The sequence below is a fragment of the Notechis scutatus genome, chromosome 11, assembly GCF_049901735.1.
Source record: "Notechis scutatus isolate UNSWTSFEM ecotype Mainland chromosome 11, rNotScu1.2, whole genome shotgun sequence".
NCBI lineage: Eukaryota > Metazoa > Chordata > Lepidosauria > Squamata > Elapidae > Notechis > Notechis scutatus.
In genome coordinates, this window is record NC_142019.1 from 5,443,306 (window position 1) to 5,504,253 (window position 60,948).

Below are 60,948 nucleotides of genomic sequence, written 5' to 3' on the forward strand. Positions count from 1 at the left end.
AGCCTCGAGCCTAGCTTCAAAAGAATCCAAAGGATTTATTAGGAGCAACATGTCCGGCATTATCCCCGTTGAATCCAACTCTGACGCACATGATTAATGGTCACCTATGACCTTGTTTCCCCACTCCCCCCCCCGGGTGTGTCATCAATCACATTCTCCAATGAAGGATTTTCATGGGCAGAGGATCCGGTAGCCTAGCTACAATCTTTGTAAGATATGCGTGGAGTGTACTTCTGGATTTCATCCCCACCCCTTGCTTATGGCAACTCGAAAACAGGCATAGGAATGTTTTACGAGTTGACACAATGAGATATTCAGGATCCAGAAGGCCATCTTGAATGTTTTTCTTTCACTTTTATTTGTAACCCAAGCAAGGTAAGGATTGTTTCTTTCAATTATGAAGATTTATTTCAATCAAGTAGTATTTAAAGTAAAGCATGCAATGTTTCTCAACTTCACCTTTTAAGAATTGATTTCAGCTCCCAGAATTCTGCAGCCAGCAGAGCCACTGCTGAGAAATCTGGGAATAGCAATAACACTTTTAGACCTATATACCGCTACAGATTATAGATGTGATTAATTAATTCAGTGCATCCTATCAGATATGGTTTTTCTCTGGCTGGTACTTATAAACGATATCCAATTTTAATTCTAAGAAGGATTCACCCTGCTTTCAGACTCTACGTATTAACATAAAAGAAAGTTTCTTGCATCTTACCACACTAAGCTATAACGTGAGTTAGACTACTGCATTGAGTTTTACACAGGACTGCCCTTGAATACTTAGAAGCTGCAGCTAATCCAATACGGACCACCTTGCTTTCAGAGAAAAAATAGCCTGAGCAGTGTGATACATAAGTTGAAGTGGATGCATTGGTTACCAAAACACTTCTGGACCCCATCTAGTTTTAATCACTAGAGACTGACTTGGTGCTTCAAGTTCCAATCCCAGGCTGAGTTAGGAAGTATGGGATTGGATAAATACCTCCTTAATGGCTGGCTGACCAGTTCCCCAAGAAGAGAAGTTTCTATTTTGTGTGTTGCAAAGGAAAGTGATTCAATTGAGACACAGGCGATAGACCCTGGTTTGCACATTTTTATGCTTATTTCCTTTGCAAAGTATACAGACAAGAGAAATTAGGATCATTTGAGACCTGCCGTTAATAAGCAAGGGAAACTTTACATATGTCTTGAGCCCATCTGTTATTTGGGAATCAAATGTACATAGCTGTCAATCTCACCCAGGGCAGTGCAAAGCACGTTATGCTTTGTGAATCACAATTTATGCTCAACGTGCCACACATACCCATCCTTTAACAGTAGAATTATGCAACGTTACTTAAACAAACCATAGCTTATAGCAGAGCCTGGGAATGAGGTCACAAAGCCTGGTGTTGAATCAGCCAGCCTAAGTGTCTACATCAACCCAGGATCCATCCATGTTGGAAGATCACTGGCTTTCCCGCACCCTTTCCAACTTTCCAATGTTGCAAGAAAAGGAGCTTCAACTTTTAGCTAAGTTCTTCTACTCACACCAAACCCCTTAGTAGAAGAGGCTGCACTTGTTCCCTACCAGCTGTTGGGAAAAACTAGACCAACGTGTTGCCTAGGAGCAAGTATGTCCTATCTTCTTGCAGAGTGTAAATGATCAGCATTCCCAGCCCAAAATGGGAGGTAGGCATGTGTGCTGGGTCAGCAGAAGGTTGGAGAGGGAGGGAAGAGCTGGCCGCCCCCCCAGAGAAGGCATGTTGGAGGATGGAAAGGGAAGATTAAAAAGATCTTATGCTATCAGGCTTGAAATTTTGGATCTGGACAACCTAGAACTTCAACACCTACAGTCTGATCTAAGCTTAGTACACAAAATTATCTTCTACAACAGGAGTCTCCAACCTTGGCAACTTTAAGCCTGGTGGACTTCAACTTCCAGAATTCCCCAGCCAGCTTTGCTGGCTGGGGAATTCTGGGAGTTGAAGTCCTCCAGGCTTAAGGTTGCTAAGGTTGGAGACCCCTGCTCTACAACGTCCTACCTGTCAACGACTACTTCAGCTTCAACCGCAATAACACACAGGCAAACAATAGATACAAACTCAAAGTAAACCTCCAAACTCGATGGCAGAAAATATGACTTCAGTGACAGAGTGGTCAATGCCTGGATAACAGATAATCAGAGTTGGAAGGGACCTTATAGGTCATTTAGTCCAACCCCCCGCTCAAGCAGGAGACCCTACATCATTTCTGACAAGTGGCACTCCAATCTCTTCTTGAAAGTCTCAAGTGATGAAGCTCCCACAACTTCCAAGGGCAACTTCTGTTCCATGGGTTGATTGTTCTCACTGTTAGAAAGTTTCTCCTTATTTCCAGGTAGAATCTTTCCTTGTTCAGTTTCCATCCATTATTCCTTGTCTGGCCTTCAGGTGCTTTAGAAAATAGCTTGACCCCCTTCCTCCTCTCTGGGGCAGCCCCTCAAATATTGGAAGACCGCTATCATGTCTCCCCTGGTCTTTCTCTTTACTAGACTAGCCAAGCCCAGTTCCTGTAACCATTCTTCATATGTTTTAGTCTCCAGTCCCCTAATCATCCTGGTTGCTCTTCTCTGTACTTTTTCTAGAGTCTCAACAGCTTTTTTACAGTGTGGTGAACAAAACTTTTCATACGAGGCATTCAACTACGTATGAAAACTCGTGTGAAAACGAATGTGACCCCCAGGATACTGCAGTTGTTGTAAGTTCATGCTGGTTGCCAAGTGCTCAAATTTTGGTAACTGGACCATGGAAACACTGCAACTATTGTAAGTACGAGGATCGGCGAGACATAGGGAAAGTGCCATTATTGGTCTTACTCACTCCCTGATTCTGTCTTCCCTCCCGTCTTCTTCCATGCATCCCCACTGAATCCTAAGGCTGGAGTTGCATTTCAGGAAATCTTGTTCCTTTTAATAAAATCAATGTTTTTTTCCACATGCTTCCAGACTTCCGATGTTTGGCTACCCTAGACTATACGCATGTCTCTTCCTGCAAAGTCACCATTTTGCAGTACACAGGAATCTCAGCTGGCGGTTATACATTAGCTCAGGGGTCCTCAACCACCGGCCGCTGGACCGGTACCGGGCCGTGGAGCACTTCTCTACCGGGCCGCAAAGAATTTTTTTTAAAAATGGCGGCTTTCTTCACCTTTGGTGAATGCTGCTGGGATCGGGATCAAGGACACAAATGAAAGAAGGGGAGGGAGGAAGCAACTGAAGCCTGTCCTTCTCTCTGGGTCAGCTCTCTCAGTCGCTCTCTCGCTCCTCCACCAGCCCAGGAAGAAACTGCTTCAAAGAAGCGGGGGCTTTTCCTGTCGCCGCAGCTTCCCGGCGCCCGCTTCTCCCCCACCCCGTCCGCCCGCCCGCAGTGCCCAGTTCTGCCTGCCTGCCTGCCTTCGTTAATGGTTGAATCGAACAGCTTCGGCTGAGTAAAAGAGGTGAATAGTTATTATTCTCAGCTGCTCCCAAACAACCAGAAACTAAGGCAGGCAGGCAGGCAGGCAGAACGGGACACTGTGGATTGAAGCTGCGGGGTGGGAGTGGGGGGTGAAACGGGCGCTTCGGAATAGCTGCGGCGACAGAAACCCCTCCGCTTCTTTGAAGCAGTTTCTTCCTTGGATGGTGGAGCAGCGAGAGAGCGAAGCCTCCTTCTCTTCTCTCCCCTCCCCCCGTCCTTGCAAAAATTTTCTGCTTGAAACCGGTCCCTGGTACAAAAAGGTTGGGGACCACTGCATTAGCTGATTAACCGTCTATCAAAGTTCAGCACGTTTTATCCAGCTCAGAAACTCTGGAGGCTGCCTCTCTAGGAATGAAGAATTCCATGCCAAGACAAGAAAGGAAATGGGGAGACGGAGCGATGCTGTTTTTTCCTGTCTTTCCACTCCTATCTTCCTGCCTGAGCAATGAACTTGGTTTCTCCTTCACTTGAAAAACCTCTATGGGCTCTTCCCAAAGCAGAAATTTCCTTGTCCATTTTTTTTCTCGCACTGCTGAACTTGCAGAATGAAGAGATGACAATGAACTAGATTTGTCTCCTCAATTCTGAAATATCAGATACAGACAATCAGAGTTGGAAGGGACCTTGTAGGTCATCTAGTCCAACCCCCTGCCCAAGCGAGAGACCCTACATCATTTCTGACAAGTGGCAGTCCAATCTCTTCTTGAAGGTCTCAAGGGATGGCACTCCCACAACTTCCGAGGGCAACGTCTGTTCCATTGGTTGATTGTTCTCACTATTAAAAAGTTTCTTCTTCTTTCCAGGTTGAATCTCTCCTTGTTCAGTTTCCATTCATCATTCCTTGTCTGGCTACAGGTACTTTAGTTTAAAAAATAGCTTGACCCCTTCCTCTCTATGGCAGCCCCTCAAATATTGGAAGACTGCTATCCTGTCTCCCCTGGTCCTTCTCTTCACTAGACTAGCCAGGCCCAGTTCCTGTCACCGTTCTTTATATGTTTTGGTCTCCAGTCCCCTAATCAACCTGGTTGCTCTTCTCTGCACTTTTTCTAGAGCCTCAACATCTTTTTTTAGCTTTTTTGGCTGCTGCTGCACACTGCTGGCTCGTATTTCTGAATGCCATTTCAAGCAGAGGGTTTTTCAAATGGCCAGTGTCTCCTTCTCTGTGGGTGCATAAATCCACAACTGCGTGTTGACTCCTGGACACTGCCGAGATAGGTTTTCTTGGCAAGATTTCAGAAATTGTTTGCCATTGCCTCCTTCCCAAGGCCTGGAGGGAAGGAATGGGCCTCCCTCCAGTTGGCTTCATACCTAAAATGGAACTAGAATTCCCAGTCTCCTGGTTCCTAGCCTGCTACCTTAACCACTACACCAAAATCTCTCTCTGTTTGCTCGCAGAGCATATAAATAATTGTTACCTGAAACTTATAGTAAAGAGAATATATACTTAATTATTCAGGTAGTAACTGCAGCCAGCATTGTATTTGCTCAAAACTGGAAAAGTGAAGATATTCCTATTGATGAAAATATGATTAGGAAAATATTAGAATGTGCAGAAATGAATAGATTAACACTGGCAATTAAAGACAAGGCGCAATCTGAATATTATAAGATATGGGAACTATTTTATCGATGGTTAGAGCAAAAACATGAAAACTAGAAACATCTAATACAGTAGTGAAATAAGGAAAACATCTTAATAGAATTAAACATGGTGAGAAAAGGATTGTTATGATATATTATATATACTAATAATAAGTAAAGATCTAAACATGTTATTGTTATAGTGTAAGAGATATTATGTATATTAATAACAAAATAAGAATGGAGAACTAATATCAATGTAATGAATATGGTAGTAATTTTGATTATTGTCACACAAGGTATCTGCACCCAGATGACACACCGTTAAATGGAAGATAATTGTTTGTACTTATAAATTTTTTTTAAAATGTTAAAAAAAGAATGGGTCTGTTGACACCTCCATCTTGAGATTAAACTTTGGCACAGAAACACTCACTATCCCCAAATTTGCCCAGGACAACAGAGATAGGCAGCTAAATGACATGTGTCAATTTAGACTCTGGACTTCTGGGCTGGAGGGAAGGTGAGCAGAATCTTTCTTCCCAAGGAACAAGTCGAAATCAAAACTTTTATTAGACTTTAGGCCAGAGAGTCTATGGAACAGATCTAATCCAATGTAAATGAAGAGTTACTAGTTCAAGAGGGGGCTTAGTTATAGTTCATTTTCACAACTTTTTCCCTTGTGTGAATGGAATGAAGGATTTAACCAAAATTAAACAAAAGGGATCAAAGACACGAAGCTCTTTGGAGAGAGAGGGAAGATGGGAATTTCAAGGGCATTTAAATTTGGCCCTGCTTGGGGTGGGGGGGTTGGATTATACCTACAAAGTCCTTTCCAACTCTGTTAATCTAATCTAAAGATTGGCAAAAAGCGTCACCTTTTTACAAACAAAAATGAAAATCCCTCTTTGAATTTTTCCTTCCAAATTTCCAAACTTTGTAAATGGATTGGATCAAAATTGACCTTCAATGCAGAAAAACCCCTGAAAGGCAAGCTTCGAAAGTTTGCTCTGAGGTTTGTTTGTTTTTTATGTTCGATTTTAAACTCCCAGCTCCACTTCAGGGGAATCCATAGGAAATAGGATCTCACTCAAAAGCGCACCAACGCAACTCCCTGTGTTCATCACCTGCCCTTTGCGCGTGGAAGATGTTTCCGCGGCGCACCCTTAGAGCAATGCCTGGCATTGCTCGGATCGCTACCTAGGATCGCTAAACCACCACCACCCCCCTCGCCTGAATAGCAAACGCTCTTGGCTCCGATCCTCGCTGCGCCCCTCCACGCTTTCTCAGACTATCCCAAATCTGGTTTGTTGGCCCACAACGCGCTGAATCAGGTCTGGACAAGCCCCAGTAACGCTTTGAATTCAAACCACATGCTGAGCTGGGCTTAGCTTCAACTTCGGGTAGGGGGCTCCCTGCGTCTCCCCGAGAATCAAGGAGCTGCGCCCATTCACAAAGCGGCGGTTTCCTTCGGCCGCCGGGTTCAGCGGGTTGTGTGAACGGAGCCAGAGGGGCTGCTTTCCCAGCCGGCTTGCAGGGGCGCTTACCCTCGATCCAATGTAATGCACGGCTTCGGCCCCTCGACTACCTCCGCGCAGGCACCGCACGCGCAGCATCCTCGCTCTTTTTCCTCCCTGGGCTGGTCGGGAATCCCCTCAGGAGCAACCGTGCGCGCCCGCAACCGACCCGGCTCGCACCTAAGGCTAAAGCCAAAGAAGATCTGGCGGGGTGGCCGCTTTTGAGAGCAGCTTTGCGCACGCCCCTTGCGCGGCGCCCATTGGCTGGCTGGCTGGCTCGGCCGGGAGGGTGGGTAGGGGGGCAAGGCGAGCGCGGCCCCGACTTAGCCCGGGGCAGCATTCCTCCTCCTTGCTTGCTTTTTATAGCTGGACTGAATGGGGAAGGTTCCTGGGCGCTGCCTCTCGTTCCCAGCTCTCGGCGAGATCCAGGGGTCTAACCATCGGTTGAATTACGTCTTTAGCCAGATCCAAAACAAGCCAGAGCCAAGCCCAGCTAAGGGGTAAAATTCTGCTAGGTGGATGGGACAACTGACCACAGCCAAGCCAGCTCGCTGCAGGGCAACTTGCCACGGCAAACTCGCCATGGGACAATTTAACACCCTATTTAATTATTTAAAATAAACAAAAAAATATTTCGATTTTTGTCATTCACATTTTGTTCTGTCCCTCCTTTTGCATCCTTTCTTTCATTACTCTATTCCACTATTCCTTGGATACCGTAGTGGTGTCACTCTGGTCCTGCAGCGAGTTGTCCCATGGTGAGTTGGCTGCAGCAAGTTGCCCCATGGTGAGTTGGCCATAGCAAGTTGACCATAGTGAATTGGCCGCAGCAAGTTGGCCATGGTGAGTTGGCCGCAGCGAGTAGGATGTGGTGAGTTGGCCATGGTGAGTTGGCTGCAGCGAGTAGGATGTGGTGAGTTGGCCATGGTGAGTTGGCCGCAGCGAGTAGGATGTGGTGAGTTGGTCATGGTGAGTTGGCGAGCGAGTAGGATGTGGTGAGTTGGCCATGGTGAGTTGGCCGCAGTGAGTAGGATGTGGTGAGTTGGCCATGGTGAGTTGGCTGCAGCGAGTAGGATGTGGTGAGTTGGCCATGGTGAGTTGGCTGCAGCGAGTAGGATGTGGTGAGTTGGCCATGGTGAGTTGGCCGCAGCGAGTAGGATGTGGTGAGTTGGCCATGGTGAGTTGGCCGCAGCGAGTAGGATGTGGTGAGTTGGCCATGGTGAGTTGGCCGCAGCGAGTAGGATGTGGTGAGTTGGCCATGGTGAGTTGGCCGCAGCGAGTGGGATGTGGTGAGTTGGCCATGGTGAGTTGGCCGCAGCGAGTAGGATGTGGTGAGTTGGCCATGGTGAGTTGGCTGCAGCGAGTAGGATGTGGTGAGTTGGCCATGGTGAGTTGGCCGCAGCGAGTAGGATGTGGTGAGTTGGCCATGGTGAGTTGGCCGCAGCGAGTAGGATGTGGTGAGTTGGCCATGGTGAGTTGGGCAGCGAGTAGGATGTGGTGAGTTGGCCATGGTGAGTTGGCGCAGCGAGTGGGATGTGGTGAGTTGGCCATGGTGAGTTGGCGCAGCGAGTAGGATGTGGTGAGTTGGCCATGGTGAGTTGGCTGCAGCAGTAGGATGTGGTGAGTTGGCCATGGTGAGTTGGCGCAGCGAGTAGGATGTGGTGAGTTGGCCATGGTGAGTTGGCAGCGAGTAGGATGTGGTGAGTTGGCCATGGTGAGTTGGCGCGGTAGGATGTGGTGAGTTGGCCGCGAGTAGGATGTGGTGAGTTGGCCATGGTGAGTTGGCGCAGCGAGTAGGATGTGGTGAGTTGGCCATGGTGAGTTGGCCGCAGTAGGATGTGGTGAGTTGGCCATGGTGAGTTGGCCGCGAGTAGGATGTGGTGAGTTGGCCATGGTGAGTTGGCCGCAGCGAGTAGGATGTGGTGAGTTGGCCATGGTGAGTTGGCGCAGCGAGTAGGATGTGGTGAGTTGGCCATGGTGAGTTGCGCAGCATAGGATGTGGTGAGTTGGCCATGGTGAGTTGGCAGCGAGTAGGATGTGAGTGAGTAGGATGTGGTGAGTTGGCTGCAGCGAGTAGGATGTGGTGAGTTGGCCATGGTGAGTTGGCTGCAGCGAGTAGGATGTGGTGAGTTGGCCATGGTGAGTTGGCCGCAGTGAGTAGGATGTGGTGAGTTGGCCATGGTGATTTGGCCACAGCAAGTAGGATGTGATGAATTGGGTGGGCCAATAACCAGATGACACAATTCCTGGGAAATGGGGTTTTTAAAAAATGAATTTTCTTCTTTTGGGGTTTTTTTCTTTTCTTTGTTTTGGGGTACGGTAAATGGTTTGTTGGGTCCTGGTGCTCTCTGAGCTTGGTTGTTTTCTTGCAGATGTTTCATTACCCAGCTAGGTAACATCATCATTGAAATAGAAAGTCCATCTCTGGCCCCTGAGGGCTGGATGCTTCTCTGCCAAGCCTTTGCTCTTTCACTCCAGAGAAGATGACACTATTTTTTCCCCCGTCATTCAGTGCTCCTCTCAATGTTTCAGAGTTGCCCAGAATTTTTGTGATGTATATTTTTGATACCTTGGCTTGACATTCATTTCACGTTCCTGTTATTCTGGAAGGCAGCCCAGGTGAGGAAAGCTGGGAACAAAGCCAGGAAAAGCTGACAAAAACTTGGCTAGCTTGTGCACCTCTGGCCATAATTGAATTCCAGGGACAGCAGAAGACTGGGATTGAATTAAGAGGTGCTTGGTCATCTCCCTTGATTAAATTTGAATGAACCAGCTTTGATTTAGCAAGTTTCTGGTTAAAGTAGGCAATGGGTCAGCAGGATGAAAGACAAAGGGTCTTTCAGAAGTCTTCTGGCAAAGGTTCCTCAGAGGTCCTTGGTTCTCTCTGAGCTTGGTTGTTTTCTGGCAGATGTTTCTTTACCGAAACTAAGCACTGATGGTGTTACCTAGTTTGGGTAATGAAAGGTCCTCAAAGGATTAAAGAAAAGTTTTTCTCAAACTTCATGGGCAGATCCAAGAATCTTTCTCCTCCTCCTCCCCCTTCTTCTTCTTCTTCTTCTTCTTCTTCTTCTTCTTCTTCTTCTTCTTCTTCTTCTTCTTCTTCTTCTTCTTCTTCTTCTTCTTCTTCTTCTTCTTCTTCTTCTTCTCCTCCTCCTCCTCCTCCTCCTCCTCCTCCTCCTCCTCCTCCTCCTCCTCCTCCTCCTCCTCCTCCTCCTCCTCCTCCTCCTCCTTCTTGCGCCATATCCATCATTGGACATTGGCAATCATGTTGGCAATCCTATTTTTATCAATAGCCGCACGAAAAAGTGCCATTGAGTTTTATCCAAACCAGTCCCTTAGATTTTGATTAAACTCCCTTTATTTAATTTGCAATGAATTTCCTCTCCAACAAAGTCCTGGCCAACGGTCTTTCAAGATAGTTCCCAATTACAGACTTTTATCAGGCTTGGGGAGTGGCCAGGCCGATATCATTCATAAGTGCAATACTTATTGGCAAGAATGCAGGAATGAACTAATTATCCCCTGCAAAGCTCCACTCCCCTTTCTCTAGGGGAGGGCCATTCATCGCCCACCTGTGGCTTTACTCCCAAATCAGCCCTTGTTCCTTAGCTTGTTCCCTTCATCTGGTAACTCTGTGCATGCACACACTGGGAACAGGCTCCAGCTGTTCTTCTGCCTCACTGATGTCTGACTCCAAAGGCAGCTGATAACTATCAAATGGCCCTGACCCCATCTCTGCCTCTGACACAGAGCACTTGTCAGAGCCTTCCCCAGACTCCAAGACTGGGCCATGTTCCACCCCAACCTCCTCACTGTCCAAATCTGCTGCCAGCTCTGCTGGCCACTGTCGGGCCACAAACACATGTAGGGTTTTTGCAGACCTGTGTCTAAAGATTGAATCGTGCCAACTGGACTAAACTGTTGGTCAATCATCCAACAGTTTAGTCCAGTTGCCATGATTCAACCTTTAGACATCTTTGGCCTGGATGATTGAGTCTTTACTGACCTGTTTCTGCAGACCAACCAGAGTTCTTGTAAGGAGGCAGACTACGTGAATGAGACTACAGATCCATCTAAGTCCCGCTTTTGGCACTAAGGACATCTCTCCGAGGTTTTTCAGCCTAAGGGGCGGTAGGGGGTCTTTCTTCATCCCATTTACAGATGCTGAGGATTGATGAGGCCACGTTCTGCACACCCAGAAGATGGCCTGTTTCCCAAATGGCTGATACTCATTTCTGTAGAGTAAATGTGCTCTGGGCCACCGAAAACAGGGCTGACATCTTACACCCTGCTATTTCTTAAAGGCAGCCATGACCCCTGAATAGCATGGTAAGTTGAAGACACCAAAAAAAAAAAAAATTGGGGGAGGGGGTAGATTTCATTCATACCAATATCCTCCAGAAAATTCGATGCAGACAGCCTGGGAAGAAGACAAGGAACACATCAACAATGATTTCCAGCAGCACATTTTGCAGAAATAATGTTGTCCCCTTGAGTGCAAAACCACTTTTGGCATAAATGCAGAAAGACAACTTGGTAAAGCTTTGAAGGTGGCTTGCTATTATGTGCATTAGGATCAGCTTATCCTTAATAATGACTAGGAACAACATTATAATGCAATAAAAAGTCCCAAGAGATTTCAGTGGCTTCAGGTGGTTTTAGTAGAGAGAAGCTGTCAACTGATTTTATCTTGCTGGAAGCTAAGCAGGATCAAGCTGGGTTAGTGTTTGACTGAGACACTACCAGAACTGGAAGATAGTTAACAAAAGCTAAGTAGGGTTAGACCTGGTTACTTGGATGGGTAACCACCAGAAATGCTTTGAACTTTTAGCTAAATTGAATATGGACCTCTGGGAGTCAAAATCTACAAGATGATGGATGTGGCATCCTAGCTGAAGCCCCTTTCAGATTTGTGTGTGATGTTGCTGCATATCGTGGTGGCCTTAGTGGTGAGGACACTCAAAAGGTTGAGAGTTCAATCCTAGGTAGCAGCAGATATTTTTCTCCTAGGGCTCAAGGAAAATAACATCTGCTGTGAACTCCTCATAGGCATCAGGAAGCGCATCCAGGCAGTAAATGCTCAGCTCCATCCAGTCGCCCTGACTCTACCCTGAATAGGGACTACAGGGTTGTAAAAAAGGGAATCTCTGCATATCTACAATGGAAGGGGCTTTGCTCCTGACATTGCACACTTCTAACATATACATTTGATACACATTCCGTCCCTACCCCCAAATCCTGGCACAGAATTATTTGAATATGTAACACATGGTTGTTACCCAGAAAACTACATGGGCTTATCCATGAATATTACTTAAGTTCCATGATTCATTGTAATTTACCAATTGCTAAAACTCAATGGAATCACTATTGAGGGTTGAAGGATCTTCTCAAGACAGCAGGGGAGCCGTGTAACTTCCCCAAGAAAAGAGGGAGGGAGCGTCTCATCAGGAATCCAGTCCAACTACATGCCACATACGCCCCACATGATAGCCAACAAATGCCTTCCTGAGGGGGGACAGTTATTGGAGTTAGCACAATCTCTTTCTGCAATTGGAAGGCACCTTTGGGATTGACCAAAGGTGACCGTGTTTCTTCTAAACTTGACCGTGTTTCTTCTAAACTCAGTGGCTGAGCCACTAGAACTTCTCTTTCAATTGCATGTTAATGAATAACCAAACAGTATTTTTTAGCTTTTTAAAAAATACTGGACATACCGTAGAGGGGAGAACATTCCATTTAAACCAAGGAACAAAAGAGGGAAAAAAGAGAAGTGTTTGAGAATGTGAGAGAATAACAAGCCATAAAGTTTTACTTGAATGGTACAGAGTTTATTGGCTTCTTCAAAAATGTGATGTACAAAGAGGAAAAACAGAGAGAAAAAGGCATACGATTACCCCTTTATAAATGAATTGATATCAATGTTCGACATGTGTTTATATTGTATTTCGTAACTGAATTCCTAATATTTAAATGAGATGGGGTAATAATAGATGAAGATGTTAAAATTAAACATATTTTCCAACATTTGTAAACATTCTTCTATTCAAACATTCTTGACCATAAAATGTTAGTTGAAATATAGCAAGAGAGATACAGTCTTAAGATTATGAAGTTTCTGATAAAGGATGTTTTTTCGACCCTTGTAGAACTAGTATCGTTTTTTTCATGCTCATAAAACTGCACCCCATCCATTCCATTGTTTTGCTTGTTCCCAAACTGTATATATATATAGGGCAATTCTGAAGACCAGCTACCACAACCAGTAAATCTTCCAGAATGAAACTGAGATGTGTAATAGCTGCCCTCCAAAAGAACATATTTATAGCATCCAATTGTGACGTGAACCCATGTTGCATGGGTTCTTAGAACTCAGTATGTGAAGTAATAGTTACCACTTTACAAAGCTTTAGTAAGACCATACCTAGAATGCGGCATCCAATTTTGGTCACCATGTTACAAAAAAGATGTTGAGATTTTGGAAAAAGTGCAGAGAAGAGCAACTAAGATGATAAATGGCCAGGAGACTAAAATATATGAAGAACAGTTGCAAGATTAGCTAGCCTGGAGAAGAGAAGGACTGGGGTTGACAGGATAACTGTATTCCAGTATTTGAGGGGCTGCCACAAAGAAGAAGAAGAGGTCAACTTATTTTCCAAAGCACCAGAGGAAAGGGCAACAAACTATGTGTTCTGTACAGTCATTTGCATACTCGTAAGCGCCGCATTGCGATTGGCTAAAGCGCACGACAACCGGATTGGCCGAGCGAGCCGCACTGATTGGCCCGTTGCGAATCCCCCGCGATTGGTGGAAACTAATCGCGGGAGATTCGAAGCGGTGCCATTGGCCGCGGCTTGGGAATAAAAAGCCGCTGTTTTTCCCTGAGCGCCCAAGCTGTTCACGGAGCACAATAAAGAGCTGAAACCAGTCACTGACTCCGAGCTTCCTTCCTGCGACGGACTCAACACTATGGATGGAAACTAATCAAGGAGAGAAGCAACCTGGAATTAAGGATAAACTTTCTAACAGTGAGAATAATTAAGCAGTGGAACAGAAGTTGCCTTCAGAAGTTATGGGTGTTTCATCACTGGAGGCTTTTGAGAACAGCTGCAACTGTTCTTCATATGTTTTAGTGCATCCAACAAACCACGTTGTAAAAACTCTGGTTTACATAGTCAGTCTCTCTGGTACCCCCCTGTACTCCCCTCACTCAGAGATTATTAAGTTACTGTTCAATTCTACACAGCAAACCTCAAAAGTTTCGATGAAACTTCTTCTGAATAGTTGTGCACAAGATTGGATTGTAGATATGTTCCAGACACTGGTGTTATTGCTGAAAGCAAAAAAAAAATCTGCTGATCGGCCACAAATCAGGTCCATGAAATAGAAACTTGGCTGTTGGTAAATATTATCCCCTTTCCTGCACCAGCTGCAGTCTACGGCATGCAGGGTATCGTAATTCTTGACCTACTGTAAAAAAAAGGGGGGGGGGAGAAGAAGAAGAAGGCATGCAGTAGGGTGTCATTCCTGTTCAGGCCTAAAATAGAAGGACCGAAGAAAGTCCTGCCACAAAAGCTGGCTTGCATACATATAATATTATTGATAAAAATTGGCTGGCACATCACAATTCATTAATGCTTGGCTGCAAGTACACATCAGACCAACCTTGTAACCTCCACCATAGCTGAATTAATCTCACTCAATAAGAGAGTCTCAGACTCAAGAGTTAACCTTTAAATGTTTTGTTGTTAATCCAATTTAGAGTTAAGGTTTTTGTAAAATTTATATATAAGTATTTTGAATACACTGTATTGTCCGGGCATAACTTTTTACCCAAGAAAAGAAAAAAAAAGAAATAGTAACAGATATACTGATAGCAATAGTTATAGTGCAACAAAATGATTCTGACCATATTTATAATTATATTAGCTTATTTGTAATCCTTTTGATTATATAGCATACTTATAGTTATAAACAACATCCTTGTTTTACTTGAACATAACTCTGCTCTTTTTTCATCTAATTTTTACCTCTTATCTCTAACCATTCATAAAACCTATTCCACATTAAGTTAAATTAAGTTAATCTCCTTTATCTTTTATTTTCCATGTCAGTCTAGCCATCTCTGCACAATCCAATATTTTCCTAATTATATTTTCACCTGATGGGGTGTTCTCATTTTTCCAATATTGTGCAATTACAATTCTCGCTACAGTCAATACATGTAATATTAAATGTATCATCTCCTTGGTTAATCCAATTTAGAGACCTACCCAATTCCACAAATTGCCGCCTCTTAGAATTAGTCTATATAAGAAGGTCCAATCATGAGCACTAACATTATTTTTATTGTAAGACTAGCTTGATACCCCTGCTTCGCTACAAAACTATGTGGTCAAGCTTAGTTTTGGGGGAAGAAAATAAGGGCGGGGGGAATTGAGCAATATGCCTCCCAGTTTAATTTCCAGATAACAAAATATTTAGTGATACAGATTTTTAACACCCGTAGGCTAAGCACCTTCCACCATTCAATGTCTCCTTGGATCATATTATCCCACCATTATCACAAATATGTGTTATTCAGTCCTGTGAACACTTCCTTGATTTATGCAACAATATGCTGGACAAAACTTTGTTAAATCTTCAGTATTGGGGTCCATTTGGCCAAAAAGGCAGTCTATTGATCTTATACTAGCTGGATACCTGTGCTTCGCTACAAAACAATGTGGCTGGGCTTAGTTTTTGGGGAGGAAAATAAGGGGAAAAAAACTCTGTCTCTGCCTACCAGCATCCATTGATATTCATCTGGCTAGTGTCCTGTCAGTGTGGGAGAGAGTTGAGGGCTGTTTGGAAACTAAAACAGTATTTGCTGTGTGAGCAAGAAGGAGACAGCAAGAAGCCTAGGCAGGCTTAGCTTAACTGTTCTGTACTAAAGCTGCTTGGTGCTGTGAAACTAAAACTGAAACTGAAACTCCTCTGCTTGTGTTTTCCATTTGGAACGAGGGGAAGTAGAACTCCTTAGCATCAGAGCGTGTTAATAATAATAATAATAATATACAAAATACTAATGCTCTGGTGGTTATTTCAAAAAATCCTTTCTTAGTGAGCACCTAGAAGCCAAGAGGAACATACGTGCCAAATTTCACGTTTGTAGGCTTTACGGTTCTGGGTATTTTGTGATGATACGTGCCTGAGTGGTATTTCACATTTATCTAGGTTACATTACATTAACAGAATCTTGCAACTTGGAAAGCACATCTCTTCCCCTTCCTTTACAGATCAAGAAACTGGGGAAAGTTTCTCTGGAGGTGTTGGCCACACCTGATTTTTTTCTATGGGCTAAGATGCCTCTTTTCTAATCCTTGCCTAGTCTGCTACTCCTCCTTTTCTTCCTCCTCCTCTTCTTCTCTGGCTCAAAAGATATTCTCACAGATCACAGTAGAGGAGGAACTACAATACAGTAACATACAATATTAGAAATCTTTATGAATGTTTCTTTCATATGCAGAGATTTCATAAACATGGGGCACCTTAAACCCATCATTACTAAGCCATAAGACTGTGCACTTAGTTTGATCTAGCTGCATGTTAAGCCAATGCAAACATTGTCGGTTCAAGAATGAATGTGATATATGATCTTAACTAACTCTAGTTTATAGTATTTGCTAATGATTAAATTAGCCATGACTTACCACACTGTCTGGACACTATTAAGGACTGCACAATCAGGGTATAGAAAAATTAATAAGCATATTGTCAACTTGTAAAACGATCGCTGGAATCCTGACACATACAGCATATGATAGGAATTGCTGATAGAATTTGAAAGCCAGAGACTATGGCTGGAAATGCAAGAAAACCCAGCAAATTCACACCCAAAAATAGGATTAAAAATCAAGCCAAAGAAAATATTCCTTACAAATGTTGGAAGTTAAAACCCACCCTTCTCCTAGAAAAATGAAATATTTTAGGATATATTAAAAAGGCAGAATGTTTCCCCTAAAAGAGAAGTAGCCACTCAAAGGGGCAGAAACTCAGCCCCCACCCCCTTTGTTAATGGTCCATTAAGGCCTGGGCCAGTCTATTCTACATAACAAAGATCTACCTCCTTCAGGCAGAGCCATTTAATTGCCCTTTATTGCATCACTCAGCAAGTTTCAACCAAACCTAGCACACAGACAACCTACAAAGCTAGCTATGACCTCTGATAGCAACCAATCAGGATATTGTTCCTGTGCCCAGGAAATTTAAAACCAAAGAGGGTATAAAACCCAGGGACTCTCAGCATCTCTTTGCCCAAGAGCTCCAAGGCATGTGATCCTTCCTGTCCACCATTAAACCATCTTTCCAAACAGCCTCCATGTTTCCAGTGTCTTTTTCCCCACTTGGAACTGAACCCAGAAGGATAATTCTTCCAACACAAACTCCAGACTTTTTTCTTAGCAAGCATTGACACACTTATCCTTAACATTCAGTTTACCTTGGAGCAATCTAAAAAGTTGTCTTTCAATAAAAAAAATTAAAGGGAATATGAACACAATTCATTTATTCCTTTCCATTCCAAGTCTCGTGATTCAATAAAAATGATAATGAGCATAGCAACAATTAAACACAAAAGCAACCTAATCTGTTTAAGGTGTGTGTGTGCGTGTGTGTGCCATTAAAAAATGACTTACTTTTGGTTGGTTGTTTTACTACTTTCACCTGCTGATTACAATATGATTTCTATTGAACAAGGTTTTTTTTTTTAAAGAAACTGAGACTTCACGGTATAATATTCCCTCTAGTGGACATCTTAAGAGTCTCCAAAAGCTTCCATCTATATAGGGCATGTTTCTATCTTTCATTTTATATTATTACAATTTTATTAAATATTTTGACAAGGAAAAGAAAAAAGAAGGAAACAAGGAAAAAAGAAACAGTGAATTTAGAAGCCTGATAGAATTTAAAAGAACTATGTTAGGCATGAATTTTTAGTATTCCAATATCTTACACCGTTTTTAAAGTTGATGAACATTTTAAAATGCAAGTAATAAATAGATATCAACAGCAAGAAGCAGCGAAGTATAAAGCATAAAATAAGAAATTTGTGTAATTTATGCCCAAACAGTGAAAAATCTATCGTTCTTTAACATATTACTGAAAATCAGAATGTCAAGACTACGTTAAGGGAAATGTAAGTTTCAGACATGATATGAACTCATATATAATAGAAGCATTGTTTTCAGGAATTAAATTCTGTGCCCGGTTTACTTTTCTATTGTCCCATTTCAATAAAAACCATTGACGTTTGTAAACTGCAGTTTATTACTGCAACTAATAGATGCAGCTAGCTTGTTCTGTCTATGGAGATTCTCAGTCATCCATCAGGTCGTGGTTTTCCCAAAAATGCTTTTCTTTTCAAGAGGCAACTAGACTTTCTGGTTTTTCTTTGAAGACGTTTCGCTTCTCGTCCAAGAAGCTTCTTCAGCTCTGACCGGATGGTGGAGAATGGAAGGGTCTAAAGCCATCTAGCACAGGAACATCATTCCAAATTGGGGATCCTCCTTTGGGTCATCTCAGCAATGGACCAATCACTTTGGGAAGCCATCTCCTGGCCAACACCACCTGTCCCCAGCTACACCTGTGCGGCTTTCAGGACAGTACCTTCTCACTTCCAGGTGCCACCAGACTCTTACCTGTCTGTGTAAAGGCGGGGGGGAGTTGGGAGACAGATTAAGCCGTGAAACTTTTTCCCGCGGTGGAAACCTGGTTGGAAAGGTAAGTCATCGCGGAAAGCGCTCCGGAGGTTCGGTTGCGCGCACTTCGCGCCTCTTTCTGCGCGTCCGGGCGAGGGGGCGAGAGAGGGGGAGGGACGAGGAGCTGGACACGCCCTTCCTGGGTGCCACCGGGTCCCCCGAGCGCCCGGTGGCTTCTTCAGCGCACCTGTTGCCAGCTCGGCCAGCAGGGACACCTATCTGGGGCACCTGTCATGCTCTCGGGCCTCTGCACGGCGCTGGCGGGGCTGCTGCTCCTGCCGCTGCTGGGGAGGCTGGCGTGCTCTTATTTCTTCCAGGACTTGTGGTTCTTCTTGAAGCTGCTGGCCTTGGGGCGGCGGGCCAGGCAGGGCGCGACGCGGCGCCCTCCGCGCACCTTGCTGGAGGTGTTCCGGCAGCGAGCGCGCCGGGCGCCCGACAAGCCGCTGCTCCTCTTCCGAGACGAGGTCTACACCTATGAGCAGGTGGAGCGGCGCAGCAACCAGGTGGCGCGGGCTCTGCGGGAGCACGCCGGGCTCCGGCAGGGCGACGGCGTGGCCCTTTACCTGGGCAATCAGCCCGCCTACCTCTGGGTCTGGCTGGGCTGCGCCAAGCTGGGCTGCGCCCTGGCCTGCCTCAACTGCAACATCCGAGGACGGTCGCTGGTGCACAGCTTCCAAGCCAGCGGGGCCAAGGTCTTGCTGGCCGATCCAGGTGAGGAGCGGGTGTCCCTTCCCTTCTCCAGGGTTGGGTCTCCATCGGCCAAGCCTCAGCTAGGTGCGTGGTGAGGTTGAGGCTGTGGGAAAGGCTGGAGAGGACCTGGTGATGGAGAGACGTCTTTGGGGTTCCTAGCCAGCCCCCAATTCTGAGGGCTGGGAAAGAGGGTCAGGGGGGCCTCCTGTTCTCCGAGGCTTTTAAAGGCTTCTGGATCAGAGAATAAGAACTTCATGGCACCTTCTCCCATCCTTGCTGTCCGTGGTCCCAGAATTGTTCCAATAGAAAGGGGAATGTATTAAAGGGAGAACTTCCAAATCTACACCCCAACTTGGGATTTTCAGAATAGCAGAGTAACATAGTTGGAAGGGACCTTGGAGGTCTTCTAGTCCAACCGCTTGCTCAAGCAGAAGACCCTATACTATGGGTTGTCCAATCTCTTCTTGAAAATCTTCAGTGTTGGAGCACCCACAATTTCTGAAAGCAAGTCATTCCACCAATTAATTGTTCTAAGTGTCAGGACATTTCTCCTTAGTTCTAGGTTGCTTCTCTCCTTCTTGATGAATTTCCATTTCCTTGATTTAAAATCTGTGCAGCTTCATTGTCCACACCAATAGTTCAGATTAGGTGTTAAATTGAACTGAAAGACACAAGATTATGCCTGTATACACGTCACTGAACATTTGCACCAGTTTTCCTTTCTCATTACTTGATGCAACTATTTTTCCTCCTTCTGTTCTGCATGGGGATCAGCTAAGCAGAAAGACTAAGCAAAGGGATGTTGGACAGGGAACAAAGTAAATGCAGTTCATGAGACACACCTGGGATAACGCTGATTTAACCGTATTGATGTTATGTATTTAAAAGACTTATATAGCCACTTATCTGATTGTACCGCAATCCAGAAAAAAACGGGGCCCACAAAACAGGAACGAAAACACTAAAAAACTATAGAATCATTACATAAAATCTTGTGTTCCTCCCCCCAAAGGAAATACCTTACTACACCTTTATTGGATCCCAGCCTCACTCTACTCCAACGCTGGTGGGAAGTTCTAACTCTTCAAGGCCTTCCAAAATGGTAGGAAAGGGGGCTGCCAGATCTAAGGGGAAGATCGTTCTACAGGGCAGGGGCTGTTACAGAGAAGGCACGCCTTCCAGTTCTTGCTAGATCACATTTACAAAAAAGGGGCTTGGAATTCGCTCTACATGACCTAACAGGACAGGCAGATATCCTCAGGGAGAAGGCAGTCCAAGTAACAATTTGTCCACAGGCCATTTCAGGTTTTAAAAGTGCTTTGAAGTACAGGTTGAATGGAAGTTTCCAGACTTGAAGAATTTGTCCCTCGCCTTTAAAATTCCCAAGAAAGGCAAGCATAAAGCGAGTAGAACTTTATGCATCCTTCTCACCTGGAAGCCAGAAGGTTGGAAAAGAAAAATGCACGGAAAATGTGATTGCTTGGCCAGGTGCATCATTTGTTCAGTTTCTGAGAAGGACATGAATGCTCAGAGTTCTACCTGACAAACCGTAGAGTGATGCCGGACTATTTTAGAGGTAGATGTATAAATTGGGCAAAAAAATCTGACACTGGTTTTCAATCTGAATATGCAGTATAATTGGATTCAGGCTTCTGGTTCTGAAAATGGATATGATTCAGATGTCTGGATTACTTTGGAAAGAAATAGCACATTCAGAAGTATTTGAGTCCATCGGAATATTTTTGGAGGCACCTTATATTATTCAATGGTTCATATCCACTTGGCCAATTTGGAGGACTAATTCGATTCAGAGATTTTACTTTTGTCTATAGCTCATTTTGCAATTTTTAATAGAAAGAAAAGAGAGAGAGAGAGAAAGAGAGAGAAAAAGAGTGAGAGAAGAGGAAGGAAGGAAGGATGGAAGGAAGGAAGGAAGGAAGGAAGGAAGGAAGGAAGGAAGGAAGGAAGGAAGGAAGGAAGAAAGAAAGAAAGAAAGAAAGAAAGAAAGAAAGAAAGAAAGAAAGAAAGAAAGAAAGAAAGAAGAGTCTGATCAAATCACTTCTCTGTTATAAGACCATAGCTTTCTACGTTCCCATTGTCCTGTTATATGGGGAAAAAAGACTTTATTTGAGGCAGCTCCATTTTGCCACTAATTTAACTTACTATATCTCTGTCTAGAGGTTGAAAATAAGAATTAATTAATAAATCCTAGATTTATTTTGGACATCTGGGTCCAAGCTGCATGGTAACTCAGACTGCAATGAATAACCACATATACAACTCTTTTGTAGTAACCGGTTACCAGATATTTCCCAGCTACATTATTACAACAACATTCGTGCCAATGGCCATGTCATATTGGGGCTTATAGGAATTGTAATCCCAAAATCTGGAAGGCAGCAGATTACCCCTGATCTAGCCCACCACGGCACTCAAGATGAAACTTGCCCTTTTCTGCATATTTCATCAAATCAGAACCTGCAGGATTTGAGCAATGATACGTCTGCCTTGCCAACTCTTTATGCTGATTGATTTACGCAAGCTGCAGGGTATTATTAATGACTTATTCTCTTGATAAAGCTTTCCAAAAAGAGAACAATGCCACCGTGGCTCTTTTGGCAATGTTTCACGAGCCATAGAACAGAAGCGCAGAAATAATCCGCAGAATTATTTGTTCGTGTCATTATAGGAGTCTATTAAAAAAAAACAGTGCATGAAAGAACAAGGAAATTCCCTGGGATATTGAATCACTCTCACCTAGGAAATAGCTTAGCTCACTTAGAGATGGGTAGGGCGGGGGGAGCAAAGGAGCCCTCCCTCTCCAGAATGAACTGGCACACAAGGGCCCTTCCAGTACAAGGAAGACAAGGCGTTATGCAACGTCAACGGCTAATACTGCTCCAAACGTATTGTCAAAATAAGATAAGTTTATTGTCATTTTTTTTTTACTGTGAGCACACCGGCCCACATTCAAAATGAAATTCTGTTGCTTGTTCGTCAAGAGAAAGTATATATATATCTACCCAAACACATATATAACACACATATACAGATATTATACACGTACATAAATATATACCTGCACCAAACATATATAACAATCTTACACTGCTCAAGCATCACTTATGTGCCATGTCCTGGATAGAAGGAAATGAACGATCAATGATCTTTTCTGCCATCCTCACCACTCTCTGCATCACTTTCCTGTCTGAAGCAGTAATGCTTCCAAACCAGATAGTAATGCAATATGACAGGATGCTCTCAATTGTCCCTCTCTAAAAAGTGGTAAGGACAGGGGAAGAAAGATTACCAGATTAACAGAGTTGGAAAGGACCTAGTGGGTCATCTAATCCAACCCCACCCACCCACCCAAGCAGGAGACCCTGCCTATACCATTTCTGACAGAAGGCAGTCCAGTCTCTTCTTGAAAGCCTCCAGTGATGAAGCTCCCACAATTCTGAAGGCAACTTCTGTTCCATGGGTAGATTGTTCTCACTGTCAGAAAGTTTCTCCTTATTTCTAGGTTAAATCTCTCCTTGTTCAGTTTCCATCCATTATTCCTTGTCTGGCCTACAGGAGCTTTGGAGAATAGCTTGACCCCTTCTTCTCTGTGGCAGCCCTTCAAATATTGGAACACTACTATTATGTCTCCTCTGGTCTTTCTCTTCACTAGACTAGCCATGCCCAGTTCTTGCAACCGTTCTGTATATGTTTTAGCCTCCAGTCCCCTAATCATCCTGGTTGCTCTTCTCTGCACTCTTTCTAGAGTCACAACATCTTTGTTGAGATGTACCTTTATCATGTGATGCAGAAAATGTAGGCACTGCTGAGCCTGCTTCCGTGTCTCACTGTTGAGCGACCAAGCTAGCCTCCAAAACAATCCTTTCCCTGCTTCATAGCTTATCAGTTTATGGTAGTAGAGTATGTCTAGGGAACCAACCCGCTTTAATTGGGACGCCATATTCATAAGTCAATCTTCAACTTTTCTTTTATTCTGTTTGTTGCATGGCTGTCCTTCATCATCAGTGAGTATGGAGGGTACATTCCACCAACCCTGTGGCTGTAGGAAGAAACTGATGTTGAAGAACGTGTTGTTATTTAGCCAAATAACTTTGCAATAACAGTAACCGGCCTTAGAAGGATATTTAGTATAAAACATAATGGTGGATGGTGAATTTAATGGAATTGGCTGAGAGATGGTAAAACAGATGACTCCAGTTAAAGAAAAGACTTTGTTTGGGGTAGTGGTGAATATCTATAGCTCAGGTGTAGGATGAAGGTAGACGTTTGTTCTCCAAGCTTGTGGGTTGGTTTCCAAATGTTTCTTTACCCGGCTGGGTAACAACTTCAGCAGAATTTAGGGGGTGTCAGTGTCTGTGTTCTTCTGCTTCTAAGGGCTTCATGTGGTTGGTAGGTCTTGTGATGGGAGGTTACATCAGGTGAGGATCACGTGTGATGGCTGTTATGATAGGTCAGGTGTGGGTCATGTCCAGTGTGGGTCTTGTGATGGGGAGGTCACATCAAGTGAGGGTGATGTGCTGGTTGAGGGGGGTTGCGTGGGTTGGTCAAGGGTCAGTGCCGTTACTGGTTGGCTGTGCGGTTGATTTGAATTCTCAGGGGTTTGTAGGATAGCAATAGCACTTAGACTTATATACCATTTTATAGTGCTTCACAGCCCTCTCTAAGCAGTTTACAGAGTCAGCCTATTGCCCCCAACAATCTGGGTCCTCGTTTTACCCACCTCGGAAGGATGGATGGCTGATGAGATTTGAACTGCCAAATTGTAGGCAACTGGCTGCAGAAGTAGCTTGCAGTACTGCACTCTAACCACTGCGCCACAGAGGCTCCTGACATTGATGGTTGTAAGTCGATGTATCTGTTGATGTAATTGCTTGTGGAGTGCTAGGCAGTGATACTCACATGCACAGCAGGTGATAGCGTGGCCAATAATTCTTGTATTGCTGCTTTGTTTATACTTGGAAACTACTGTTGTTATAGACCAAAAGAAATGAAAATTTAATTTTGAGATTTGACAATTAGAAACTATTTATGAATACAGAAATACCGTGTCTTATTATTGATTTTAGATTAAGAGGTTAATATATTTTATACCTGTATCTGCACCAAAGAAAGTTAGCAGTTATTCTTCTATTTTCTCTTTCTCTTTTTTCTTTCTTTCTATTCTTTCTTTCTTTCTATTCGATTTATACTCCTGATATTACTCCTTTTAACATCACTTTTTCCTAATCACTTCTTTTTTTGCCTCTTTTGTATTTTACCCTTTGCAGAAACTTAATTTAAAAAATTAAAAGAAAAGAAAGGATTATTAGGAATTATCCTTGGGAAGTTCATGCCATTAACCATGCATGACTGAATAAACCACAGTTGGCTAGGCTTACAATTTGGTGCTAAGCTATATGCCACATTTTCAGCCAAATAGCTGAATTCACACATTGCAAAGCTAAATCCTCCACAAAACCCTCCAAAATGCCTTCCAGTGATCTGTCAATCCAGGCAGCATTTTTGATGACAGGACCATCTAAATGTCTGTGGAGACTCTCAATCATCCAGGTCATGGTTGTCCCAAAGGTGCTGATGACAGGAGTTGAAGAAGCTTTTTGGATGAGAAGCGAAATGTCTTCAAAGAAAAACCAGAAAGTCTAGTTGCCTCTTGAAAAAGCACCTTCAGGACAATCATCTTCAAACTTGACAGCTTTAAGACTTGTGGACCTCAACTCCCAGAATTCCCCCTCCATTCATGTTAGCTCAGAAATTCTGGGAGTTGGAAGTCCACAAGTCTTAAACTTGCCAAGTTTGAAGACCCTTGATCTAAAGTAAGAAAGCACAGGTGTGGATGAATCATCTCCCTGCTTCCTTCTTAACATGATAGCTTCTCTTCTTCTCTTCAAAGACTTAAAAGCATCCATTGAAGACATATTGCCCACCCTGAAGCAAGAAAATGTGCTTGTTTATTTCTTAAGTAGAACATCCGACACTGAAGGGGTGGACAGCTTCCTGGACAAGATAGATGCTGCTTCAGATGAATCTGTCCCAGTGTCTTGGAGATCAGATGTCACTTTCAAAAGCCCCGCCATGTACATTTATACCTCTGGAACTACAGGTAGAGTAAAAGAAAAGTCACTAAATTGGCTCCTTGTTGATGATGGAAGATAATTAACATATGTGGGAGAACATCATCTTACCTGAGAAGCAGGACTTGCAAGACAACTCTTGACACATTTTGAACATTGAATCCAATAAGTTAAATACTCCCAGATAAATTCATGTGTACTTGAGAAAGTACAGAAATACTGAAGATTGGATGGATGGTTATGATAGAGATAGATAGATAGATAGATAGATAGATAGATAGATAGATAGATAGATAGATAGATAGATAGATAGATAGACAGACAGACAGACAGACAGACATAGACTTATAGAGTTAGCTAGAGAGACAATATATAGATAGATAGAATGAAAGATATAAAGGTAGATACTAGAGATGATAGCTAGCTAGCTGGAGAGATAAAGAGATTGTAGATTGATTGGAGGGGGGGGGGGGGAGGGAGGATTTCTCTCAGACTTCCTAACTTTTTAGATTAGAATAGCTCCTTTCAAATGGTAAAATGCTTTTTCATGTATAAAGATTCTTTCAGAAATATACATACAAAGAAGATATACAACAGACGAGTCAAACCATCCCCAAATTAAATGATAAATATTGCAGTGCACAGATGCTACTGTATGACTCTCTAAAGGAAAGAGTCTGTTTACCTGCTTGGGAAGTCAACTAACCTTTTTTTCACATAGGTCTCCCCAAAGCAGCAATGATTACTCATCTCCGTATATTATTAGCTTGTGGTTTGATCACACTGAGCGGTGTCACTTCGGAGGACGTTATTTATACCACTCTGCCATTATATCACAGCTCTGCCCTCTTGCTTGGAGTAAATGGTTGCATCATGCAAGGTAAGAAGCCTAAATGAAATTTTTTAAAAAACATGTTTTAAATCAGGAAGATCTCTCTTGACAATCACATAGTCTTAAACACATTGTGGAAAAGCATTCAAAAGGTATTCTACTTTTATCTATCTGTTTCCAGGAACAAGCACTGGATGAATCTAGAAGCTTCTAGGAAGATTTTTAATGAATTATATGAAGCTATTTCATTGTGGGTTAGATATGGTCCAATTTGCCTCTTGGCACCCATTTTTACTCAAAAAGGAAGGAAGTTGTCAACCTGCTCCTCGTTTTACCTCCCTGTTAATTTTCCCTATAAATTCTACAGCCCAAAATCTAAGAAATACTGAAAGGTCATAAAAGGGTGGAAAACTCAACAACTATCTTGCTTAGTAGTGGAAATTTTAGGCTCAATTGTGGTCATAAGTCAAGGACTTACCCGTATATCCCCTTAGCTACTACTCTTTGTAGGGCAATTACTATCTTTCCATGTAGACCACCATTGTTTAATATCTCTGAAGTTCTTCTGTCAAAAATTTTGAGATCCATTGCCTTCGTGCCCCAAACTTACCCAATGGTTAGAGCTGGTCATCATTTGTCTCTCCACACAAAGTTTTGCCATCTTAGATTCTGTATTCAAAGCCTGGATGTGTTTAATCACGTAGTAGTGTCCCACAGCAACCATGAGCACCATTGCTGCAGACTCTTGTTCTACAACAGGATAGAATTGCTCAACGGATATTGAGTTGAATACAAACTGTAGAAGATGTTCGTTGTCTTCTATCATCCTTGGAGGTATCCACCCAAATAGACAACCAAGAAGGTGATGGATAGACTACTTTTCTTCAGCAGTAGGATTGAGAACATGTTAAATGTGTGGATAGATGCGTAATCTATTTCCCATTTTTCCCTTCATTCCCAGGTGCCACCCTAGTATTACGCTCAAAATTCTCTGCTTCTCAGTTTTGGGATGATTGTAGGAAATATAAGGTGACCGTCATACAGTACATTGGAGAGGTGCTTCGTTATTTATGCCATGTGCCCAAGGTAATCCTTCTTTGACCTCTTTCCTCTAATTGCTGTTGGATTCATCATCCCCGTTCACCAAATGGATTACTTCAACATGCAGAATAGGGGAAAGTGCAGTCTTTAGTGGTCTCTGAGCTTGGTTGTTTTCTTGCAGACGTTTCATCACCAAACTAGGTAACATTGTCAAAGCACTTCATTACCTAGTTTGATTGTGAAACGTCTGCAAGAAAACAAGCAAGCTCAGAGAGCATCAAGGACCCCACAGTTCAATCTGGAACTATGAATATTCTCTGCTATAAAGGAAGGTCTCTGGTGTCCTACTTTCCATCTCTCTTCTGATATTATTATATGTGTAAAAGGGTTAAGAGTGGAATATCCAAAGGGCACTCCCTATGGGACAGTGCATGCTAATTACCTTCAATATTGCTTTTAGTGGCTTTAGAAAGTTGTGTGTCTTTTGATGTAGACAGATAGATAATATGGAGGTTATAAATAGTGAGTTCTCTTCCTTTTTTAACTCTTCCTTGTGGTTCATGCCTCTCCCTGCTTTTTGCCAACTCCCTGATTTTTTGATGTTTGATGATGTTCAATCAATAAACATCAGTCCATTTTCTTTCTTTCTTTTTTTGCTAGCTGGAATGAAAGGAGTGTGACCTTGCCCTATAAGTACAACTGTTCCAACTAAAAGCAAAGAATTGAAAGCAAAGAATTCACTCAGCTCAAGACAATTGGGAGAAGCTGTTAATTCCAAATGAATAGAAGTTTATTTCTGTAAATATAAAGAGTGGAAATTTACATTTCTAAATATTTATATCGGCTCTAACCCCCTCATCTACAAACCAAACAGAAACAAATGGTTCATGAAACAATCTGAGAGATTGTGGAAGAATCTTTGGAGGTGTTTGTTTGATTTTAAAGAAGGCATAAAGCCACATAATGACTGGGGAGAAAGTGTCTGAAAGATTTTTTTTCCATGAAGACAGCAAGCCAAACAAATAATTTCCCTTGATCACTAAAAATTGATTTTTTCTAATTAGGCTTTAATTGTCTGAATTTAAGCCAGATAGCTTGGCATTTGTTGGCTCCTTGAGATAATCTAGACAAGAAGTGCAAACTGCGAGGGTTAACATTACATTTAGTACAAGTTTACATTAACAGAACAATTTTCCGATTGGATCTGAAACCAAATTGCAAGTCTGAAATTATTTTCCCCCTCCTTCTACTTTCTAGAAAACTCACTCACGCATCATCACAAAATCTCTAGAACCTAAAGCCTACAAACTTGAAATTTGGCACGTATGTTCTTCTTGGCTTCTAGGTGCTCACTAAGAAAGGATTTTTTGAAATGACCATCAGAGCATTAGCACTTCCTATATTATTATTATTAACACGCTTTGATGCTAAGGAGTTCTATTCCCCCTCCCCACCTGAAAAGAAATCTGTTCCAAATGCAAAACACAAGCAGAGGAGAGGAGTTTCAGTTTTAGTTACACAGCACCAAGCAGCTTTAGTACGGAACAGTTAAGCTAAGCCTGCCTAGGCTCCTTGCTGTCTCCTTCTTGCTCACACAGAAAATACTGTTTCAGTTTCCAAACAGCCTTCAACTCTCTCCCACACTGACAGGACACTAGCCAGATGAATATCAATGGATGCTGGTAGGCAGAGGCAGATTTTTTCCCCTTATTTTCCTCCCCAAAAACTAAGCCCAGCCACATCATTTTGTAGCGAAGCATGGGTATCCAGCTAGTATAAGATCAATAGACTGCCCTTTGGGCCAAATGGGTCCCAATACTGAAGATTTAACAAAGTTTTGTCCAGCATATTGTTAAAAGTACAATAGTTGCATAAGTCAAGGAAGTGTTCACAAGACTGAATAACACATATTTGTGATAATGATGGGATAATATGATCCAAGGAGACATTGAATGGTGGAAGGTGCTTAGCCTACAGGTGTTAAAAATCTGTACCACTAAATATTTTGTTATCTGGAAATTAAACCGGGAGGCATATTGCTCAATTTCTATTATAGTAACAGGAAAAACAGGATTATTATTTTTTTGCACTTTCAGAAGTATTCATGCATACTACTATTGTATGCAACATAGTAGTAATTGCTTGCCACCTCTGAATAAATGGATATGAATTTCTCAGGGCAGAGTTACACATAAGTGAACAATATATGTTGCACAGATGGTTATTTGCAGCCACAAATCTAAGCCATTTCAATCCGTATTTTCTCTCTCCCTGGCATAATTTTGCAGTGTGTTTCTTTTGTGGTTATATACACAGCCGGTTTTAATGGCAGCTGCTTTTATTTTTCTCTTAACACCCAAAAGGATTAATGAGAAACAAAAGGACAAATAGCAGATCCGGAGGTTGATAATAGTCTGTTTCCCCTAGAGAGAAACTTTACTAGGTGGAAAAATTAATCTCAGAGGTTCACAATCAGAGAAAAGAAGGGAGCGAAAGAAAGCTAAGAAGGAAAAAAAATGTCAAGCAAACCAAAAGATTCATCTCTTAAAAATATACCAGGTTATTTAGAATTAGCCACTTTTACCTGTTTGGGTAAACTAAATTAACTAAAACCAGACACAATTTTCAAGCTCTCAATGGTGTGTAAGAAAAGTGTCATGGAACCCATGAAGATACAAGAGTTCCCAGGTGCTTATACTCAACACCTTAATGCACATTTAGTGAAGTGTGCTTTGCTCCAAGCTTTGCGGCTGCACAGATGGAGTTAAAGCTTTTTCCTGATGGCATAGAAAGAAGATTCACTTCTAGTTCAACCATTTTGCATGCATTCATCAAGATTGTTAGAAGATAGATTGAATTAGATGTATGGATAATATTCAATGTACAATCATCTACTTTGGCTGTAGATTATCAAGTTATTCTTTTTTGTCTAGTTTACTGCTTCCCCACTTCGACAGCTTTCAGATGAAAGAGGGGGGGGAGAGGGAGGAGGGAGGGAGGGGGGAGGGAGGGGAGAGAGAGAGAGGGACTGACTGACTAAATCACTGTCCTGTTGTAAGATCACAGCTTTATACCTTCCCATTGCCCTATTATATGGAGAAAAGAGATTATCTAAGGAATCCCCCTTTTTTGCCACTAATTTAGCTTACTATATCTCTGACTAGAGACTGGAAAGAAGAATTAATCCTAGATTTATTTTGGACATCCAATGGGGTCATTGTTCTCTCTGAGTTGGCTTGTTGTTTCCTGGCAGATGTTTCATTACCCAACCAAGTTATCAGTCCTAGTACGGACGTTTCATTATCCAAACTAGGTATTTAGTATTTTAGTATTTATTTGATTTGTCAATCTCTTACAAGGTACAGGTATAAGAATAAACATAGTTTTGAATACATGGGATAGATACTTATAAGAAAAATAAAAAGAAACAATAGGACAGGGACAGTAGGCACGATTGGTGTGCTTATGCACAGGCCTCTTAGGAAGGGGGTGAGGTCAATAGTAGACAGTCTAAGGTTAAAGTTTTTGGGGTTTGGGGAAGAAACCACAGAGTCAGGTAGAGTATTCCAGACATTGACCACTCTGTTGCTGAAGTCATATTTTCGGTTTGGTGCGGTTAACCTTGAGTTTGTATCTATTGTGTGCTCTTGTATTGTTATGGTTGAAGCTGAAGTATTCATTTGCAGGTAGGACATTGCAATGTATGATTTTATATACTATATTTAGATCGGACTAGCGGTGGCGTAGTTCTAGGTTTTCAAGGTCTAGAGTTTCAAGTCTGGTGGCATAAGGTATTCTGCAACGAGTAGAGGAGTGGAGAACTCTTCTTGTGAAATATTTCTGGACTTTCTCAACTGTGTTAATATCAGATACATGATATAGGTTCCAGACAGATGAGCTGTATTCAAGTATAGGTCTAGCAAATGTTTTGTATGCTCTAGTTAGTAGTGTGAAGAAGAAGAACCAGAGAAGAAGCTACGAAGAATTAGATTAACAACTCTTAATGCCTTTTTGGCTATGTAGTTACAGTGGACTGTAGCACTTAGATCATTAGAGATGAGTACTCCAAGGTCCTTGACAGAGTTTGAATCCTCAACAAGGTCTTGACTATTTAGCTTGTATTTTATTTTCTGATTTTTTTTGCCAATATGTAAGACAGAGCATTTATTTGTTGAGATTTGAGGAGTAAGGACTCCTTATTAGCACTGATGATGTCACCCAGGGGTGGGAATTCAAATTTTTTAACAACCAGTTCTGTGGGCGTGGCTTGGTTGGTGGGTGTGGCTTGGTGGTCATGTGACTGGGTAGACGTGGCTTGGTGGTCATGTTATTGACTGGGCGTGGCCAACTCAACATCATTCACATCAAGGTACGCATCTCCTCGCCTGGCCTCTCATGACTGTGGGGATGCTGCAACAGTCGTAAGTGTGAAAAATGGTCATAAGTCACTTTTTTCAGTGCCATTGTAACTTTGAATGGTCACTCCACACAAGCAAAGTACTAGCAAAGGAGGGGAAAAAATTCCATAGATGTTCCTGAGACAGGAAGTCTAGTCCTGCCCAGAATGTAATAAGGGCTAACAGAGAGGCAGTTTCTGTAAGCAACACCAGAATGTTTCCTTTCTGCCTTCCTTACAGGATTAGGCCAGTAATTTCTTCTAACAACCTGTTCTCCGAACTGCTTAGAATGTTAACAACTGGTTCTAGCGAATAGGTACGAACTGGTAGAATCCCAGCCCTGATGTCACCTCGTTTGTGTCATGAAACATCTGAAAGAAAACAAGCCAGCTTAAAGAGCCCCAAGGAGCCCTCATGTCAACTCAGAGCTACAAATTTTCTCCTTTATTGGTAGTTCTAAATGAGCTGAGATCAATTCCAACAACTCTTAGCTATTCTTACCTTGGTCACTGCTGAAAATTCTGGGGGTTGAACTCAAGACGTCTGGAATTAGTCACACAGCTTGAGAAATATTGGGCTAGCTTCAACAGGACAACATATTCTCTTCCTAAGTAAAGGTTTGTTCCTTCTGGTAAATCAGTGTAGAATGCTTCTGTAACTATAAGACTGAAAGCACTTCGGTTTATTTGTTCTCTACCAAGAAACCTTTGACACTCTTCTGAAATTGTGATCTGTCTCTTTGTAGAAAGACAACGACCAGAACCACATGGTAAAACTTGCTGTGGGAAATGGCTTACGGGCTGATATTTGGAGGGAATTCATCAGGAGATTTGGAGGCATGCGCATTTTTGAGTTTTATGCGGCCACCGAAGCCAATGTTGGATTTGCTAATTACAGTGGAAAAATCGGAGCTGTGGGAAGATTGAATTACTTCCACAAGGTATGAAAAAGTAAAGATGTGTGTCCTTTTAATTTGTATTTGCCAATTGGGTTGTTTTTTTTCCTACTATCCATCAGTGGTCTACCCTGAACCTCCTTTGAAAACTAATTTGCATGGAGCTTTCCTAAAAATGTAATTATTGTAAATAGGTCTCAATTATACATCCACAATTAAATCAAAAACTGAAGAAGGGGATGAACTCTTTAGAGAATAATTCACATAAAAGGTATACATTGGGGGGCATTTTGATTTGGAACACTGAAGAACCTATATGTTTCCCTCCGTTCTATTAGCTATCTTATGCATCAGGTACATATAATTTTATGTATCAAGGAAGGATAGGACAGAGAGGTGAAGTTCAATTTCCTTGCTAAATTGGAGAAGAAAAAAATGGTACATATTTTTTTGCTCTTCCTGTTTCTTTTCTTTTATTTATTGATTTATTTTATTTATTTGAGGATCTCAGCCCCAGCTGAACACGGAGGTTAAAACTAGTTTTTCATTCCCAATTTTTTATATATGGAAACTTTCAAGCAACCAGTTAACAAATAAATTAAATATCTAAGTTGTTTATGCCCTCCTAACATTTCAAATTAGCTTGAGTTGACCCTGTGTCATATTTCTCCATGATTATGGGAATCCAAACCCAGTTCCTTACCTGTTGTAGATTAACGAGCCAAAACTAAGTATCCATAGCTTGTTGGACATTTCTAGTTCATTTTAGAAGTATATGTGCAACATTTCTAAATTGGTTAGAGGATTGGACAACAACAAACCAAGGATAATCCTGAAGGCCACTATCAAACCATGCATCCCTGTAGCAAGACAATAATAAATTGCAGTTAAACTAGTTTATTTGCCATCTTTAAAAAAAACTGCTTTATTCATTGATTCCATTTATATAATAAACTAAACCAAAATTGTATCTCAAACAGCATGTCAAAGCAATAATTGTTTCAGTTCCTTATCTTTATAGTGAGCAGAATTGGCAATAATATTTAAAGAGGGAAGGAGATTTTCTCGACATCAGATTTCCATTGTATATAATCTGTCTATATGAAATGAAAATGGATTCACATGTATTGATGCTGTACATATTGGCCCTATTTCTTAAATGGCAATTAAAAAAAAAAGATTGCAGCACTTAGACCTATCTGGAGGGACTGCAAATGTACAAAAAAAGCATTGGAATCTCTGTTTTAAACCCCTAATATGATCTTATGCTTTCCTTAGAAAATAGTACAATACGAGCTCATTAAGTATGATGTGGACAAAGATGAACCTGTCAGAGATGAAAATGGCTATTGCATAAAAGTTTCTAAAGGTATGTTTTGATATCTTTAATTGCCATTAAAATTCAGCACCAGATAACATGCTTCGAACTGTCTTTATGCTTTTAGGAAGAATCAATGCTCTATAGCCCTTTTGAAAAACCTGGCAAAATAGAGACTATTGTTGAAATATCCAGACTTTAAAAATCAAAAACATCGTTAGAAATATACAACAAAAGGAGTTCTGTAGTTCAGGGCTCAGTAATAGATTGGTACCATCATTTATAGTCTTATATAATAGAAACCTTCCTGTCAACTTCTGTGGAGTTTGGAGCAAAACTATTCATGTTACAACCAGCCAAAAATACTTACACGAGGTAAGAACTTAGATCTAAGATAGGGGTCTCCAAACTTGGCAATTTTTTGTAGATTTCAACTCCCATAATTCCCCAGCCAGCTGGTTGAGGAATTTGGGGAGTTGAAATCCACAAAGCTGCCAAATTTGGAGACCTCAAAGCAAAGCATCACTTGTGCCACCACACACCAAGGTTTTTACAATCTTGTACAAATAAGTCCTGGCAACAAGAAGCAAGTTCATGATGCACTTCAACATTTAGCTATGTTCAAGGAGATGCTTAAATATTTGGAGCTCCTGGCTGTCTCCTGATTTAAGTTGGTGCGGATCAGAGCTAAAAATAAAAATAGGATTACTTAGAAGTTATGGTCTATTCCCAAGTAGACCTTTACTCAAAAGGAGGTTTTTTAAAAATATGTATATCCAGAAGGTGTGCAAGTTTAAATCTCTTCTAGGATGTCTGCAAACCTGCTCAAAATCTTGAAGCAGAATTTCACTTGAAAATATTTCGTTTTGTACTGCAAGGTAGTGCAAATGCCACATGGAATATGTTAACTTTGGGGGCGGGAAGAAAAAGTTTGCTTTGGTATTAAAATAGACAGATGTGAGATATTCATTGTTGTTTCTATGCTTTTGTCAATTACAGAACTTTTGCAGGGAGGTCTACAATGCATTCAGGCAGGCAGTGTTACTCTTCAGCAGACTTTCTATGTCATTTTGTTTGAGTTTTGTGTTCCTCCTAGGTGAAGTGGGACTGTTAGTTTGCAAAATCACCCAGTTGGCTCCATTTAGCGGTTATGCAGGATCAAAGAGCCTGACAGAAAAGAAGAAGTTGAGAAATGTTTTTCAGAATGGTGATGTGTACTTCAACAGCGGAGACCTTTTAATGATTGATCGTGACAACTTTATTTATTTCCATGATCGAGTTGGAGATACATTCCGGTTTGTTTCTCTGTCTGTCTCTTTCTGTGACTCTCTCTCCCTCCCTCTCTCTCTTCCTCCCTCCCACCCTCTCTCTCCCTCTCTCCCCCCTCTCCCTCCCTCCATCCCCCTCTCCCTCCCTCCCTCCCCCCCTCTCTCTCCCTCCCACTCTCTCCCTCCCTCTCCCCTCTCTCCCTCCCTTCCTCTTCCGTCCCTCTCCTCTCCCCTCCCTCCCATCTCTCTCTCCCTCCCTCCTCTCTCTCCCCATCCCTCCCCTCTCTCCCTCCCTCCGCTCTCTCCCTCCCTCTCTCCCTCCCCTCTCTTCCCCTCCCCTCTCTCCCTCCTTCCTTCTCCCTCTCCCCTCACCCCTCTCTCCCTCTCTCCCCCTCTCCTCCCTCCATCCCCTCTCCCTCCCTCCACCCCTCTCTCTCCCTCCCACTCTCTCCTCCTCTCCCCCTCTCTCTCCCTCCCTTCCTCTTCCGTCCTCTCCCTCTCCCCCTCCCTCCCATCTCTCTCTCCCTCCCTCTCTCTCTCTCTCCCCATCCTCTCCCCTCTCTCCCTCCCTCCCGCTCTCTCCCTCCTCTCTCCCTCCCCTTCCTCCCTCCCCTCCCCTCCTCCCTCTCCTCCCCTCTCCCCTCTCCCTCTCTCTCCCTCCCTCTCCCTCTCTCTCTTTTGTCTTCCTGTCAGCAGGAAATAAGTATAGATAGATCGTTATATTTTGAAATGTGGCAGTTCTGTTTCAGCATTGAAATTGTAGTTTAATATTTAAGGAGTCAGTCGGTCAATTCCAGCATGCTGAAAGAAAACTATGAATTTGTAGTCAAATGGTCTAAGATACCATGTTGGAGGCTAAACATTAATATGGCACATGGCAACAACCTGTGATGGGACTCCAAAACTATGGTTTGGACTAGACTCCTTAGCAATAGCATCCTTTGAAGCTGCTCTCCAAGGTAGAACGAACCTTTCACAACCTGAGGCTGCATCTCTTCTGGCTTGAGTTGCATCTTCTGGATAGTTCATTGACTCCAAACCATGATTGATTTATCAGCCCTGGATTGATAGCCTTCTTCCACCCTGGTCCCCCGATACAATTCTTAGATTTGAGTTTCCCCCTCTAGCAGGCGCTTGGGACTCATTTATGACAATAGTGTCGCTGTACTCTGTGCTTTTTAAAATGAATTCTGTTCCCTTAGATGGAAAGGAGAAAATGTGGCCACGACAGAAGTTGCCGATATTTTAGGACTGATCAACTTTATTCAAGAGGTGAATGTGTATGGTGTATCTGTGCCAGGTATGGAGCAAAGATAGCATGTCTTCCAGGAGTAGAGGAAAGGAGGGAGGGAGGGAGGAAAAAGAGGGTGGGAAGGAAGGAAAGGAGGGAGGGAAGAAGGAAGAGGAGGAGAATGGATGGATGGATGGAGGGAGGGAGGGAGGGAGGGAGGGAGGGAGGAAGGAAGGAAGGAAGGAAAGGAGGGAGGGAGGGAGGAAAGAAAAGAGGGAAGGAAGGAAGGAAAGGAGGGAGGGAGGGAGGGAGGAAAAAGAAGGAAGGAAGGAAGGAAGGAAGGAAGGAAGGAAGGAAGGAAGGAAGGAAAAGAGGGTGGGAAGGAAGGAAAGGAGGGAGGGAAGAAGGAGAGGAGGGAATGGAGGGAGGGAGGGAGGGAGGAAGGAAGGAAGGAAAGGAGGGAGGGAGGGAGGAGGAAAGAAAAAGAGGGAAGGAAGGAAGGAAAGGAGGGAGGGAGGGAGGGAGGGAGGAAAGAAGGAAGGAAGGAAGGAAGGAAGGAAGGAAGGAAGGAAGGAAGGAAGGAAGGAAGGAAGGAAGGAAGGAAAAAGAGGGTGGGAAGGAAGGAAAGGAGGGAGGGAAGAAGGAAGAGGAGGAGAATGGAGGGAGGGAGGGAGGAAGGAAGGAAGGAAAGGAGGGAGGGAGGGAGGAAGGAAAGAAAAAAAGGGAAGGAAGGAAGGAAAGGAGGGAGGGAAGGAAGGAAAGGAAGGAGGGAAGAAGGCCAGACAGAATTGCAATTGTATCATTATGGATATCTTGACTTTTTTAAAACTCTATTCTATGAGAAGATTCTTGTTTTCTGGTCCATTTGCCTAAAATTTCCTCTTTGATTTTGAAAAAAAAAAACCCATTAAAGTTAATACAAATACCCAAAAAAATGAGTTTCGTAAGAGTGAAAAAAAGTTGAGAAAAGTCAATATGAATGGCAATTCTCTTGTAGGTCACGAAGGCCGAATAGGCATGGCATCCATACGCCTAGCAGATGGTTGTGAATTTAATGGGGAGATTCTCTACAAACATGTGACAGATTACTTGCCTCTTTACTCCAGACCTTATTTTGTGAGGATACAGGTAGGTCTTCTTCCATCTCTACCCATCTCTCAATTGGATAGGAAGTGCATTAGAGAACGAAAGCCATAATTTTCACGGATGGTGTTGCATCACATTGTTTGAAAGATCTCAGAACTTGCACATCCCCCATTGTGCTGTAATAAAGGTGGTCCTCAACTTACAACCAATTTGTTTGGTGACCATTTGATGTTTACAATAGCTAATCACTGGTGGCCAATGATTCCTCCAGGTGTCCTGGGATCAATCCTCTGAATTCCCAGCATCCATGCTAGACCAGTCTTTCTCCACCTCAACAACTTGAAGTGGTATGGACTTCAACTTCCAGAATTCTCCAGCCAGGATGCTGGCTGGAGGATTCTGGGCATTGAAATCCACCCATGTTGAAGTTGATGAGGATGCGCTAGATACTGTGCTAGATAGTTCAACTTCCAGCATGTCTGAAGGGTGCCATGTTCAAGGAGGCTTCCCAAGAGTCCTTTTCAGATGTCAAGAATAGCCTTTTGTTGAGCTTTGGCCTTGGGATTGTACTCTAATCAGCTTCATTTAACGATCCCATAATCCCTTATGGGAGTGTTTTAGTGGCCAGATGCCTTTCCTGTCACCAATACGGAGTTTTGTTCAGCAGATATATTCTTATTGTCCCAGAGAGAGAAATATCTGCCTGTGCCTAGGATCGAACTCACAGCCTCCTGATTGTGAGGCGAGAGCTCCACCTCTCGGCCACCGCAACACTCCTGGGATTATAGTCTAATGATGGGTTATTATTTAATTACTTGCATAACGGAGAAACAAAAATCCTTATGTTTAGAAAGGAAGAATAATTATTTTTAAAGACTTTTACGCAACTTAGCATTGCTTTGCTGTTTCTTCTTGTTTTAATAGGATGCTCTTGAGGTCACGGGAACATTTAAATACCGGAAGGTGCAGTTAGCACAAGAAGGCTTCAATCCGGCAGTTGTCAAGGATGCCTTATATTTTGGGGATGATAAAGAGAAGACATATGTACCCTTGACAGAAGACATCTACAACTCGATATGTAGCAGCAGATGGAAACTATAGTGCTTCTGAATGTGTTACTATCTTTTTTTTAAGTATGTTGTTAGATAATTTTAGCAAGTTATGAAAAAATTGATTTTCAGTCCAATTGCACATTTATGCCTAGATTTTGGAATGTCCATACCTTACTCATTTTGTCAATATTTTAGAGGAAGGGCTGATGACCTTGGAACAAAGCTGTTCTATCACCTCCGGACTGATCTGCTAATATAATTATATTCTACAAGTTTTGGAATCTTTAAAAGTTAATCATTTCTATAACCATACATCAGAGGCCTCCAGTCTTGGCCACTTTAAGCCTGGTGGACTTCAACTCCCAGCAAAGCTGGCTGGGGAATTCTGGGAGTTGAAGTCCTCCAGGCTTAAAGTGGCCAAAACTGGAGATCCCTGCCATAGACTGTTGAGGATGTCGGGATGGTTCCCATTTGGCCCTCTCGGATCCTGTGCAAAATGAGGACATTCCCATCCCCCAAGGTAATAACTAACTGGACCAACCATGTAACGTGACTGTTGTAGCAGATACTCTGAGCAACCACCAAACATTCCTTCATCTTATCATCTCGGAATCAGGGAGCCCTTTTTAAATATTAAGTCTTCTACTTCTGAAACGTATCATGTTTGCCAACTTCTTAACTCACCACATCCATGCATCCTCTGCCATGACAGAGTGTCTGTTTATTTGCTGTGAAAGCTGAAGATCTAGTCTAGGGAAGAGAAGGGCCAGAGGAGACATGATAGCAGTGTTCCAATATCTGAGGGGCTGCCACAGAGAGGAGAAAGGGGTCAAGCTATTTTCCAAGACACCTGAAGGCCAGACAAGGAGTAATGGATGGAAACTGAACAAGGAGACATTCAACCTGGCAATAAAGAGAAATGACCGGACAGTGACAACAATCAACCCATGCAACAGAAGTTGCCTTCAGAAGTTGTGGGAGCTTCATCCCTGGAGGCTTTCAAGAAGAGACTGGACAGAAATGGTGTAGGGTCTCCTGCTTGAACAAGGCTTTGGACTACTAGGTGACCTACAAGGTTCCTTCCAACTCTATTAATCTGAACTGAAATCGGAATCTCTGTGTAGGTCAGAAAGAGGTGAACTTTGTATATTAAGGGTCACTCTTTGTGTATCTCTAACCTCAACTTGCTCTCAGATGTTCCTATAAAAATGTTCTGCTGATTTTCATACCAGTGTGATCATAAGTAGTTTAATCAACACAATGCCCAATCTTCCATCACATAAATCTTTGCAATGTCTATTATGCTTGAACATCTCTTGTTCTTTCCATCCCGTTTTTTTTTTTTTTTTTTAGAAAAAGCTTGGGATGTCTGCAGTATGATTTTTTTAAAAAATTAGGATAGTGATGGTGGTGCAAAGTGCCTATGTTTTGTGTTTTTCATTTGCACTATTGTAGTTGCCATCTTCATTTTTTAAACCACACTCTTTGGATGCCCCTGTTGAAGGTTATAGTTATTCCAAATAGATTACATGCTTCACTCAAAGGAAGACAATGGGTAGTATCTCTTGAATGTTTGCATTTGCTGTGGTTTGTGGCTTAGCTTGAATTTGACTCGGAGTGGGTTATTCAATAAAACCATGTCTCAACATAGTGTGGACCAAATCAATAATCAATCTGTGGAATCGATATGCCTGAAATGAAAACTGAAACTCTACGTGCCAAGACTAATTTGTTTATTTACTTTATGAACTTGCTCGGTATACAGGCTCTTTTTTAAAAAAAAATAAGATCAGCAATTATGATATTACTGGGCCATAGATTATAATATTGCATACAAATAATCAGACTTAGGTTGTCATACTTTGGAAGAAGGCTCTTAAGAGCTAGATAATTGTCTGAAGAGGACAACAGGGCAGTTGGAGACCACACTGAATGGTGCATTCAGGAAAACTGGGCATGTGGTAAAACTGGGGTTGTTTCTTCAGATCTTCTTTCTTGATCATCAGGATTTCTTTGGGCAGCTTGGAGAGGAATTTCCTGCTTGCGCAAGGTATGTTCTCCAAAGGACTGTCCAAGCTGAAGGAACGGACAGTTTTTTTCTTGTTTTGAGTGGAAAAACTCAAGGCAGAAGGCAAGTCACAGTTGGTCAGATGTCGGCTGTTTTCTGTGAAGCCCTCATCTAAATGAGGCTCTTTGGCCTTTGGGATGTATGCGTTCAATAGTGACAACGAAGAGTTGAGAGATCCTCTACGAGGCTGCATGGTTATTCTGCTGAAAGGGACCACTTTACCCTTTTCTTTCTCTGTGAAAATAGGCGGAGCGATGCCCGCTGCTTTTGAACTGGAGTTGGTTAATTGATTGGGGATTTGGGCCTTCTCCTCTGGGATGAGGAGAGATGGATTGGAGATGTTCACTGCCGTCTGTTGGATGAGGGCCCAGTCTTGCTGAATATCCTCTCGGGTGGTGAACTGAGAAGTTACCGTGAAACGAATGATCAACTTCTCCTGGATGGTTGCCGGGATGACAAACAGCTTTCCTGATTTGTTCAGGTCTTTTAAGAGCTTCTCGGTCATCCAGTTGGGACCCTGTTGGGAAAACATTAGAGTTTCTCATAATAGCCACTGGGAAAGAATCAAAGATACATACCTGTCAGGGTTCTGGCAGTTACCTCCAATTAAATCATGAGTCTCGAGCCAAACTTCCAAAACTTCAAAAGGATTTATTGGGAGTTAAAAGGTCCAGCACTGCCTGGGTGTAGCCAACTCTGAGACACATCATTCATTGTCACCCTTGACCCTGGTTTTCCCCCACCCCTCTGGGTGTATCATAATTCATACTCTCCAATGGGACACGTCCATAGCCAAGAGTTATCAATCATACTCTCCAGTTAGAATTTTGTGCAGCAGAAACTTCAGTCACCTAGTTACTATCTTTGAAAACTATTTATGGAATGCACTTTTGATTTCCAAGCTGCCGCACTGCTCCCCCCTCCCTTTCTGTTGGCAACTCTAAAAAGACCATAGAAATATTTCATGAGTTGACACATACCCATGTACCGTTGAAAGGCATTAATAATGCTGTTTTGTCTTTTTTGTTATTTCACCGCCATTCCATATATACTCTTATATACTAGTCTCCCCAGCTGCAACCAATGAGGAGGATCATGGCCGCTTCCTCTCTTGTAAGTCAAGTTGTTGCCTCCTCTCTTCCTCCCTGCGTGCCCTAAGATGGAGAGGGGATGGGCCTGGGTCCTTCTCTGACTGCCCAGCCGGCCTCTGCCCTTCCCCAGCCTCCTCCACAACCTCTGGAGCCACACCTCCACTCCCAGTCGGCTGTTCCTCCTCTCCCTCGGAGTCCGACTCTAACAAGGGCATGACACAGTTATTAACTTGTTTGAATCCCACCACTGGGTATATGGTCTCCTGCTTGAGCAGGGGGTTGGACTAGAAGACCTCCAAGGACCCTTCCAACTCTGTTACTCTGTTATTCTGCTATAACTGTCAACTTGACGCTGTTCTAAGGAGCTGGAATTCAGTGCCCATCATTCCCCGCCAGCATGTTGGAGGAGAATGATGGGGTTTGAAGTCCAATGCACAGAGAGGGAAGCTGTTGTGGTTAGCCAGCAGCAGGTGTGGATGGCTGAGAAGACTGAGGACTCAGATGAGGGGCCAGGACCACTAGGGAGTGGACTGCTGCCTTCAGAGATTGTGGGGGCTGGCAGCAGCAATGAGGAGGTTCCCGAGGAGCCTGTGCTAAATGCTCGTGCGCACAGGATTACTCATAGGAAAGAGTAGCTACAACAGCATAGGAGACTTAGGAGTAAGGCTGCAAGGTAATGGCCCCTCCTTCAAGAAGATAAAAGCCAGCTGTGAAGTGAACATTCTTTGCAGAAGGCAAAGACGTTTTGAAACTCCAGCCTCGTGGACATTCCAGAATCCTGAGTTTGTATTTGAAGATTCTTGTATTGCAAATTATTTCTTGTCTGTTATCTTTTGGCAAGACACGCACAGTTTGGCAAGGCTTGTGCTTATCACAGCTAATTATTTTGCAGAAGCATTAAAAGGTTTCTGTTCTCTTTGGATTGTATTTGATTTGTTGGAAAAGGGCGTGGGTCCGAACAGTAGCCCACTACAAGAGAATGGCATATGTTATAGTAAAATACAATAGGGAAATGTTACCTTTAGGCGAAAAACAACTAGTCCGAGATGCCTCTTAGCCGGGATTTCAAACAAGGGGTTGCTTCTGAGCAGTGACTCAAAATACTTGGCCATTTCAGTGCCCTGGGATTACCGAAAACAAAGCCAGCAATTAATTCCAATAGCAGAGCTATGCTGACAAATCTTTGAACCGTCTACACAGGGTTGCCTGTAATTTGTAGGAGAGCAGATTGCTGCATTCAGGTAGTTCCTCAACTTACGCCCCCAAATATATGTTGCTAAGTGAGACCTTGGTTCAGGGAGTTTGGCCGCCGTTTTATGACTTTCCTTGCCACCGTTGCTCAGCGAAACACTGCTGTTGTTAAATTAGCAACACGGTTGTTGAACAAATCTGGCTTCCTCATGGACTGTGCTTGTCAGAAGGTCACAGAATGACACACACACACCCAGGAACCGCACTGCAACCGTCATAAAGCTGAACCAGTGGTCAAGCCTCCGAATGTCAATCACGGGACTACAGGGATGCTGCAATGGTTGTGAGTATGAAAAGAGCTCATAAGTCACTTTTCCAGTGCTGTTGTAACTTTGACCGGTCACTAAATGAACCATCGTAAGTCGAGGACTACCTGTATTTTGTAGGACCCGAGAAAGTTTCCCCTTAGAGCTTATCTCATAGCTGGAGTCTCTCCCACCTAAAGATGACGTCCAGTGATTTATTTTTTTTAGCCAATTCCAACCTCAAAATTCAGCAGGATTTTTTTTAATAAATAATTTTTTTATTTTTAATATAATCATTCCATCTTCAGTTGAACAGTGTGCTGTCTGGGTACAAATATCTTTGTCAAACAATAATCAAAACTACAACTTCCTTCATTAAATTACTATTGATTCTGCAATCTTTAATAATATTCCACATATTAATTCTACAATATTAGCATAATAATATCCAACATACTAGTCATATCATTAAGTGTTGTACCTTATGATTCTTGACAAAGAGTATTTGCACCAAGACAAATTCCTTGTGTGTCCAACCACACTTGGCCAATAAAGAATTCTATTCTATTCTATTCTATTCTATTCTATTCTATTCTATTCTATTCTATTCTATTCTATTCTATTCTATAATATTTAACATATCTTCTTTATTTTGTTTCCCTATTTCTAACTTCCACCTTTATTATTTAACCATTGGTAAAATAGATCCCATACCATAAAGTAGTCAGTTTGCTCTCTCTCCTTAATTGCCAGCGTTAATCTATTCGTTTCCGCACACTCTAATATTTTCCTAATCACATTCTCATCTGTAGGGGTCTCTTCACTCTTCCAATTTTGTGCAGATACAATTCTAGCTGCAGTTAATTAATGCATGGATAATTAAATATGCCTTCCCTTTACTGTAAGTTTCAGGTAAAATCCCCAATATTTCTGGTTTTAAATCAATAGGCTGCTTTATCGTCTTTTCCAGCCACATATGTATTTTTGTCCAATATTGTTTTGCTTCCGCATCAGGAAGGTATTCTTATTTACATTTATTTTTCTAATTCACTTACGTGTCTGACATGGTCCTGAAGCTTTTTCACACCAAATGAGCGAATCACAAACCAGAGTTTTAGAGAGCGAAACCTTCGGCTCAGCGGGATTTGCCAATGCTGCAAAGGAAACCATACTTTTTAAATAAGAATAAATTATTATTAATGTATAGGGTTTCCTGCCTGAGCAAAGGGTTGGACTAGAAGACATCCAAGGTCCCTTCCAATTCTGTTATTCTGTTTAATGGCTCAGATAAAAGGGAAGAGGTGGGCAGCTCAGTGGAAATTTATTGTTGAATTGAAGGACCGTATGGCAAGGTTCACAGGCTGGCCCCAATCGTGGTTTGTTCAACCATGGTTTATTTCATGAATCGCAGCTGCATAATTGCATAACTCGATACACTAGCCAGAAAGCAAATGGACTACCTTATCACTCAACAACAGTTCTGAACCAACCAGCATGAAATGACAGCAAAGTTGTTTAAGATTTAGTTAAAATCACATATTAATGGAAAGCATTAAACAAAAGCTAATTTTGACTTGTTAAAATTACTAATTTCTACTGCATCCCTTTCAACTTGACAATTGGACTCTTTGTGTGTTTTGCACAGACACACACCTTCAAGCTGAGTCTCATGCAATAACAAATCTATAGATTGTGTCTAAAAGTAAAATAAGTTAGCTGCCCATTTTTCAAGTGGGAGACGAGCTAGGAAAATGCTACCAATCTACTTCACAAATTCCATTCTCTTCTGAATCTCATTTTGATTCCTTTCATTGCTGGTTTCTTTTTTTGCAGGGGGGTGGGATTTTTGTGCCCTCTTCTTCCTTAAGGATAAGCTGAAAGTTCTCACCATGAAATCAGTCGCTGATCCAGAATTTGGGTGTCTGAGATAGACAGGGTTAACACTGAAAGTTTGCTGGAGCTTGTATTTATCTTTAACCCTTTTAGAAGACGAAAAAAAGAGAACAAGATAAGCTGATTGGGAAGAACTCCACGGATTGGGAATGTCAGGCGGGTGAGGGATGGAGAATGTTTTTGGCACTCACCAGAACGCTGTGCAATCAAAATGAACCATCATCCATTTGGAAGGATTGAAGGCAAACGAATCGGCATATTCAATTCCCTTGAGAAAAAATCGGTATTCTGGACACAGAAATGCTGTTCCAGCGTAGGCAGCGTCAACATGAAGCCAAAGACCTTCTTTAGCACCTGGAGAGAAATCATCATCATCTTTTAATTAGCCCATAATCCCTTGCGGTGTGGAGACTGGACAACTGAATGGATCTAGCAGAGTGTTTACTGGCCGGATGCCCCTCCTGTCGCCAATGTGGAGGTTTGTTCAGCGGATATTGATCTGACCCAAACCTGGTTCCAAGGTGTTGTGGTTAGCTGGCAGCAGGTGCAGATGGCTGAGGAGAGCGAGGACTCAGATGAGGGGCCAGGACCATGAGGGAGTGGAGTGCTGCCTTCAGAGATTGTGGGGGCTGGCAGCAGCGATGAGGAGGTTCCTGAGGAGCCTGTGCCAAGTACACGTGTGTGCAGGGCTGCTCATAGGAAAGAGCAGTTACAACAGCACAGGCAACTCGGGAGTAAGGCTGCAAGGTAATGGCCCCTCCTTCAAGAAGATAAAAGCCAGCTGTGAAGCGAACGTTCTTTGCAGGAAGCAAAGTCATTTTGAAACTCAGCCTCGTGGACATTACAGTTGGCATTTGAAGACTCTTGTAAACGATTTCTTATCTGTTGTTTTTTGGCAGACTTGAGAAAACTTGGCAAGGTTCTTTCTTGTTGGAGCTAATTAGTTGGAAACAGCCTTTTATCTGTGAAGAAACGGGATTCTTAGCTTACACATAAAAAGGTTATACTGCTGCCTTTGTCTTATGTTTGCTCTCTTGGAATCAGGTTTGGGTCAGAACACAAGGAAGCAAACACGAGACAAAGGTAACAGCACAACCTTTTAATGTTTCTTTACAAATCCCGTTCCTTCACAGGTAAAAGGCTGCTTCAAATCAATTAGCTCCGATAAAATTTCGCAAGGCTGCCAAGAACACCAGATAAAGTTACTAAGCAATAATTCCAACACAAAGAGTCTCCAAACACCAACTCAGATATTCCTAACATCCACCAGGCTCGAGTGTAAAACTTCTTTGCCTTCTGCAAAGAACCACGGTTTCTTGAAGAGGGGCAGCCTTACTCCCGAGTCATTCATGCTGCTGCAGCTGCTCTTTCCTTCCAGCAGGCCACGGGCTCCTCGGGGACCTCTTCATTGCTGCCGCCAGCCACCACACTCTCCAAAGGCAGCATTCCACTCCCTGATGGTCCTGGCCCCATCCCTGCCTCGCACACAGGCCCCTCATCTGAGTCCTTGCTCTCTGAGACCTCAGCCATCCCCACCTGCTGCCAGCGAACCACAACAGATATATTCTCATTGTGCCCAGAGAGTAAAATATCTGTCTCTACTTAAGATCGAACTCACAGCCTCCTGATCTCTGAGCCACTGCACCACTCCTAGCACCTGGAGAGAAATCTGTGTCCAAAAATCCCATTTTATTGGATGGCTGATCATATGCAAACCCCCAAAGGACATGATATTTATTTATTTGTTGGTTGGTTAAATATATTTCCTGCCTATCTCACCCTGTGGCTACTCCAGACAGTTTATAATAATAGAAAGCAAGAAAATGAAAGAAGTGTAAACAGAACAGAAATAAAATAATAGAACAGTGAAATTAACAATGAAAATGAACAAGAGAATGCATCCATACGATAACCAAAAAAATAGACAGATGTCAGGATTCCAGCAGTTACCCCATTTAAATTGTGAGTTTCAAGCCAAACTTCCAAAACTTAAAAAGGATTTATTGGGAGTGAACATGTCTGGCACTGCCTGGGTGTAGCCGACTCTGAGACACATCATTCATTGTCACCCTTGACCCTGGTTTTCCCCCACCCCCCTGGGTGTTTCATAATTCATATTCTCCAATGAGACACATCCATAGTCCAGAGTCGTCAATCATGCTCTCCAGTTAGAATTTTGTGCAGCAGAAACTTCAGTCACCTAGTTACTATCTTTGAAAATATTTATGGAATGCACTGTCGATTTCCAAGCTGCTGCACTGCTCCCCCCTCCCTTTCTGTTGGCAACTCTAAAAAGACCATAGAAATATTTTATGAGTTGACAACAGATGGAGACCAGAGTGAAAAGGGAAGCAGGACGCCAGCTCAGGAATTCTGGGAGTTGAAGTCCACAAGTCATAAAGCCGTCATAGTTGCCCATCCTGCTCTACGATATCTAAGCAAGAGGTTCCTTCAGGATTGTCCTGAATGAAGGAGCTGCACTGAGAAATCCCTCTGAAAGATCCCGAAGCATTTCTCTTCTACTTCCCTGATCTGCCCTGGGAGATCAGGGATCTGAGAATACAGGTAGTCCTCGACTTATAACTGCTCACTCAGTGGCCATTCAAAGTTACAACGGCACTGAAAAACGTTCTTCATGGTTACAACCATTGTAGCATCCCTGTGGTCATGTGATTTACATTTGGATGCTTGACAACTGACTCACGTTTATGACGGTTTGCATTGCAACCTTCTGACCAGCAAAGTCAATGGGGAAGCCAGGTTCGCTTAACAACCGGGTTACTAATTTAACAACTGCTAGAGATCCACTGAGCAAATGTGGCGAGAAAAGTTGTAAAATGGGGCAAAAACTCCCTTAACAAAGGTCTCACTTAGCAACATAAATTTTGGGCTCAGTTGTGGTCGTACGTCGAGGACCATCTGTACTAGGAGGAGAAGCAGGCTTAGTTAACAACTAGATTTCCCAGGAAGGACCTTTTAGATAAGTGGGGTGTATAATTACTTACATATTGGACCTAGTTCTGAAAGGCAGTCAAAAGCACACACACCAGTTGTTCCGAGAGTCGCACAAACCTAGACAAAACCAGAAATTTATTAAAATGTTTAAAAAATAAATAAATTAGAAACTTAATTTAAGTTTCTTAAATTAAATTATCTTCTTAACTTAAGGGGAATTGGAAAAATAGTATCTTCCTTCCTTCCTTCCCTTCCTTCCTTTCTTCTCTCCCATCAAACTCCTTCCTTCCTTCTATCATCATCTTCCTTCCTTCCTTCCTTCCTTCCTTCCTTCCTTCCTTCCTTCCTTCCTTCCTTCCTTCCTTCCTTCCCTTCCTTCCTTCCTTCCCTTCCTTCCTTCCTTTCTTCTCTCCCATCAAACTCCTTCCTTCCTTCTTCTATCATCATCTTCCTTCCTTCCTTCCTTCCTTCCTTCCTTCCTTCCTTCCTTCCTTCCTTCCTTCCTTCCTATTTTTGGATACATCAGACTGTAGAACTCTTGGGCCCATAACATCTAATTATCTACACACACTTATATTTCACAATGGATTAAAAACCTTTCAGTCTATCTCGGTGTGATTAGCTCTTCCCCTATTCATTATCCGTTTTTAATTTTTTTCCCCTGTTTTTGTACTTTAACTGATATATAGTTCGTGCTTTCTTAGATCCGCTGCCTACAGTATTGCAATTTGAAAAAGGGAAAGTTCTTTGACGAATTAAACATAATAAAAACAATGATATGTATTTGTTAAACATTAAACCCATCTGCAAACGGCCACAAACGCAGGTCATTATTTTTTTGTAACTTTGAATGGTCCTAAGTCAAGGACGACGCAAATCTCCCTTTAACTCTGCGATAGGGTAGCAGGAAAAAATCCCTGCTTGCTTTTCAGATGGGATGGAGCAACGTCATACCACCCAGAGAGAGCGAGAACAAACAACACTTACAAAGATAGGCACCAAACCACGGCTACGATCCTCCTCCATAGCTTTGCTCAGGGTTTCACCTCTCAAGGCAAAATTCTCATCCACCGGCAGAAACCTCATTTTCACAAGGGAAATCAAACCTGCCTTTTCGACGGAGGAATGAGCCTGGATAAACAAGACACTGATTGGAGACAATCCGTGGAGGATGACAGAATGAAGGATAACAGGAAAGGACCTTTGAGGTCTTCTAGTCCAACTTTCTGCTCAAACAGGAAACGCTATGCTATTCCAGGCAAATGGCTGCTCGATCTTTTCTTAAAAACCTCCAGTGTTGGAGCATTCACAACTTCTGGGGACAACTTGTTCCACTGATTTATTGTTCTAACTGTCAGGAGATTTCTCCTTAGTTCTAGGTTGCTTCTGTCCTTGATTAGCTTCCTTTGCATCCTTTCCTGTCTGCGTCTCAGGTGCCTCAAACCTACCATTCCTAGGCAAGGCTGCCTCCTGCTGTTCAGAAAATATATATGGGGAAACACAGAATAATAAATAAGGAAGAATTTACCAGCCGAGTGTTTTTTCTCCTGTGGGACTGGTCTGTCAGGGCAACCTGGTCTACCCAATTCTGGGATGAAGCATACCGATCCCACCAGAAAAAAACACTTACTCTCCCCTGCTATAGCCAACAAAGCAAGGGAAGCCCGTGGGTTAGAGGTTAATACATCTACCTAATATGTATGTAGCCCGGGTTCGAATCTCAGAAGGGTATGGCTAGCTGATGAGAGCTAAATAGCTTGAAATAGATCTATACTAGTCTCCCTTTATTTCTTTGTTGGTAAAACATACATTTAACAATTTACGAGTTGGTTAGTTAAACCTGTTGCATGTCCTGTTCCCATCGGAGAACACAGCTGCATGAAAAAAGCCGATGTTCCAGGCTCCGATGTATTTACATGTGTGAAAGAGGTGGATGTGCATGTGACAGATATGAACAGGAAGCAGGAAGTAATGGGTGGAAGCTTAATAAAGAGAGATCCAACCTAGAACTAAGGATAATTTCCTGACAGCAAGAACAAGTAATCAATGGAATGGTTTTTGCCTCTAGATGGGTGCTCCATCACTAGAGGCTTTCAAGAAAAGATTGGACATCCATTTTGTCCAGAATAGGGTCCCCTGCTAGAGCAGAGGGTTGGACTAGATCAGTGGTCACCAACCTGTGGGTGGTCTGTGACAAAATTTTGGTGGTCTGCAGAAAAATGTCACCCCAAAGCAATTAATCTAGGCTGCGTGGGAACACAAGAGTTGTGTCACTTGCATTGTGAACAACACAAGGTAGTGAGGGGAGTGGGGAAAGGGCAGACGGGGGGAACTTGCCCCATGCGCCTCGCCTGGCCACCCGGCTGCTTCTTTCTGCTTCTTTCTTCTGCTTTTGGCTGCATGCAAAGAAAACAGCCAAAGTCTTTCTTTCTCTCCCCCAAACTCTGCCAGAAGTGAGTCTTTGGGACCCTGCAAGTCCTCCTGCTCCTGCTGCCAGCATGACAAACCTCACAAAGACTCATTTCTGGCGGAGTTTGGGGGAGAAAAAGAAAGACTTCTGCTGCTGCTGCTGCTTTCCTTGCATGAAGCCAAAAGTCTTTCTTTCTCTCTCCCCCTGAGAACAGAGCTGGAGACGGTATCCTGCGATCCCAAATAAAGAATGATCGATCAGTAGGCAAACGGGGTGGGGAATTTTCCTGCAGACTTTTTTTGGGATTTTCCCAGAGTCTCTGGTCCGCAGGATTTAAAATTATGAGTTTGGTGGTCCCTGAGGTCCAAAAGGTTGGCAACCCCTGGACCAGATGACCTTCAAGGTCCCTTCCAACGGTTATTCCGTATTCTATTCTGCATTTCTATTTCTAGGGCATAGTTATGGCCACCGTCATTTTTGGCTTCTCTTCCCTGCCTCTGTTGACCATGATTATTATTATTTCCCCAGATGGGGTTCCAGTAAAAACTTAACAACTTCACACAGAATGTATATGTAGTAAGAACTCACCTGATCAGAAGCATAGGCGATGAGGCGAGAATTCAGAATGGAATCATCTGCATTTGGCTCAGAGGTTTTCATTTCAAGAATTTTATTCTTTCTGGCTGCTAGGAGAGCGATTAGAGTTGATTCACTAACTGTGCTCTATAGGGAGAAGAGGAAAAAAAAATCCCTCTAACAATAGCTTATATTTGATGTGAAAAATATCCTAGTCCCTCCAAATGTCAAGAAGATCCTAGGACTATGTCCAAACTCCAAAGGTCATAATCTACGTTGCAACCTCCTTCCCATTTTCCCCCATCAAATGTTTGCTGACTTTCTAACGGCAGAAATTATAGATCACTTCATCTTAGAGCAATGGTACACACACACTTCACTCCTCCAGATATTTTGGCCCATAATCCTTTGCCATCGCCATGCAGAATTGAAAGCTGAAAGATCTGGAGAACACTGGACTGCATCTCCTCTGTCATTCCAGAGACAGTCTATTAGTCACAAATAATATTCACTTCTCAAAGCGCTCCGCTTTTATTGTGTCTGTGGTCTCTGCAAGAATCTGATTATGAAATCTTACTGCAGACGGGCAAATGACACCTGTAGTTCCTGGCTGAAGGAAGATTTATGACTTCCTGCAAATCAGCCTCTCTGTAGCCACTTAATTACAGGTACTCTTCAACGTATAACCACCTTTGAGGCCAGAATTAGCATTGCTAAGCAAGGGGCTAAAATGTATAAACTTCTATTAAAATTTGAAATGGAAGAAGAACAAGTAAAAAGAATGTACGATAACATGGGGTACAAAAATTGGTGAGAGTATGCAGATACTGTGATACCTCAGAATTCATCTTAATTGCTTCCGGGAGATGTGATAAGTACCAAAAGTGATGAGTACCAAATTTTTCCCATAAGGAACAAGGCAGCTGACGCTGACAGGTTCTAGCCTGTGCGTTGAGTAGCAAACAAGCAATGAGTACTGGGACAAAGTTTTCAGGTCAAAATGCATTGCGTGTCAGATTCAATGAGTTTCAAAGCAGTTGAGTACCAAGGTACCACTGTAGAAGAATGGGAAAATATGAAAGAATTTAAACTTACATTGTGTTATAATCTTACAGAGAAGGTTCATAAAAGGATGTTCTGTTGGTATACGACACCAGAAAATTTATTCAGAAGGTATAAAGGCATTTTAAATTTGTGTTGGAACTAGAGAGTAGATGGCCTCTAAGATCCTCTCCAATTCTATGATTTCCAACCTTCCTGCAAGTGAGTTTTGGAATTTGTTGCGCCAACATATTTGGACGTCACCAAATTGGCCAAAGGACTACCAGAGGCAGCTATGTGTTCTAAGCAGGCTAACTCATTGCTCGCTCCTGGAGTTTGATTCTGATTGGCTCCAGGTTAATTCAGCCTTCCCTCCTTCCCAGGTGGGTAAAATGAGGACCCAGATTGTTGGGGGCAATAGGCTGACTTTGTAAACCGCTTAGAGAAGGCTGCAAAGCACTGCAAAGCGGTATATAAGTGCTATTGCTGTGCTCAGATTAACAACAGTGAACCTTGAGAATCAGTCACATGGGAAATGGGTAGGCACATTAAATCACTCACTCAACCGATCAATCCATTAATCTACTCGTTTACCTGCAAAATGCCACCACCTTTGCTGCCTGGATGATAATGCAAGAATGTTTCCGGAAGACCCATCATTTGAGCCAACCAATCCATCACGTTCATTTCCAGTTCTGTGCAAGCTGGACTGGATGCCTTAAAGGAAGAAAATACAGTGAGTAACAGCATCGCATTGGATGAAGGTGAGGAGCTCTTGATGTAGCAATGCTTAATGTTTTTTTTTCTTTCAGCACATTGCACGGGGTTGTAGCCAAAACCTGGCTATCTTAAAGCAACCAAATCCCTTTGAAGATGCAACATTCTTTTGCTTTTGCACACGACAGATAGATTGTGTTCTTCATACTTTGCCTAACAGCCGTGGGCAAAAGCAGAACCAGAAGTTTACATTGTAAAGACTAGACAAAGAAAAGGGAAGACACGTGACATTGGAATATTTCAGATAAACCCATCTCTGTGCCCTTTCTTATTATTTATCACTTGTCCCTACTAAATAAGCTTGCCAGCTGTGTTATGTCTGATATATGGTGGGTGGACAGAAACAGTTTGGTTTGCTTGACCACAGGTTCTTGGCTGAATCTTCTCCCTGTGGCCACTCTGGGTCAGTTTGGCTGCTCTGAATGTTTTCTTCCAAGGGCATTTTAAGGAGTTTGTCTACTCTAGGAGACATTGGAGTACTCATCTCAAATGACCTAAGTGCTAGAGTCCACTGTAACTACATAGCCAAAAAGGCATTAAGAGTTGTTAATCTAACCCTACGTAGCTTTTTCTCTGGTAATATCACACTACTAACTAGAGCATACAAAACATTTGTTAGACCTATACTTGAATACAGCTCATCAGTCTGGAACCCATATCATGTATCTGATATTAACACAATTGAAAAAGTCCAGAAATATTTCACAAGAAGAGTTCTCCACTCCTCTACTCATTGCAGAATACCTTATGCCACCAGACTTGAAATTCTAGACCTCGACAACCTAGAACTACGCTGCCTCCGGTCTGATCTAAGTATAGTATATAAAATCATACATTGCAATGTCCTACCTGCAAACGAATACTTCAGCTTCAACCATAACAACACAAGAGCACACAATAGATACAAACTCAAGGTTAACCGCACCAAACTTGATTGCAGAAAATACGACTTCAGCAACAGAGTGGTCAATATCTGGAATACTCTACCTGACTCTGTGGTTTCTTCCCCAAACCCCAAAAACTTTAACCTTAGACTGTCTACTGTTGACCTCACCCCTTTCCTAAGAGGTCTGTAGGGAGCGTGCATAAGCGCACCAATGTGCCTACCGTCCCTGTCCTATTGTTCCTTTTATTTTTCTTATATGTATCCATTTCATGTATTCCTAACTATGTTTATACTTATACCTATTATCTTATAATCGCTTGGCAAATCAAATAAATACTAAATACATCTCATAGGTTTACATGCTGAAGGGACCAGCTCTACAGTTCTTACTTCTATGTCGGTGGTGGCAAACTTTTGGCTCTCTGTGGGCATGCACGCCATTACCCCAGCTCAGCTCTGCCACACATGCGCACACGCCTCCTGCCAGCCAGCTGATCTTCTGGTCTCTGCCGTGCATCTGCAGGGGGCGGGGCATGAGGGGGGCAGAGCACATGAGTGGGTCAGGGCACATAAGGGGGGTGGGGTGCATACACAAGGGGCGCACACATGCATGCATAGGAGCATACATGTGAATGCAGGGGGGGCGCATGCATGAACAGCGCACGTTACATTTTGGGTAAGCGCGCAATGGGCACTCGGTGCCAAAAAGGTTTACCATCACTGTTCTGTATTATTTGTTCCTGATGTTGTTGTGGGCCAAACCTGGGCACCAGGCTTCACAAATTTTAGGTCTTTTCTTATGATTGTGTCTGTGGGTCTCCTATACACACAGGGCATCGCAGTTATGTTTGTGGCACAAGTCCCACAACCAAGTTCTTCCTTTACACACAGACAGGCCCTCAACATTTACTGCAATAATAGTCATTTGTGGACTGAAAAAGGTCCTTTGCAGAGGTAGTCCTCGACTTATAACCACAGTTGAGCTCAACATTTTGGTTGTTATGTGAGTCATTTGCTAACTTTGTCCCATTTTACAACCTTTCTTGCCACAGCTGCTAAGTGAATCACTGATATCAACATGATTGTTAAGTGAATAAAAACAAATCAATCAATCAAACTTGTTGACTAGAAACAATTCAGTGACAAAGGCCTTCTAAATAGTGAGAATCATTTAAATGATCCGTGAAGTGTAGGTAGCTCTCAACTTATGACTTCAGTTGAGCCCAAAATTTTTGTTGCTAAACAAATCAGTTGTTAAATGAGTTTTCCCCCATTTTATGACTTTTCTGGCCACAGTTGTTAAGTGAATCACTGCCGTTGTTAAGTTAGTGACACAGTTGTTAAGTGATTCTGGCTTCCTCGTTGACTTCACTTGTCAGATGGTCACAAAAGGGGATCACACATGACCCTGGAACACTGTAACCATCATAAACATGAGTCAGTTGACCAGAATTTTGATCAGGCGACCATGGGGATGCTGTAATGGTTGTAAGTGTGAAAAACGGACACTTTTTCAGTGCTGTTGTAACTTTGAACAGTGACAAAATGAACTGTTGTAAGTCAAGGACTACCTGTACCCCATCTGGCCACAGGTGGGACTGAGCTTTGGAGGTTTCCTAGGTTTAGTAGAGAACTCAGCTGTCATGTCTGTGGGGGAAGGATAAGTTGTCCCTGCAAGAGAAGGGAAACACCTCACCACTTAAAGTGCTTCCTCAAATTGTGGGCATTTTGTTTACTCGGAAGAGAGACTGCCTGTCGCATCGTGCCTCCTCCTGCTAGCAGACTTCATTCCTAGCTACCGTCATTTCCTTCTGCTCGGCTTCTGAATAAGTTTTGTCATCGTGCAATTTTTACAGGCTTTCCTTACCACGTAATGCACAACTCAAGAGTAAACCAACTCATTGACCTTGCTGGATATCTCCTGATCCGTCGTAAGCAGACACCAGTCTTCTAGTGTGACCCCTTTCTAAGAGTTTGTCAGGAAAAATGATTTGTAGACAAATATTCTGAAATATAGATTGAGCAACCTACATACTGCTTCGCTGTTTATTAAGGCAGGAGTTTCTGAAAAAGCACCCAAAGTTTTGAGTCGGTTTGAAACCGAAAGCAAAGGCAGAACACTTGGCATTCTCCACACCTGGCTACTCGGTGTTTTTCAAACTTGGCAAAGTTATGTGAACTTCATTTCCCAGAATTTCCCAGTTACTATGCTTTAAATGCTATCGCTTTTCAGCTAACCTTCAAAAGATTCTCTCTCTCTTTTTTCTTATTTAGTTTAACCACGTGGAAAGTTTAAGGAATGTTATAGGTAATTGATCGATCCATGGTGCTTGTATATTATGACTGTATAAACTCTGAGCATGTGCAAAATGACCTTAACCACTATATTGCACTACCTGCTACATTGACACTATCTAATACTACTCTGCTTTATATGCAGTGTGTGAATTGTGATTTGCCCTGGAGTTTGTTTTGTGTGTGCGTGTGTGTGTTTGAGATGCTGGGGTTTTGAGCAGAAGATCTTAATGCTGGAATTACTTACCCAAGTAAATCCCAAACAGTTAATAGCATTTGCTAGCATATCTCCAAGGAGTGAAGGCCAGGAAGTCAGAGCTGGGAAATACGCGTGCATTTGTGGACTTTGCCAATGGACAACCTAAAAGAAGAGAGGAGCACAGAAAAATAAGATGAGCTGGCCCAGCATGAAATGAAGAGGATGGAAAGAAAGACAGGACAATGAAATTAAACTGTCCAGGCAAAAGAAAGGAAACTCTCGGGATTCTTATTTTTCTTTGTCCCCTGATAATGCAAAAATTGCTTGAACAGCTGGCTGTCCTTGGCTAATGCTGTTCTGGATTGGAAACTTAGCTATGTCAGAATAAGACAACAGCAAAGTACGTGCATAATGCTACCAAGAAAATGATATAGATCCATCCATAAAGACCTTAGGTTAACTGGAAGGAGATGTTGTCTTTAATCAAGAAGATAAATTGTGATGCAACAGGTAATTGTACAACTATCAGGTCTCATAGCCAATGAGGCAACCCTTCTTCACCTGTTGTGTGAGTATCTATCTATCTATCTATCTATCTATCTATCTATCTATCTATCTATCTATCTATCTATCATCCAGTAAGAACTTCTTTGTGTTTGGAGCAGCATTCTCTAACTCTCCAGATGTGTATTTGGGAGTTCCCTCCATGGCATCTGGAAGACTGCTGGGAAGGATGACTTCAAAAACCAGTAAAGATGGCTAATGGAATGTAACTGAGTGACAGTTACACTTGTTTAAGCCTAACACTGATCTCAATCATACAAACTGATGATCCTGCATTGTAAAGAGAAAATGGTGCTTGGTTCCGATTTGTCATATCTAACGAGGGAGGGCATGGAAAGTTGCTCAAAAAAAAGAGTCTGTTTTTTGTCACTGTTATCAAAACATATCTGATGCTGGGTGCAGTGATGAATCGGTACTGGCATATTCAGATCTGCTGTATAAAGATGTTCTCTGTGAGATGAAAGCGATAGCTGAAGAAACTCGCCAAGATTGTTCTTCTCCATTTTAAGAGCACTGAGAAATTAGACTGTCCTCCTCAGTTCAAGTATCACTCTCAGAGGTGAATTACCAAGGCATAAAAATATAGTTCTTTTGAGAAATCAACAGAATATATATCTGCAGCTAGATCCTTTATTTTGGTTAGAATTTCTCTTCTCCCTCAGATATCTGGGATATATAATATCATATATGATATTATGATATCATAATGACAGTTATGATATAATGACAGTTGCCTCCTGAAAAAGTATCTTTGGGACAGGAGACCCTATGTACTATTTCAGACAAATGGTTGTCCAATCTCTTCTTAAAAACCAAACTGTGACCAGCTGAATTAGGAACGGTAAATGTGTGTCACCCTTTAAAAAATTGTGCCATGACTCCTATCATCCCTGATCATGGGGCCATGCTTGCAAATGGATAGGAATCGGGATCCAATATCTGGGTCAATGGTTTCTGCGTGTTGACTGTATATGATATATATGTATATGTAAATGTAAATGTATATGTATATATGTATATATGTATATATGTATATATGTGTATATGTGTATATGTATATATGTATATATGTATATATGTATATATGTATATGTATATGTAGAATAGAACAGAACAGAACAGAATAGAATAGAATAGAATAGAATAGAATAGAATAGAATAGAATAACAGAGTTGGAAGGGACCTTGGAGGTCTTCTAGTCCCACCCCCTGCCTAGGGAGGAAACCCTACATCACTTCAAACAAATGGTTATCCAACATCTTTTTAAAAACTTCCAGTGTTGGAGCATTTACAACTTCTGGAGGCAAGTTGTTCCACTGGTTAATTGTTCTAACTGCCAGGAAATTTCTCCTTGGTTCTAAGTTGCTTTTCTCCTTGATTAGTTCCCACCTGTTGCTTCTTGTCCTGCCTTCAGGTGCTTTGGAGAATAGTTTGACTGACTCCCTCTTCTTTGTGGCAGCCCCTGAGGTGCATAGTAAGGTTGTCCAGTTCTCCATCCTTTCCTTTCTGCCCATTGGCCCTGCTGGTAAAGGTTCTAAGAGCTGAAGTCACATCACATCTAGAGAATGCTAGGAGGGGGGGGAGACCATTCCTTTACAAGCACCCCTTTTCTCACAACATGCACACCTGTCCTTACCCCAGGCATAATGATGTTCTCTATGTCTCTGAAGATATTATCCCAGCTTTCTGGCTCCAAGGGGGCTCCATCCGGCAACTGATCTCTCATGTAACCTGGTTGCACATTGGGATATACTCGCCGTTCCCGGATGTTGGTGAGGTACTGGCAGATGTAGTCCACCATCTCTTTCCCTAGGAAGCGGTAGCAAGGAGAGCTCACAAACACCATTCCTGCCCATTGGGGACATTTTGCACATCCATGTTGTGACTGCCATAACTTTGCACATATAGCACGATAAGCATCAATAGAATCTCTCTAAGAAGTTTGCCTACTGATGTCCTCAGAGCTAAACAGGAAATGAGTAGTCACAAATGCAGTCTTTAGCCACACATGCTTTACGTAAGTTTTATAGAGGGGTTTATTTCTGAGTAAATCTACATACACACACTGTATCTACACGCATACAGTGTCCAATCCCATATGCAGCCAACCATTGCAGCGAGTGAATGAAAAAGAATTTACCTGTAAGAAATCATGCCTATCTTTGGAGCTGCAAAATAAAGAAGAAAAGATATTTGCCTCTTCAAGAATTGGTGGAATCTAATTAGTCTGTGGAGATTCTCAGTCATCAAGGTCATGGTAATCAGATTCCAAAGGTGCTTTTTCAGGAGGCAACTGGACTTTCTTGTTTTTCTTTGAAGGCCTTTCACTTCTCATCCAAGAAGCTTCTTCAGCTCTGACTGAATCTTCCATTCTCCACTATCCTGTCAGAGCTGAAGAAGCTTCTTGGATGAGAAGTGAAAGGCCTTCAAAGAAAAACAAGAAAGTCCAGTTGCCTCCTGAAAAAGCACCTTTGGAATCTGATTACCATCAACTCCAGCTAGTATGGGAAGGAGTTGCAATCAGTTGATGTTTGGCAATATCCGAGGATCATACATCACCATGTCATGGCCAGTGGTGGAATAAGGCAGAAATAGGTTATATAGTCCCCTTCTAAGATGGTTTGAACAATTAGTCCTTCAATCCCTCTCGATCATCTGCATTGGCTGGTGCTGATGTCCTTGAGATCCAAGACCTCTGGAGGACACCTAAATGAACTCTTTGGGCGAAGGCTGGACTATCATAAGATGCTCCTAAAAAAATTGCAGGTAAACTATAAAAGCAGCAGCCTCCTCCTCTTAGATCAGTTTGCACCTGGTTTAGACAGGTGCTCTGTTTTTTAAACATGGGCGTTTCATTTCTGCAGCCATCAATAGTTGAGTGGACTTACCTGATCTTGTTCAGAAAATGGAAGTGAGCTGAATGCATCCCCGGCCCAAATGAGAATCCATTGTACAAATCTCCTTGCGTGCCCCTTCCCAGACTCACCTCTCCACCTGTATTCTTCCTGGTCCATGTAGGCTTTTTCAAAGACTGCTTCTTTCTCTAATGGTTATCTGTGGACTGCAGATAGCTATTTGCTCAGCTGAGTTGCCTTCATCCTGCACCCTTTTATATCTTCTATCTGCCATGTCTATCAAACGTTACGTCAGCAAATTATTAGGAAATCACCCTCTGATGAAACCTCCCCATTTGCTTCACGGGCTTTGATATTCAGCAAATTGGAGTCCCGTTCATTACATTACTACAGCAGGAAACAACATACATCCTGGCCAATAACAAACAGTAACAGTAATGGTGAAGCTAGTTAATCCACGCACAGAGACAGCACAGAAGAGCATTAAATTGTCAAATGCTTGGGTATTGAAAATAAATTCAGCAATCGTCTTCTAGGAAAATGCTGTATAATTAAACTACAGAAGACCAGATTTGGTTGGTTTTAGTTGATGCCATGTTTGGGAAAGAGAGAGAGAAAGACAGAGCAAAATACCAAAGGAAGATTGCCCAAAGATTATTCAAAACAGTGTCAAGAAGGGGTCCAAATGTGTGAAAAGATACACACAGTCAGATAAAAGATGAGCTTGCAATACCCAAAGTCTAAAGTTAGTCATCACACATCAGGAAACAGCAATCTAGATAAACTTATTCCACAAGTAAGTAAGTTATCAATGTCTCACAGGATCTCAACAGCTTTCTATTATCTTAAAATGTGACACGGATACGACGCTAAAAATGGTTGTGACCACATTTATTATCCCAACATCTTACTACATACTGTTCTTTCCACTTACCTTGGCCCTCAAGATATCTATTCTGGCAGGAGCAGACACTGTTTCTTTCTTACAATATGAGAAGGAAAGAAGACGTTGCAGGATAAGAGACCCAAAATACAATTTTGTTTCTCACACAGAGGCCAGCCACATACGTCTTAAATTTCTTGTAGAAACAGACGACAGTCCCAGCTCTCTTCTTATTGCTTCTAGGGGTCTCCAAATTTGGCAGCTTTAATACTTATGGACTTCTACTCTCAGAATTCCTCATCCAGCTAGCATGCCTAGTTGGGGAATTCTGGGAGTTAAAATCCACAAATCCATAAGTTGCCAAGTTTGGAGAGCCCTGCCTTAGACCAGTGGTTGCCAATCGGTGAGCCGCAGCCCACTGGTGGTCTGCGAGAAAATTTTGGTGGTCTGCAGAGAAATGTCAACCCCAGAGCAACCCCCTCCAAAGCAATTAATCCAGGCTGCATGGGAACACAAGGCTGCATCGCCCACATGGCCTGCAGGAAACCTCTCCGCCCACTCACTCCTTACCTGCAAACTTGCCTGCTAAGTTGCTATTTTTTCTTTTTTCTTTTCCTGACCATCAGCTGTTCTGCTGTGCCAGGAGATTTAGATTAGTTAGAAAGCAGGAAACCTTTGGATTTCTTGCTTTATAGCTAATCTTTAGATCTCAGAGTGGAACCTTCCCTAGGACTGAAGCTTC

The 60,948-nt window shown here is 42.5% G+C and overlaps 3 protein-coding genes across 3 annotated transcripts in view; 1 reads left to right on the plus strand and 2 right to left on the minus strand.

The window, feature by feature from the left end:
- Positions 1-6,954, minus strand: part of GATM (glycine amidinotransferase) — a 22,363-nt gene extending 15,409 nt beyond the window's left edge. Inside the window, exon 1 of the mRNA XM_087972644.1 lies at positions 6,608-6,954. Coding sequence (XP_087828770.1) covers positions 6,608-6,676 — 69 coding nt within the window. The 5' untranslated portion in view covers positions 6,677-6,954. The remainder of the gene's footprint in view (positions 1-6,607) is intronic.
- An 11,594-nt stretch (positions 6,955-18,548) lies between these two features.
- SLC27A2 (solute carrier family 27 member 2) lies at positions 18,549-39,691 on the plus strand. The gene is made up of 10 exons (XM_026677150.2): positions 18,549-19,026; positions 24,917-25,126; positions 25,819-25,977; positions 26,891-27,015; positions 32,113-32,307; positions 33,541-33,631; positions 34,677-34,875; positions 36,051-36,148; positions 37,077-37,207; positions 38,090-39,691. The coding sequence occupies exons 1-10, from the start codon at positions 18,549-18,551 to the stop codon at positions 38,264-38,266; spliced, it is 1,863 nt and encodes a 620-aa protein (XP_026532935.1). The 3' UTR covers positions 38,267-39,691.
- Positions 39,692-39,933: 242 nt separating this feature from the next.
- Positions 39,934-59,544, minus strand: HDC (histidine decarboxylase). Its single transcript, XM_087972645.1, has 12 exons — positions 59,455-59,544; positions 58,105-58,277; positions 55,953-56,066; positions 52,342-52,464; positions 50,719-50,853; positions 48,708-48,851; positions 47,771-47,837; positions 44,957-45,119; positions 44,761-44,851; positions 43,928-44,026; positions 42,396-42,497; positions 39,934-40,802 (listed from the first exon to the last, which is right to left on the minus strand). Exons 1-12 carry the CDS (start codon positions 59,480-59,482, stop codon positions 40,101-40,103), a joined length of 1,941 nt encoding a protein of 646 aa, XP_087828771.1. The 5' UTR covers positions 59,483-59,544; the 3' UTR covers positions 39,934-40,100.
- Positions 59,545-60,948: the final 1,404 nt, after the last annotated feature.

What these genes read in the sequence shown, in the direction of transcription:
- SLC27A2 (XM_026677150.2), top strand. Translation starts at nt 18,549, where the DNA reads ATGCTCTCGGGCCTCTGCACGGCGCTGGCGGGGCTGCTGCTCCTGCCG. An exon ending in GTATGGTGTATCTGTGCCAG is followed by an intron (nt 36,149 to 37,076) that starts GTATGGAGCAAA and finishes ATTCTCTTGTAG; the next exon opens with GTCACGAAGGCCGAATAGGC. An exon ending in CTTATTTTGTGAGGATACAG is followed by an intron (nt 37,208 to 38,089) that starts GTAGGTCTTCTT and finishes TTGTTTTAATAG; the next exon opens with GATGCTCTTGAGGTCACGGG.
- HDC (XM_087972645.1), bottom strand. Translation starts at nt 59,482, where the DNA reads ATGGACCAGGAAGAATACAGGTGGAGAG. An exon ending in ACTGTTTGGGATTTACTTGG is followed by an intron (nt 52,465 to 55,952) that starts GTAAGTAATTCC and finishes TCTTCCTTTAAG; the next exon opens with GCATCCAGTCCAGCTTGCAC. An exon ending in TAGTTGTTTTTCGCCTAAAG is followed by an intron (nt 40,803 to 42,395) that starts GTAACATTTCCC and finishes TTTTCCCAACAG; the next exon opens with GGTCCCAACTGGATGACCGA.